General features: G+C 42.4%; 1 protein-coding gene across 1 annotated transcript; it reads left to right on the top strand.

Moving 5' to 3' along the window:
* Positions 1 to 14,472: 14,472 nt before the first annotated feature.
* On the top strand, positions 14,473 to 57,010 carry TES (testin LIM domain protein). The gene is made up of 7 exons (XM_024207101.3): positions 14,473 to 14,611; positions 30,025 to 30,110; positions 47,424 to 47,676; positions 49,014 to 49,349; positions 52,624 to 52,839; positions 53,371 to 53,529; positions 55,524 to 57,010. The coding sequence occupies exons 1-7, from the start codon at positions 14,585 to 14,587 to the stop codon at positions 55,713 to 55,715; spliced, it is 1,269 nt and encodes a 422-aa protein (XP_024062869.1). The 5' UTR covers positions 14,473 to 14,584; the 3' UTR covers positions 55,716 to 57,010.
* Positions 57,011 to 71,379: the final 14,369 nt, after the last annotated feature.

Below are 71,379 nucleotides of genomic sequence, written 5' to 3'. Positions count from 1 at the left end.
GCAAATATCTAGAGGAGTTGATGTACCCCATGGAAGAGCTCTGCATACCCCCCCTCCCCCCAAGAGTACATGTGCCCCTGGTTGAGAACCACTGCTCTGAGGATAGGACAAGCAGCCATGGACTTAAATTGCAGTAAGCGTGGTTTGGGTTGGACATTAGGAAAAACTTCTTAACTGCCAAGGTAGTTCAACACTGGAATAAATTGCCTAAGGTGGTTGTGGAATCTCCATCACTGGAGATTTTTAAGAGCAGGTTAGACAACACCTGTCAGGGATGGTTTAGATAACATTTAGTCCTGCCACAAGTGCAGGGGACTGGACTAGATGACTTGCTCTCTTCCAGTCTTATGGATTAAGCTGTTTAGCATGTGGCAAAAAAGTGGCGAATATCAACATTGTGCAATATACTAACATGATATGTTTTCACAGGACATAATCCTAGTAGTCAAAGTATCTCACAAGTGATTATAATAGTTGTCTATATTTTCAAGTGAAATTTGCTGACCAGATCAGGTTGTGCACCAGTAGCAGTAGATTGCATGCGCATAGTTTGTACTTCTTACTGGGTGGACATGAATGTACATGAACTCCTAATGTAATGCTTCTCTGTGTGTAAGCTTTTGTACATACAATGTAGCATCTACTCTGCCTGGTAAAAGATTTAAGTTGAAATTGCCTAGACATGCAGTACTAGCCTTGGGAATAATCTAGAAACTAGCTTTCAGTGACACTTATGCATAGGTCAGTATTAGTGTTAGAGATGACAATACTCAGCTTCATATTATAAATATGCAAAAGCTATGAGAGAAAAATGAACCAACAAGAAATAGTGAAGACCAAAATCCACAAACCCTCTGCACTGAAGAGGGATGAACACCATGTTATAGCTCTTGCCAACCATGTCATCAACAATATAACAAACCCATTTGATTGTGAATCACATCCAGAGGTGACTTATGAACATACATGGAGTATATCTAAGAGACATACAAGAATCCCTACCGAAAAAGGCAGATATTGATGAAGAACAAATGGAGAGATTTGTGAGAGATGCACTTTGATTCTGATGAGCCATGTGTCTTGATAGCTTCTTTAGCCCTATCTGGCATCAAAACATTTGCTGACATGGGCAAGAAGACCAAATTTAAGTCTGGCAAGGGACAGACAATCACAGTTTATAAATTGTTTTCCCATAGAGGTGTGTCCATAGCAAGATGATATTTCAATGGCAACTGTTCTTTGTTACCCAATAGAACCTGTGCCTATGTCCCTCTTCCATGCTGATGGAACAATGAGGACAAAGTTGAATTAGGGCATCAGCTGGAAGTTCAAACTGAAAGAATCCATGAGCTAAGAGCGTGCAACAAAGAAACCACCGTGTGCATCAGAGATGCCATAGCTTTCACACAAATGATGGCTGAAGACAAATTCCACAGATTCAATGAATTGGCTGCTACATATTTGAGGCAGGTCCTAGAAAGATTTGACAAAGCTAATTCTGTAATCTTAGTCTTTCACAGATCTGACAACAGTAACTCTATGAAAACTACAAAAGATAACACTGGACATGATCTAAGGTTGTATGCAAGACATACCAGGTGATTGGTGGTTACCCTGAGCCTCCATGGAAAAAGTTTCTAACATGGCATCCAACAAGCAGTCACTTGTAAAATTCCTCTGTGAATATATGGTTCAAAATGCCCTTGAGAGTGTAGTAGCACACCCAACACAAGCACTCCTCATTGCAGGATGGTTTTCCAATAGTGAAGTAGCAAAGTCCATCACCAGTACAGGAGCTGGAGAAGCCCAAGACCTGTACAGTACTCAAGAGGAAGTGGACAGAAGGATGCTTCAGCATGCTGTATGTGCCAATATGGCTTTTGGGTCACATGCTGTCAAAGGAATCAGTAATTAGGTCACCTAATACAGATGCTTTCGCCCTTACTGTTCACTGCTTCCAAGAACGGAATACATAGATAACATATTGAAACAGGCACTGTTAACAGCACAACTGACAAGCAAGCAATTTGTGATACACTCACTTCTGACTTCTGCAACATACTTCCTGCTGTACGCGCATTAAAGATGTGACTGTCATCCCTATTTGGTAGTGGGAAAAGAAATCTGTTTAATGTCAAAACAAAGGGAGCTTACCACTTCAGATATCTTGCCAAATTGGGAGAGTGATGGACAAGCTATGATTTCTGCAGCAAGGAAGTTGGTAGCAGTGCTGTATGATCAGAGTGAGAAAGAAAAGGAGACCCATGGAGACCTGTATTGCTTGTGTCTCAATCTAGCCATCAAAAAGGACAAGTCACTGGCCAAACTCCCACCATGTTAGGACAGTTTTGAAGACCATGTCAGAAAAGCATCTTGGCAAACAAAGATTTGGAGGTCTTCACGCACAGATAAATCAGTTACTGGGTCACCATTGAAACATGGGTGGAAAAATATGGATGATTAACCACTTCCTGTATTCTTCAAGGGCCTAATGGCTTCAGAGCTTCTACAAGACCTTATCCGTGCATGTACCAATAGGGGTTGCTGCACAATCAACTGTGTCTGTAGTCAGAACAATCTTCCCTGCACAGAACTGTACACATGCCAAGGCAATGAAGATTATGGTAACCCACGCACTCTCAGAGATAACAATGAACAAATTATGATAATGATGTGAACTAGAAGTGTCAACAGTGCTATTAAATTTCAATGATACTTGCACAAATTACTAGATTTTGTTTTACCCTTTAGATTGTTGTGGTGTTGCTTTGAGGTCACGAAGAAATTTAATTTTGTGTCTTGAAATAATACAAAAGTAATTAAACTACCTGAAACTAATGCAACTATTCCAAAGTGGTCATTTTATCATGTTGATTATGTCATTATTTATCTCCACTGCTATGGTAACAGCACCACTTGACAGCTCCACATCATACCTCCTCTTAAAATAGACATAAGCAGCTTTCAAATAATGTTTAATGTGCATATGTGCAGAGAGGGTACATTAAGTTGACCAAATTGGTGGTGTATACTGCTCACCTATCAAGACAAAAAAATCCTGCTTGTCCTAGATGAAAGAACGATGGGTTAATTCTCTTAAAAATTCATCAATTTATGGGATCTTGTCCACATATCTTTGTCTTTAGTACTGATCAGTCAATTTTTTCATTGGTACAACTAGGCAAAATTGGATAGGAAATATATCCAAATAGGGTAGCGGACTGAAAAACCATTTTTAGTGGATTATAGTTTTATATTATAGAACTAGATCTGACATTTATGTTGTATTCTTTAATTTTTGGCTAAACATAGGTTTTACACCTAGAGAATGTATCAATTTAAATAAATAAATGATAAATTATTCATAGATACATAGATTACAAGGTCAGAAGGGACCACTGTGATCATCTAGTCTGACCTCCTGTATTACACAGGCCATAGAAATTTCCCAAATAATTCCTAGAGCACATCTTAGAAAAAAAAAAATCCAATCTTCATTTTAAAATGGTCGGTAATGGAGAATCCACCACAACCCTGGGTAAATTGTTCCAATGGTTAATTAACTAATTTCCCAGCTCAATCACAACTATCTCTGCTACATGATTGTTCAAGAAATGGGACTACAAAGGCATATCAGAATACATCACATTTGCCCTTGGTTCTGCATTCATCATTGGAGGGTTGGAACATGCTACTCTTTCAATTTGGGAACACAGAAAATGAGGAACACTTCAGTGGCCACCTATGAAGAGTTTGGTGTAAGTGACACACCTCATATCACATAAAAACCTCTACGGCAGAGGCAAAGAGAGCATACAGTTCGCCAGAGTGGCATTCATCTGTCTAAGCCACAAGACCATCCTTTTTTTACCCTGCAATCCACTGCCTCATTCCAGGGATCCAACACACAACCCGGATTCATGATCTAAGCACCATTCATTCTGTATACTGAATGAGGCCATGACCCTGTGGAAAGAATAGTATGTGATCATGGAATCACTTTACAGTAAAACTTATGCACAAAGGGGCCAAATTAAGATCACATCAGCAGCCTTATTTCTGGCATTTCCTAACTTTTGAGTGCTTGGCTTTGCATCCTGAATGTTCTTTTAATGTAGTAGTTTGTATGTAATTTCCTAGGTCTTTAAAAAGAAAGCAGACTGAAGGGGGGGGGGGGGAGAGAAAAGACCTGAAATTCCATTAGCAGAGTTCATCAGCGGGGTTTAGAGCACTCCTCACCAGTCCTCGACTCCTCAGCTCACCAGTTCTTCATCTCAATCCTCATTCTCGGTCTTTACCACCACCACCACCACCACGACCCAGGTTTCGCCCTCACCAGCTCTCCAGGCATGGCTTTTTGACCTCTGCATTCCAGTCAAGATGCATGTGCCTTCCTTCTCCTTACATGCTTCTTGGTTGCCAGGAGGGGTGCATTGATCACGGGAGATACAGCAGCTGGTAACAGCAATTGCAGGGACAGTCCTGCTCATCCCCTGGGCTGGAGCATGCTCAGGACAGAATCTTAGAATTCAGCTGTAACAAGTCTCCTCTGAGCATGAGCTTATGGGGAAAACAAAGTATTTCCCCCTATTCTCATTCTGAGAAACAGCTGAGATTTTTTGCTGAAAATAACAAATTAAAAAAATAGGCAGATATGAGGCAGATACCTGGCATGGAAAAGTTAAAAGCAACTTGAAAACAAGGTCTTATAATGAAAAGTGTTTAGCAACTTTAACTGCCATTTTCATTGATATGATTAAGGGTGAGGGGAAGGGGAGGAGGAAAGAAACAATGAGGTTGGCCTGTCCTTGGGAACACTGCTTCAACTAAATATTTCCTTTCCTCATTGCTTTTTGTGTCTTTATCAGCTGTTTTGGTGATAAAGAACTGATGCTACAAAATTATATTTAAAATGTGTTGGTTATGAAGCAATCAAAAGGTGGATGGGATAGGTGAGCTCAGATCTTAGTGATTCCTTTAGAGAGAGACAAGGGAATTTAGATGCCGTTAATAGAGCAGCACATGGACAAGGAGGATAGAGAAGATATGTGGGAAGTACAAAGCAAAGTATAAGCAAATGTTGTGAAAACCCTTATTTTGACTTTTTTATTCTTATCTTACTAACATATTACAGTCAGTATTACTAGAGGTATGTAGGCACCTACACCCCAGATTTAGGCACCTAAATCCCAGTTTTGGCTCCACTGTTATCCACAAAATTCCTGCCATGCCCCATAGGTGCCTAAACTCACTTGGTGCCTAAGTTTTAAGGGTAAAGGTTCCCTCCACACTTAAGTGTCTGCCTCTGAGCATGCACACTGCTGCCTCCCTCTAGGCATCCAGATGCCCATCTCCCAACTAAACCCCAGAGCAAATCACAAACCAAGGGAAGATGGGCATTTGGCTGCCTAGCTCATATGTGGGGACAGATTCAGTAGATTGCCTCTAAGCACACCTATCCAGCCAGGTCCCATGTAAAGTCTGGCTGGAGGAGGAGGAGTTGCTCACCATATACCTTTTAGCCTAGTGGTTAGAACGCTTGCTGGGGATGTGGGAGACCCAGGTTCAATTCACCCCTCTCTGCCAGAGGGGGAGAAACTATTTGAATAGGAGTCTCTCACCTCTTAGGAAGCTGCTCTAACCACCGAGCTATGGGATTTTCTGTTTTGGGGGCTCCTCCTTTTTCCTTTTCCTCCAGCTGTTGTGTGTGAAGCAAAGCAGGCACCTAACTCATCCCCTCAAGAAGTGGCGTAGGTACCTCCAGGCAACAGGTTCCTGGATCACTAAGAAGAAATAGGTACCTCCCTGTAGCCCAAATTTAGGTGCCTCTCTCTGAGCCAAGGCTTAGCAAATACCCCTCTTGTTGGCATTACCCATCGGTAGCTTAAGTGGCTCCCCGCCTAGCGTGCTGACTTTTGTGGATCACATTCATTGTATAGGGAGACTCGGTATCTAACTTGGCTTTGTGTACTGCAGTGATGTTCCTGTGATTTTCTAGGCATCTAAAAATTAGGTGTTGTGATCCTCAGCATTGCAAATGCCTAAGTCCTTTCATGGATCCTACCTATTGTGCTTAACTTAATGCCTGTCAATACTCCCTTTGAACTCAATGGGACTACTCAAGTGTGTAAAGTGAAGCACATACACAAGTCTTTGCAGGATCAAGGCCTAACTAAAGAAAAGGCACAAGAAGTGAGTGTAAAACATGATGATGTGGCAGTCATGGCTGCTTGTGAGAGGTTTCTGTGTTAGAAGAAAGATACTGAGTAGGGTTGCCAACTTTCTAATCGCACAAAACGAAACACCCCTGTCTCGCCCTTTCTCTGAGCCCTCCCTCCCTCGCTCTCCCGCACCCTCACTCACTTCACTGGTTGGGACACGGGGTTGGGGTGTGGGAGGGGGGTGAGGGCTCCGACTGGGGGTGCAGGCTCTGCGGTGGGGCTGGGGATGAGGGGTTTGGGGTAAAGGAGGGGGCTCTAGGCTGGCACAGGGGGTTGGGGTGTGTGCACGTGGTCCCAGCAGTGCTTACCGTGGCTTGCAGAAAGCAGATGCCAGATCCTTGTGGACCAAGGCGTATGGGTGGCTAGGGAGGCTCCGCGCACTGAACTCACGTGCGCAGGCACCTCCCCCGCAGCTCCCATTAGTTGTGGTTCCTGGCCAATGGGAGCTGCAGAACTGTGACTTGGGGCAGGCGCAACGTGCGGAACCTCCCTGGTCACCCATGTGCCTAGGAGCCACAAGGACTTGGCGGCCACTTCCAGGAGCCGTGTGGAGCTAGGACAGGCAGGAAGTCTGCCTTAGCCCCGGCTCCTCGCTGCGCTGCTGACCAGACTTTTAATGGCCCGGTCAGCACTGCTGACCGGAACTGCCAGGGTCCCTTTTCGACCGGGCATCCCGGTCGAAAACTGGATGCCTAGCAACCCTAATACTGAGTCTGTTTTTTGAATTCATCATAGACCTACAGGTCTCTCCAGCAAAAGGCTTAAGAACAAGGGGCTGTCCAAGTCGCCTTTAGAAGCACTTCAGCATATGAGGGATGTGATGAATTACACATAAGAAGCTAAAAAGCAACTACTGCTACCTACAGCAACTACTTATGTAATTCCAGTTTTAAATTTTAATTGAAATTTTAATATGGCAAAAAGTTTTCCATGGATGGGTCCCAGTGCCCACAGGATTCTGTCCACCCAGAGCAATCTGCAGGACTGGGGCCTAAATTTGTACTTAAAAGAGGATACCTATAGCTACATTAGGGTAACTACGCCTTACTATTCTGTCATTGAGTCTGAAGAAAGATTTGAGTGAGACAGTAAATGTTAAATCACTGAATAATAGGTTGAAGGATATGAAAGGAGGGAAACATTTTAGAGTTTGCCCTAGATAACTACTTTCATTTTATTTGCAGATGTTCGGAGGGAACTACTCATCATTCTGATCAAAGTTTCTTCTAGGACTGCTCTATGATTTTACAACTTCTCTCTGATTTATTGGGCAGAGCAGGGGGCCACTTCTCAGTTGGGAACCTCTTTTTCCAGTCTAGTGTTAGTTTTTCTGGGAATGAAATAGAGGGAGAGACTTTGAGCTATTCAGTATTTCAAGTACTAGCTTGGCAATGCATGACCCTGACAGCATTATTAATCCACTTCAAGAAAATGCTCTAATTGTGCAGCCAAGCCTGGAGTTGTTTCTAGGTCTAAAAAAGGAATCAGTATTTAGGAGGGCTGATGCATAGAGGCTGTTTCCTAAGACCTAGCTGGCTGGGTCTGCTAGGGTGTGGCTGGCAAAGCTCACAATAGCCTGTAATACCGAATGGACAGAATATGTAAGTCAATTACTGTTTGTCTTAGCAATTGTAGCCATAAAGCATGATCTCATGTGAGGTGACAACTCTTCTTAAACAGTGTTAAGAGACCTTCTGGCAGTCCAGATAGAGGTTACTAAATAATACTTTATGGCATAAGAAGAACTATTTTTCTGACTAGCTGGGCGTTAAACTATCCCCTTATGAAAAAAAAATGCCGTTAATCTCTAAATTACTACTAGTGAAAAAATAAGGGTGCTAGGAGTAGTGCTGGAGTCACCTTGCAAGGGAGGGAGTCCAAATGTAAGCTCTGGTGATTTCATATTACTGTTTTTTGCTATTGGATATTCCTTCAGTGACCTTTGGTCCAGATTATAACAAAGAAAAATTCTACGTGACTGACTTGATTAAAAATCAAAAATCTGAAAGCCAGTTTCTTTTTATTTTATTGTCTGTGCGCTTTTTAGGGTAAAAGATTCAGAACACTTATCTAGTCTTCTGCATAAAGACAAGATAGATGTATGTATATAAAGTAAATACATGGAAACAAGGTAAGCAACAACACAACAAAAAGCACAGGTAAAATTAACCTAGCTGTCTCTTGGTTATTTTCTCACATCTTTATGTACAGCAAATGTCACTTCTATGCAAGGTCAAACAAATGAAACATTATGGAAACTATTATTGTGCAATCAGCTTTTCACAGAGCCAAGGAGTATCTCTGGCCTTATTTGGTACTTTTCTGACATATTTTGGCTAACTTTATTTGTTTAAATTATAGATTGACTATGTTAAAACAATCGTGTTCTGGTAGGAGCACTGCACTTCAGAATGTATATAACTACTGATTTTGCTATTAGGAATAACAGCTAGAGCACTCATAAGTGGACTAAAGAAGCAGCTCCATTTTCCCAATAATTGATCTCTCCTCAAGCCATTACACCAGTAGTTATATTTAAATAGATACAAAAAGACAAATGTCATCCCTTTTCAGGGCGGAATTGTTTTCTGAAAACTAAATTAGTGTATTAATCCACGTTGAGGTAAAACAGACATCTGTATTTACGCTACACTTCAGATTATACTTAAGAAAAATTTTTAAAAGCACAACACTGTCATTTTCTATAACATATAAAACTTTGAGTAAACAGCACAACCAGAGGAATTCAGCTGCAAGTTAAAGTGACACAGCCACTTTAAATGTTTAAATTAAAGAACTGTTTATTAAATATCAGCTTCACAAGAAGAGAATTTTAAACATTATGAATAACCATTATGACATCATCCTACATCAGATTTAGGGTTGTATTTATAAATGAATCTGTCTAATCTACCTAATGCATCTGGATTGTTACTTATAATGCACTCATTACTTTGGTATCTAGCCCTCCTCAAAGAAAAAAAACCACACCACCATCAGCCTCATCGCTGTGGAACATGATACAACAAATGCTGTTTATGTCAGCATCACAACTGCCAGCTGGTGCCTTCCACATTGCCTTTTTTCTCATCATGACATGACCTAAAGAGCCACCATAGACCTAGGTTGCCTCTTACTCTATAGATCCCTTCCTAGGAGCAGCTAGCATAATTAGCATTGTGCCATGCTGCCTGCTACTAAAGTTCCAGAATAGAAGTCAATTGGAATTTTGTCATTACTTCAATGGGAGCAGGACTGAGTCTTCAACAGCTGCTGTGATGTGGCCAAGATCCAAAGGATCCCATATTAATCTTCCTTTCCCTGTAATAAAGTCTCAGCAAACAATGGCAGTAGTAATAATAACAGGAGTACTTGTGGCACCTTAGAGACTAACAAATTTATTAGAGCAAGCTTATGCTCTAATAAATTTGTTAGTCTCTAAGGTGCCACAAGTACTCCTGTTATTTTTGCGGACACAGACTAACACGGCTGCTACTCTGAAAAATGGCAGTAGTAAAGTTTAAGGACACATTAGAAGACAGACATGTCTGGCCTCTCTGGGAGAAAACAGAACACTTGGCATCTGACAATTATTTAAGAACAGTTTGTGTGTGAGAGAATATGAGCTGCTTAAATCACTGAAATAAAAAAATAATCTGCCAAATTATTGGTAAATGTCACATAGGGCAGTTTAACTGTATATATCTAGTCATGTCCCACCCCTTCAAGATTACAGGAAAATATGAAAGGAGAAAATGTATATGGGACTTACTCATTTGAGCACTTTAGGATGAAAGGCAAAGGCGTGACTCTTTAAATGTTTATATCTGTACCTAACTTAGTTTGGGACCACAATCTAAATTTTCAAAGATGCATACCAACTGCTACGAAGAATAGTAATATTTTGAATCACACCACTTTTGTTGATAGCAAATACACAAAAATCACTGATAGACAAAGAAACACAAGACACCATGACTCCAAGTTCTGTTTTCAGTTGTACTGGTGTAAATCTGGAGATAAATCCCTTGGTTCGATCCATTAACTTCATTTGCTCGGATATAACAAAGTAGAATTTGGCAGTATAACATATATAGTACACCATTTCTTCTCATGGGTTCTACTCCAGTAGTGATTGGCCTAGCTAGTGTTTGGAAAAGTTGGGTACAATGTTTAAAATATGCAGAGCAACTACATTTAAACTAACTTTAAAGAGTGCAAGATGAAGCCCTTAGGCTGATTTGCAACACTGCCTCTTATAAGTTGAAATATTAATTTCTTGACAAGTCACTGATTCCCTCCGCCCTCTTTGTAAATAGGAACAATTGACACACCTTCCTAGTTTACATCCACTTTCTTTACAAATTTCAAGAGTTCAGAGAGTAACTATGACATACATAAATGTTTTACTTTAAACAATCGGGAAAGGTGGAATATATTGCTTCAGACCTAAATAAACAAGAACAGCTGCTTCCATGCCTTATCCAAAACCCATTTTATTAAATGGAAAGATTCTAAGGGCCCAATCCAATAAGCGTGCTCAGAGCTCGCCTACTGAATTGAGCCCCTGTGGGCAAGCTTACACAAAACAGCTGGAGGAGGAGAACTTCCCTCAGAACTTTTAGCCCAGTGATTAGGGAACTCACCCAGGATGTGGGAACCCCCCCAGTTCAAATCCCTTCTGCTTGAGGGGGAAAAGGACTTTGAACAGGGATCTGTCACCTCTCAGGTGAGTGCCCTCGCCATTGGGCTATTCTGATGGGGAGGGCTCCCTCAATCTCTCCTGTTGAAGCTTTAAAAAGTCATTGTAGCAGGGGAACTCAAACCTAGATTTCCCACCTCCCAAGCAAGTGCTCAAACCACCAGGCTACAGAGGCATTCATACTTGCTTTTTCTTCTTTCATTAATTATCTATAGAGGTACCTACCTCCAGGAGAGGGCTAGCAGCTGACAACCCAAACAAGGAATCACCTCCCTGCAGTCCATACTTAGGCACTGAACTCTTTGAGAGATGTGTAATTTAGGACACACCCCTCTCGCTTTTATCTCCCACAGGCTCCCATGGGATTGTGTAAGCTACTGCCCAGGTGCCAGACTCAGGCTTTGTGAATCTGGCTGATTTTCTAGGCACCTAAAAGTTAGGTGCCTAAGTCTGGGATTTAGGCAGCTAGGGTGGAATCCACAAAGCTATGTAGGCACCTAGGTCCCCCACTACAACCACAAAACTCCCACCAAACCCTGTAGGCACCAAAACTCACTTAGTGCTCAAGTTTTTCAAAGTAAAACTTCTCTAGGCACTTAAGTTTCTGCCCCTGGGCATGCACATTGCTACCTCACTCTAGGCATCCGGACTCCAATCTCCTGCCTAAGCCCCAACGAGATTCATGAACCAGGGAACATAGGCATTTGACCACCTAACTTGCCCATGGGGCTTCATCTGGCAGGCATGCTCAGAGGGCACCTACTGGCATCAGGCCCCATTTAAAAGCCACCCAAAGGAGACGGAACCCACCCTATAACTTTTAGCCCAGTGGTTAGACTAGTCACCAGGGATGTGGGAGACTGAGCATTCTCAGGGTACCTAGGACCAGTACCAGGTTTACAAGGGCACCAATGGCACAGGGCCCACCCTCAGAAGGGGCCCTGATCCACCCACGCTCAGCCTCTTCCCTCTGAGACCCCACCTGCTGCTCACTCCTCTCCACCACCTCCTCGCTCCTCTCCCCTTTGAGGCCCTGCCCATCGCTCGCACAGCAGGAAGAGGCTGAGCAGGGGCAGGGCCTTCAGGCAGAGCCGGGGACAGGGTCATGGTCCGGACACTGGGGCCCACCAAAGTTTAATCCGGCTCTGCCTGGGACTGTGAATCACCTTGTTACCCCCTGCCTCCAGAGTGAGGGAGTCTGGCTTGTGGTAATTGGCTCTTAGCTCCCTAACACCACCAGCCTGTCTGTGACCCAAGCACCTCCCCCCTCCAGGGGCTATGTCAGCCCTATTTTTGCCTGCAGGTTAACAAGAGGTGCAGCTCAGTCCCCTAAAGCATTCCTCTGTGATATCCAGCTCCTGACAATAGCTACTCACAGAAATCCCAGATCCTCTTCCACCAAAGGAGCAGTGTACCCCAGTTTTACCTTAAATCACCACTCCTGTATAACACACAAAACTTGTAATGAAACAAAAGAACGTTTATTTAAGAAAGAATAGAGACTCCACTAGAAACAAGCGACAGTGATGGAAACAAATGGTTACATTACAAAACAAAGTCATAAAATGTGAACTAGGCCCTACACTTATTAACAGTTTCCTTTCCTATCTAATAAAATAGGATTTTCCCCCAAAGTTCCATCTGTTGCAGTGCTGGCTGGCTTCACAGGAAGCAGGATCTAATCTTTCACGAAAAACACTCCCACTCAACAATAGATCACCTCAGTGAATGGATATAGAGTGCTTCTTTCCACTCTCAGGAGAGTGCTCTAACAGAGCTCTGGGATAGTCTGATGCAGGGCTCTCTCAATAGATCCAGTTGAAGCTGTTCCACTGTGGATAAATCCTTAAATGGTCAATGGACCACAGAGAGAAAGAGTGGGAATGACTCTGTACTCCAGGGTCCCAGGTATTAGGAGACCATGTGTTGAGTCTCCCCTGTGCCAATCACTTTGTATTTCTCTCTTCACCAGGAGAGACAGAGAGACTGAGGGAGCCCTTATCAGCCTATCCAAGAGCTCAGTGGTTAGAGAAGCCTCCTGAGAGGTGGGACACCCCTGTTCAAATCCTCTTCTCTGGCAGGGTTGGGGGAATTGAACCTGGGTTTTCCACCTCCCAGATGAGTGCTCTAGCCACTGGGATAAAAAGCTATAAGGTGAGCACCACCTCTATCTTTGTGTGGTGCAAGGCAGGCACATAACTCTTCCCCACAAGAAACTATGTAGGCACCTACGCACGGAGACTGGTCCTGGATGTGGATCAGTAGCAGAGCTAGGCACCTCCCTGCAGCCAGGATTTAGATGCCTATTTCTGAGAAAGGGGCAAGGCTGAACACATCAGCATCTCCCATTAGTCAGGTCAGGCATGCTCTTTTGTAGATCACATTTTCTCTCTCCCCATTCTATAGAGAGTCTAGGTGTCTAACTCTTCTTTGTGGATCACAGGGGTGTTCTTGTGATTTTGTAGGTGCCTACAAATTAGGCAAGTGTTGCAATGCCTAAATCCCTTTGTGGATTCCACCCCTAAGTACTTTTGTAAATCCCGTTGTTAATGGAATTTTTAGAAGTGCCCAGGTGTGTGGCTGCCGAATGCCAATGGAGTTTTATGCACCTACATACCTTGAAAAATCTTGCTCTAAATCCCTCAGTGCCTAACTCCCCAATTTTCTAATTGCCTCTAGGCACTACTAGAATACAAATTATAACAAATAATACAATAAACAAACCACAAAAGAGCAAAAAGTGATGCCCCAGTCAAGCAGCCTGCAATAAGCCAGATGGCCCAAACTGTAGCATAGACAGAGCCAAAAATCTAACCCTCTGACATTTTCTTTAAACATAGCTTGTGTCATCTTGACATTCAGTTGAGCTGCTTTGTCATCCTCGGACCGCAGTGATTTATCGGTGAAATTCCTTAGAGTGGGTCAAGCTGCCCAAAAGCAGTAGAGCTGAAGGCAGAGGAAATACATTTATCAAAGGACAAGGCAAACCCCAGAAAAAAAACAGAGCCTGGGAAGTTATCGAACATGTGAGGGCAGTTTTAGAGAGGCAGGCACTGATCCTGTCTCCTGCCAAAATACATCACTACTAGATTTCAGGCCATTTCCCCTTCTTTGGGAGGAACCAAACTTCCAGGCGGATTTGCCCAAAGCTGGAGAGTTGCGCCAGCAAATACCTTCTCCATGACCTTATCAGCTGACTCAGTCTGTGAATGATTCAAAAGCCCAACTCAGACCCCTCTGCCCCCATCCAACTTCGCAGCTCCTCCCAGACCGGCACCAGGCTCGGAGCACGCTCGTTCTGCCGCTGCGGCTGCACAGCGCTGAACCGGGGAGGCGCCACGCCCCCTGCGTCGGGCCTTTTGCAAGCCCCAGGCTGCGGCTCAGCCGGCAAGCTAGCTGGAGCCCGGTGGGAGACTCTGATTGGCTCGCAGACCAGCAAGCCGCTACACCGGGATTGGCTGGGGAGCTGCCTTTGTTCCCTTGCCACGCCCTCTGCGGCAGCCGCGGCCGCAGGGCAGCGGAAGTTTGAGTGCAAGAGCTACTCTGGCTGGGCGCAAGCAGGGGTGAGGCTAGCGCAGCCCTAACCACATCCGCGTGCCGCTGGTGAGCGTCTCCCGCTGAACCTCCGCTCGCGTAGCCTGGTTCCCAGCGGAGAGAGACAATGGACTTGGAGAGCAAAGTGAAAAAGGTACGGGCGGGGTTTGCTGTGCTGCGCTGGGCGGGCTGCTGGGTTACCTGCCCCGGGCGCTCCTGGGGCGGACAACGCTCCAGATCCCCGCTGCTGCTCCTCGTTGTTCTTTTCCTATATAGCAGCAGCCCTGGCTGCTCTCCTCGCCCTCCCTCGTTCAGATCCATCGCAGCCGCTGTCCTGTCTGATCGGGAGGGAATAAATAAGCTCACTACACAGGAGAATGCATCTCCTGTTTCAGTCATAGCTAACGGGGGGAGTATGGGCAGGATCTGCTTGAATTATGTTGACTTTTCCCTCAAGCTGCTGCTGTCTTCTCAAGGGAGTGAGAGTTGTGCCAGTTAATTGGGGCTCTTTGAGTTGGATCCGATTAGAATATGAGGTGAAGATCTCCAAACCCACAGAGCATAATGCATGGCCCCTCCCTTGTTCTCGCTCAGGTTTGCTAGCTTTGCTGTTAGCCTTCAAAGACTCGTAAATGTGGGTAGTGGTGGTGGGTATGTGAGAAAGTGGTGGCTGGGAGGAAGTTGGTAACTTGTTTCCGTTTCTTAAAGTAAAAGATTATAGGAAAGGTTGTTTAATGTGACCAGATTAAACTCGTACAAAATGAGAGGCACTGAATGACTAGTTTACTAACCTACTTACTGCTGTCACCCACTGTCCTTCCCCAGCCCCTAAGCCAAAGAAGGTTTCTCTCCACCTGCAGTGGCAATTGTTTAAATACAGAAAATTGCTCTCCAGACCTATGATCCTGCAGCCCATAATTTTTTTTATCTGATAGGAAAACCCAAAAAATTTAGTGCCATATTAGAACAATTGAACCCTGAAAAAAATAAAAATACTTGACATGCTAACCTGTGTTCATGTATATACTGTGTATAAAGGGCATCTTCAATTAAATCTTTAGCTAATTCAGTCAGTCAGTATAGTTTAAGGATACTCTAAAGACCAATTGACTCATTTTGGGGAGAAAATTCCATTTTGAGTCAGTTATGATTTCATTTTCTGTATGTCTTGTCTATTGATCTTGTTTTATTGACATGGAAAACAGGCTCTTTGCTACGCGATATCAAACTTTTCTTTGGGACATCACAATTATTTGATTTGGAGATAAGAAAAGCATACGGAGAGAGTCAAAGTTCTAGTTTAATGCAAATTTCTTCAGTAATGAATTTTGGAAAGGCAGATGGAATATCATGTGGAATTCTGTAACAAGGATGCCTTAAATAGATTTTTGAGTGGTCATTGATTTTTTTCTAGTGTGGTTTCAACTTAACTGATAATTTAAAAAGGAACCTTGCCATTTCATTTTATCTAGTTCGGCAGTTTTCAGACTGTAGGTTGGGACCCTAGAGTGGGCAACCCCATTAAAATGGAGTCATGACCAGGGCTGGCTTAGACTTTCTGGGACCCAAAGCTGAAGCCTGAACCCCACTGCTTGGGGTTGAAGCCAAAGCTGGAGGGCTTCAACCCTGGGTGGTGGGGCTCAGGTTACAGGCCACGTGCCTGGGGCTGAAGCCTTTGGGCTTTGGCCCCCCAGCTCACGGTGGTGCAGCTCAGGCTTTGGCCCCTCCTCCTGGGGTCATGTAGTAGTTTTTCTTGTCAAAAGGGTGTCACCGTGCAATGAAGTTTGAGAACTCCTGATCTAGTGACAAATGCATGTGTGATAAACTTAAACCTGGAAGCGTCTTAAATAGTTATGTCAAAACTTGTCTTGAGGAACAAAGGTTGTGTTCAAGTGTGAATGTTTTACATTTTTGCGGTACTGTATTTGGCTAGGTACAGAGATTTATAAATGATTTTATTGCTTTTATCCAAACCTGCAGACATCCAAAATGTTCTTTTGTTTAGAAAAAAGTGGAAATGATGTTTATAAGAGATTTAAGAAATGTTGGTCTATTAGAGAGAAACTTACCAAAATGACAAGGGTGTCATGGGACTGTGGGTTAACAACTCATTTCTGACTCCTCAAGTATAACCAATATGCCTAATTCTTCTTAACCTTACACTGAGTTAGTGTGTGGTGATGTAATCTCTATGGAAAAATTGATTAATGTTGTATGCAGATTCTATAAAATCACTTAGGCCCTGATCCTGCAATTGACTGTGGGTAGGTGCAGCCACACAGAGATCCATTGATTTTAATGGGGCTGCACAGAACGGCAGAGATGTGCCTGCACAGTCTCTTGTATAACTGGAACCTTAATTAGCAAAAAAAAACCTCAATGTTTTTGAATGCAGTTATGAAATGCACTCTAAGCCCCTGTAAAATATTTAGATGTTTGACAACCTCAAGGTCCCCACTCTTTCTGAAATATTACTTCATCTTTGTACATGATGAAGAGCTGGGGGAAGAGTAAATCTAAAGTTTCAGACCTGTGTTTTCATAGTTTAGCATATCAGTTATGATAACCGATAGAACCTGACAACACCTACTTTTGCTTAATAGTTTGGTATTGGTTTGAGCAAAATGGTCATGGGTGAACACCTGCTTTAAATCATACAATAGGTAATGGAAATAGTGAAAGATATTACACACAGGGCTTTTGTTTGTTCTGTCTTGTTTTTAACCCAACTTTCACTTTTCTCTCTCAGACTCCAAAGCTAGTCTTTCACCAAACACTTTTCTGCAGATATCCGAGACCTACAAACTTTGAAGCTGACAATAAAAAGAGCAGCATGCTGCATTTTCATAAGTTAACCTTATGAAGTCAGGGTTATGGAAGACTCCTCCCAAATGTATACATTAATAAGAAACTCTCCATCGTTTGGTTTATCACCTCTCCTCAATTTTTTTTTTAAACAAAAGAATACATTTACATTTCTCAAAAGAAAAGAAAGTAGCCCCAACAGATCAGCAACAGGATGAACTGAAAGCTTCACTGTGTGATCCTGTGTTTAGTAGTAAATCACCAGCCCTCATTGTACAACTGCTTTTCTTTCCCTAATGGGGGGGTGGAATAGTGTTTTGATTAAAATTGTTTTATACTGCCATGAATTTACAAAAGGGCCACAGCCCTGAATTTCCACATTACACATCAAATGAATCCCTGCTGTCTCCTTTCTTCCTAATGCCTTCTCTACTCTTTATTGAACCCCGTTTTCTTTTCTCCCATTTCTCTCCAAGCCCCTTTTCACTTTATTTTCTTAACACTTTTACCCAGCTGTCTTTGTCTAAAACAATTAATCAAAATTATCAATAATGCCAGTCAGGTTTGCCACCCCAGAGTTGACAAGACAATTGAGTAATCACTATGTCCAGACTGAAGAACGTATTCTCATTTTCTTAGGGAGAAACTTGGCCTGGTGTCTAGTCAGAAGTTAGAAATGGATGTGGTTGTATCTGGTGCCCTAAATCTACCATGTAGTTGGTGCACAACAGTAATTCATTGTCCTGAAAGTTCAGTTCTAAAAAAACAAGGGACAATGGACTGAGCAGAGTGTGGCATGAAAACTCCAAGAGATACAATGTTGAGACACTAGAAATGGAAAAGACACATCCATTGACAATTCAGTATTGGTTTTTCTATAATATATTGAGTATCTTGTTTACTCTGCTACTAAATACACCAAGTGATGAAGCTTCTAAGATACTTCTAGGGTTCCTCTCAAGCTCTAAGGAACAAAATCAGAGCCTATAATTCTTCCTCTCTACTCCCACACACATTGTCTTTCCTGTCTGTCAATGGCTATTAGGCAGGATGGACAGGGATGCAAAACCATGCTCTGAAATGTCCATAGCCTCTGTGTGCCGGAGGCTGGGAATCGGTAATAGGGGATGGATCACTTGATTATTACCTGTTCTGTTCATTCCTGTGAAGCACCTGGCATTGGCCACTGTTGGCAGACAAGATACTGAGCTAGGTGGACCATTGGTCTGACTCAGTATGGCCATTTTTATGAAATCTTTCATTGCCTTTAATTTGGACTAAAATAATATCAAAGCAAATGCTTACTGAATTGCCGAATTGGTTCAAGTGTAGGTTTTATTATTTTTTTAACTGGTTCAAACACTGTTTTAGGGATTTGCTTTGCTGTAACTGGATCCATTTTAACAATAGGTATACTGGCACAGCTTTTTTAAGAGTATATCTATGCTGGACAATTAACCAGGGCTCTTACCCAGGTTTTAGCCTTAACCCCTGTACCATCTATCCAGGTTTGGAGGTGCTTTAAGTCCAAGCTAGCTGGCTGAGTGGGGGCCATGGGTTAGAGCCCGGGCTCCACTTTAAGTTGAGCTGGTACCTGCTCACTTTCCAGAGAGGATACAGGCAAAAATCATTGAGTCCTATGCACTTCCCACAGTTTCTCTCTTCCCATCTCCTCTCCCCCCCAGGATAGGCAAGTGTTCTTACAATTGACTGGGAAAGTTCCTAGTGCATCTCAGAACAAAGAACCATGGGATGTTCCCCAGACACACTCAGGCAAGTGCACAAATGGTGAGGATGCAGTAATGTGGGTAGATCACACCCAAGCTAGACTCAGATTCAGGTGTGCTTACTTGAGTTAACTGTGCCGTATAGATATAGCCTAATATACACAAGCCCAGAGACTACTTCCCCTCCAAACCAAGAGATGAGATGGAGGATACAAAGTAGCAGGAAGCTGTGCTCTCGATCCACGCCCTTCTCTTTTAAAACTGTTCTGTAGTTCAGTTATTTTAAAATCCTCTTTGAGGAGAACTCCAGTGGGGAATCAAGGGGCACAAGCAATTCAGGATCAGGCTCTGGCTTTTTCCATCTTAACTTAGTAATGAATCTGCCTGCTCTGTCGTTCTCATTTCAGCTCCCCCTGAACACTGAAATTCTTCAGCTGTCTAACTCATTTGGCAATCACTAACTCAATCTTCTTTGTGTGTGTGATTCTGTGATATTACCAACCCATGAGCTCAGACTGAATCAGCACCCCAGAATTCAAGAGATTTGCCCTAAAAATCATGAAATTTACAAACAGAATAAACATGGTAGGGTTTTTTTAGTCTGTATCCTATTTTCTGAACTACTCCCATTGTGTGTGTTGTGACAATTGCAAGCTAAATTTTCAACCTGTAAACCACAGGTTGAATGTGAGCATACAAAAATGCAGGTCTCTGCTCTCCCCCCTCCCCAGTGCCTTGTCTTCTCTAGCAGCTGCCATCCAGGCTACAGGGGAAGGGACTTCCTTTGGGCTGTTACCTCCATTAACTCCTCCTCCCTGCACTGTGTTGGGGGAGGGAAGCCACTGCTGCCCAGCTAAGGGGAGTTCCTGAGCTAGCTACCTGTGTACTCATGAGATTGAGAGTCCCCCAAAACTGCCCTGAAATTGCAACACTGACAATATTAACAGTACAACAGTAGTTGGAATAAGTAAACTTGGTTCTCTTCTTTTTAATTTCTTATTTTAATTTCACTTTCTAAATATATAAAATTTCATCTTTCCACTCTACTCCCCACAAAATTACTTTAATTCAATAATGATTTTAAAAAAGTCTGATTAAACTAGGGATAATGAAAATGCCTTGTATCTAAAGAGGGGACGGAAGATTATACAATAGAACTAACCTAAAAAGTACAGTACGCTGAATATTTGACGACATGTTAGGCATATATTGTATTTGCTAGAAATAGTAGTTTGTTTAGTCTTGTTTTACAACTTTAACTTAACTATGGGGACATAAGAAAACTGAACAGTTACACTTCATTAAACTCCCTGTTAAGACCTTTGTTCTAAGGCTTTGTCTACACAGGCACTTTGTCTGCCAACAAAGCTGCTGCGCTCGAGGGGGGAGGAGTAGGTGGAAGTTTTGTCGGGGGTGGGAAGCTCTCTCCTGCTGACAAACAGCAACTACACTGCACGCCTTTTAGTGGCACCTCAGTGTAGCCATAGCTTAAGTCTGAATTGGCTTTGCCCTGTCTGTTACATTGGTGAACTTCATAAAATGAGTCAGTAGGTCATAGTCCATCCTGCATTACAAACTATGTGATAATGCTGTAAGCATGGCTTCCCAGAGGAAAGGAAAAGCTGTCAATGAGTACTATTATTCTGTACATCTTCATGGTATAGTACTTACTTTGTAAAAATGTCTACATAGTTTATAATAGAAAAGATCAAAGCACTGCTCTTAAGTGTGGAATGTCTGCTTCCTCTCCATAAATAGAATGCCAAAATACTCCAGTATGTTGTAAAACTGAATGCAAATGGAGAAACAACTTTGGAAATCTTTAGTAAAGGTATTTGAGAAAAAGCTCAACACTAACTTGACACTTAAAGTACACATGGGAGCAGTTTACTTTGTGTTTTGCAGGGCATGGTTCAGTAATTGCTCTTGAAATACACTTCCTGTTTGTGACACTTCTGTTTGGTTACTACTGCCATGGAAACCAGTTACAACAGAAAACTCAGCCCAGTCACTGTCAATGTAGTGTTCAAAAAAAAAAAATTTAAAGGAAAAACCATTTAACTTTTCAGTGCAAATTAACAATTTTGCCTGCAAGGAAAAAAGATACCAAACTGAAAGGATGTGGAAGGGGACGACTAATTCTATTTTTTGTTAATTGATCTTAGAGCAATTTCTTTTCTTCATTTGAAGAAAATAAAAATGAAGAAATGCTCACATGGTGCATCCTGACTGGCTGTCTGAAGTGTGTTCTACCGATCAGCAAATCGCTTCTGAAGTGAAAAAGTTGTCCTATGCTTAGGCTAAGATGCTAAAAGAAGATTATCTCCAAGTGTGTTTGGAAAAGATAATGAGCAGTTCTTTCCTTACAAGCAAAAGTAACGAGGCCCAAACAACAAGATCACTAACAATGTTTGGTGCTGAGATTTGTTAAAAGAATAATGGTTAACATTCTCCTTTGTCATAAACAACAGCTCTGTCAGATTCATAATGTTTTTTACAGTTACTGAAACTGAACAAAGCATGAGGGGAACTTGAAGGAAAAATATTGATTTTCTTTCTTTACTAAATACACTGTTACATCAAGCACCCCTCCTTTAGGATTGTATTTAAAAAGTCTCTCCTGACACAATTGTCCAATTTCAATTGATTGCATAAATGATTGTTGTACAAGATGCAAGCTACCAAACTCACTAAAGTGGGAATAGACTAAAATAAATTGTTGACAGTGATGCTTTTTCTGTATGTGGCTAGTTAGTTTTTTCCTATGCTCCCTCCCCACCCTCTCAAAGATGAGTACGCCGAGAGAAAAATCGCTAGGATCGAATTGAAAGGTGGACAATGGTTTTGTATTGTGTTATGATCATGGTTATAATTCCCACATCTCTGACAGCTGGATGTGTATGCAGCCAGCAAATACTTGTACAAGTTGAATAAACACGACTAGCATTTTTTGACATTTTAAGTAGTAAGTCTCCTTAATAGCCTTAAGCTTTATCACCAGGCGGTGTACCAATGCCTTAATGTTTACATTCTGACTCTTGCATACAATTTTTAGCTAGACAACATTGTAACAAGTGAATTTTCACTACTTGTATACTAATCTTTTTTCTGCTGCAGCCAGCTCCATGATTTATACTGTTGTCTGTGCTGCTATGGCCATCCTCACTAATGTTCTCCTTAGATACAAACATTTTTCTGGCATCTCTTAATATTGTTAAATGGATTTTTTTCCCCCACAAATGCTCCTAAAACATAAAAGTGTAGGACTGGAAGGGACCTCAGTAGATCTAGTCAAGACCCATGCCCTCAAGGCAGAACTACATAATAACTAGACCATCTCTGACAGGTGTTTGTCTAACCTGTACTTAAAAACCTCCAATGATGGAGATTCCACAACTTCTCTAGGCAATATGTTCCAACACTTAACCATCCTGACAGAAAGTTTTTCCTAATATCTGACCGAAACCTCCCTTGCTGCAGTTTAAACCCCTTGCTTATTGTCCTATCCTCAGAGGTTAAGGAGAACATTTTTTCTCCCTCTTCCTTGCAAAGTACCTTTTATGTACTTGAAAACTTATGTCCACCTCTCAGTCTTCTCTTCTCCAGACTAAACAAAACCCAGTTTTTTCAATCTTTCCTCATAGGTCATGTTTTCTAGACCTTTGATCAATTTTGTTGCTCCCTTCTGGACTTTCTAGTTTTTCCACATCTTTCCTGAAATGCGGTGCCAAGACCTGGCCACAATACTCCAGCTAAGGCCTTATCAGTGTAGAGTTGAAGATATTGAGCAGAACTGGACCTAATCTAAATCCTGGGCAGATTTGTTATGTTTTATTTTTTTCATACCTCTGTAAAGCCATCCTATTTTAAGACCGATTACAATAATAAAACTGTGGCATGTACTGGGGGGAGGGTGTAACATGGGACTTCCTCACAATGTGTAATGAGGAGCATCAAGCCTGTATTGGTGGGTCCCATACTTCTGGGCAGTTTCAGTGGCCTCAAACTCAAAAAGGCCCCAATGTGACCTCCCTTTCTCAGTGTAGCAGCAAGAGTCTCAGCCTTTGGAGTTACTTTCATCATCAGCCAGTATGGGAGATGGGAAGGGAATACTCCACAGTCTCTGTTGCTCTGTAGAGCTCGGTAACCACAGTTCAGCCTCCTGCCTGGACAGAGTCCTGCTTCCCTTCTCCAGGTGATCTCTGTAGAGTGGGGAGGGAACCCAGGCCCACCGTCTACTCCAGGTTCCAGCCCAGGGACCCTAATGGTAGCAGCTGTTGGCTTTCCCTTCACCAGTGTCATGGCTTTGATTCCCTGGGCCACTTCCCCCATGGCCCCTTTTCCTAGTATCACCCTTACCTCAGGATTCAGCAATGCTTCCTCTTCTCTAGCTCCTTTCATCTCAGCCTCTTGGAGAGTATTGGAAGGAGAGCTTTTAACCAGTATAAGTGGGACCTTGATTGGTTCCAGCTGTCTCCATTAGCCTAATGGCCTTAACTGGTTAATTGGAGTCAGGTGTCTTAATTGGCCTGGAGTAGCCTTTTTTTGGCTATCCAGGGAACAAGGGCCTGCTCATTCTGAAGACTGATATACCTGTCTTCCAGCACTCTTATATTCTTCCTGTCTGAATCTGTCACAACATATAGTTGCCACTAAATTTCATAGGCATTGTCTCAGAAGCCTACACCTACATAGGAAAGCTCTACATCAAGACAGTAACTCTTTCTATTGGTGGGTTGCCCATAAATTGTAGTTATAACTTGCAATCATAAGAAATGGAATGTGAAATCTAACACAACTCTTATCTGTTCCTTGATTTTATTTCAAATTCCATTTCATTAAGTTTATCTACTGTAAAAGCCAATCCAACAATGAGGGTAAACGTAATCACCCGATCAAAATAGCATCAATATGGTACTCCCAGCAGCTGAATATCTTGTGTGGATTTTGTCCTCTTTGTCCATGTCTTTACACTTATTTTAGACATTCCCTAAACTAAATTAGGGTCTGTCAGTGATTTGTTTGTTTTGTGTGACTTTTTCTAAAGTGTGGTGGGGCACTGTGGAAAGTATTTTTTTTTTTTCTTTTTCTCTTGTCTCTTCCACATCCATATGGATGAAAAGTTGATGTCAGGATGTTCTGCACTCTAACTTCATCCTTTCATTAGTGACTTTGGTTTATAGGCTACAGATTGAATGGTCACAGAGACTAAACTGCTCTTTTGCCTGTTATGGTGGGACTACCTACTTAAACAGTGAGGCACTGGGGAAACAATGTGGGGAAGCGTCCACTGTCCATACTCTTAACTTTGTTTTTAAAAACAAAAGACCTCAATTTCCAGTGTAGTGGCCCTTTTGCAAGTGCTAAAATCTCTTTAAAATGCTGTCAGCCTGATTTAAAATCATATCTGATAAAAAGGCGGTGGGGAACTCTGAAGTCTTTTATGCCAAATTTCAGCCTCAGTCAAATATTTGCGGTCTAGTTATAAATCCCCGATAATCCAGGTTAATAGTAGACATTCAGGGCTGCTATAATATATCACGCATATGAACAAACTATTAAATGCTTACATACAGCCACTGGGGTTATAGAGTAGCAGCAAGCTTTTGCTAAAAGTTCTGAAATATATAGATGGTCAACTGTGACAGTTGGTTCAGCTTGGAATGGAGTAGAGTCGTCTTTTAAGACCATTGCATGTTGTGAAGAAATACTTCCTTTTATTTGTTTTAAACCTGCTGCTTATTAATTTCATTTGGTGACCCCTAGTTCTTGTGTTATGAGATGTAGTAAACAACACTTCCTTATCTACTTCTCTACTTTTGGTAGCACTTGCTTAGCTGTAACCATTTAAAACACTGTGCCCATGAGTCATGAAAGGAGCATGAAGCAGATGTTCATTATATTTATACTATCTTCCATACCCAACCTGTCCCTAAATCAGCAATCTTGTTTGAAATACCAGATTTTTTTTGGATAGCTTTCTTAAAAAACATTTTCTTTAACAGCAGTTGACGTGAAGAAACCTTCCTCTGGCAGCATTTCATTTGACCTATCTATCCAGTTTCTTCCATAATTCCATTTATGGAGAAATTGATTCCATCCTCTTTTCAAACTCTCATTCTCTACTTATGTGCATATTCAGTGCACTTTGTTATATTTTTGGATACACTGACAGGCTAGTCTGGCACAGAGTAACAGCGCCACAGGTCCAACATAAAGTGCTATTCAGAAGGTTCAGAAGCATGCCATTTTGAGAAGAGGAATGGAGAAAATGCAATGCATTTCATTAGCTTCCCTGCCAATTTGGGGACTGTTTGAATGCACCAAATGTGGTCTGTTGTAGTCAGCTAATGAATATTGACTACAGTTCTATGTATATAGTCAGTCCTTACTGCTGAAGCAAAAGACACATGTACTAAATATTCTTTGACTATATTACTTGACACATGCTGGCAAGTGCAGAGTACATGTGAAGGACAAAACTCTGCAACACTTTTGTTTATGGATGCTAAATAACTATTTTGGGAGGTGGAATGAGTAGTTCTACTGTCAACAAAGACAATGGGTGTGACCACATAGTGGGGTAGAGACTAGTGCATTTCTGAACATGAATGGAAGTTGTAGCTAGACCAATTCAGACTGGAAATAGGGCACGCATTTTTAACATTGAGAGTGATTAACCATTGGAACAACTTGCTACTCGCTGACCATTTTTAAATCAAGATTGGATGTTTTTCTAAAGGATCTGCTCTAGGAATTATTTTGAGGAAATTCTATGGCCGGTGTTATTCAGGAGGTAAGAGTAGATTATCATAATAGTCCCTTCTGGCCTTGGAACCTGTGAATCTATATGAATTTACAGGCTTAACTTCTTTACAGAAACTTCAGAATTCTTTTCTTTTTTTTTTGCCGGGGGCTGGAAATGGAGATGGGGTTAAGTATCAAACAACTCAAGCTCTCTAAAGTAACTAGTTCATGAGGACCCTAGGCTGTCCCTATTTAACTCTTTCCATATTTTTATCCATAAAATTGCCTCGCTACTCCACAGGTCATATATCCAAAGATCTTATTACCCCTTGTTGCCACAGCCGTGCACTGGGAATTCCTATTGTATGGCTTGTTCACTATAACCCCTAAATCCTTTTCAGAGTCACTGCTTTCCAGAATGCAGTCCCCTATTTTGTAGGTATGACCTTCATTACTTGTTCCTAGATGTTTAACTTTCATATAACTGTGTTTTTAAAAAGCATATTCTGTTTCAATGGGCCCATCTTACCAAGCGATCCAGATTGCTTTGTATGACTACCTTGTTCTAATAATTATTTACCATTCCACCAATCTGTGTCATCTGCAGATTGTATCCCCAGTGATTGTGTTACCCTACTAGAAACACCCTGATTAGATGGTTCCCAATTAATGTCTACTTTTTGAGCTCCATTAGCCACTTTGTTATCCATTTAATATGTGCTTTATTAATAATGCATAGTGCTAATTTTTTATTCAGAATGTCAGGCAGTACTAAGTCAAATGCCTTACAAAAGTCTAGGTATATTAAATTATCAACCGAACTTCTGATTCTATACTTTGGTAGGTTTTGTCAAACATAATCTTATTTTGCATAAAACAAATGCATAATGCAGCAGAGGTTTTGTGAAATATTGTAGGCACCCAGCAATGAGGTGGACTTTGGGTGCTTAAGTTAAATGACTCTCTTGATCAGTGGTGGGCAACCTGTGGCCCACAGGCATGACACAGGCCATCAGGGTAATCCGCTGGTGGGTTGCCAGACAGTTTGTTTCCATTTGCACGGCCGCCCGCAGCTCCCAGTGGCTGCGGTTCACAGTTCTCAGCCAATAGGAGCTGCGGGAAGCAGCGTGGGACACAGGGACGTGCTAGCTACCGCTTCCCACAGCTCCCATTGGCCGGGAACTGGGAATTGCGGCCACTGGGAGCTGCGGACGGCCGTGCAAATGGAAACAAACTGTCAGGTGGACCGCCAGCGGATTACCCTGACGGACCGCAGGTTGCCCACCACTGCTCTTGATCTTTGTTTAAAACTGGGTTTTTCCTTCATTGACTTTGTGTCTTTCATCTATGATGGCTGATAGTCGCTGTGGTGTTTTGTGTAACCATGCTTGTTGGGTTCTGTTTTGCTGTTTGGTTGGACATGTTACACTAGCACTAGAATAAGTTATTAATCACAGATAATCCTGATTAGCTGGTCAAGATAAAATGGAGATAATCATGGCTCTATAAAGAATGGTTTGTCCATTTATCGGGTCATTGAGCTATTCAGGAAACAGGGATGATGTAAGTGACCTTTTTTTAAATCCTAAATTCTTTTCCTCCGAGACCAGGCAATCTTCAATAAGGAAATCTTTCTCACATATTTTTCAGATGCATCTATTGTTCAAGCCTGCAATATTAAGGTTTTCTTTCAGTGTACTATGTAAACAAAAATGACACGCAAGTAAGTGATACTAGATATCCTCTAAAAGCTTCTAATATGAAGGTAAATAAAGTTTATTGGCATTCTGTTTTAAAGCAAGAATAATTTTTGCCTATTGTAGCATACAGGGAAAGTGATCTTGCTTAGCATTAGTTTGCATTCTCTGCAGGCAGTCTGAGTTAGGACTGAGAAGAATTGGGAGGGAGATTATCAAATATTCATGAAATTCTTCAGAGTTTATTTTAAGTGGTTTTTAAATCCTCTTACTTTTGGAGAACTTCAGTAGTCCAAATCCACGTATTTCCAAACCTCTCCCTGCCCTCAGGTTGGCTTGCGAAATCCATTTAAATTAAGCTAGAGTCACCCTACCTCCCCATCAGACAAGGGCTAAGATTTGCCAATTAAATGATCAGTGAGTTTCCCATCAGCGTGTCTTATCCCTGAACCTCAGTTGGAAGGCCCCCTGCAGGGACCTGTTTTAGCCAAGTGTGCTTGATGTTAATTTGTCACATTCCTATTTAATAGAGTAGAATACGGTTGAGAGAAGTCCTGTCTCTAAATCCATCATCTTCTAAACATTTGCTGAGCTGGGTTCAGGTTAGCACATCCAGCGAGGGGTATATGACCGTGCAAACTAGGATCCATCACCTTGAACCTTCAGGGTGACGAAGGTGCAGCCATGATCTAAAGGTTGCACCTTTGAAATGCTAGTTTTTTGGGGAAAGAAGTAGGGAAAATAGCTCTGGAGTTTTGCATAGGAATGTTAAGTTATGGGGCAGTAGCTAATGGTAGAGGACAACATATGTCCTCTCCCATACTATGGATGCATGGGAAAAGCCCAAAGACCACAAATCAGAAGAGTTCAAGGGTAATAAGGTGACACTAATAGACATTTGATTAATCTTTCAGCTGCCAGAAATGGCATTTCCTGTTACATTAGTTTATTTAGCTCCCTCTTGGAAGGCTTGTTCATCAGTCTGACATAAGTGCAGATTTCTCGATTCCAGATATGTTACTCATATCACAAATACTGCAGTTAGAATAACTAGAGCTCTATCTAAGATGGCAAACTGCAACATAAGCTGCTGAATAATTAATTTGAACCATCGACTAAACCGGCGGTTCTCAAACTGTGGGTCGTGACTCTATTTTAATGGGGTCGCCAGGGCTGGCTCAGACTTGCTGGGGCCTGGGGCCAAAGCCCAAGCCCCACCACCTGGGACCAAAGCCAGAGCCAGAACCCCACCGCCCAGGGCTGAAGCCAAAGCTCAAGGGCTTCAGCCCTGGGTGGCAGGGCTCAGGTTACAGGCCCCCTTCCTGGGGCTGAAGCCCTTGGGCTTCGGCTTTGGCCCTCCCCCACCCAGGACACTGGGGCTTGGGCTTTGGCCCAGTCACCTAGGGCAGCTGGGCTCAAGCTTCGGTCCCCCCACTCCTGGGGTCATGTAGTTATTTTTGTTGTCAGAAGGGGGTGGCGGTGCAATGAAGTTTGAGAAACCCTGGACTAAACTATAAAAAGATTTGCTTTGCTTCATTGTTTTAGAGGCATAAGAATTACCATATTACATCTAACCAATAATTTAGTCTAATCTGATATAGTGGTATTTGACACCACTGCTTCCTTTCTTCCCACATCAAATATACTGCTGGCAATCTGAAGAATGGTGTGTACACATGCATTCTAGTGGGCGGAGAAGGAGTATTTTTTGCACTGTATGATGATAAGGATTGATGGTCATTGTCGTTCTAGCAAGTGTAAATAAAAATTCTGTTCTTTCAAGTGTCTAGTCCTTTTTGGAATCTTAAACTCCTTAGCAGTAATCTATGTTGGTGATTCCATGAATTACCCTGATATACCCTTTAACTTTTTTTGATAGCTGAAAAATTATTCAACCTTCTAATTTCACTGCTACTTTGCTGTATTATGTGAATAGCAAATATCACTCAATTGTTGGCCTTTATCATACCACTTATTATACTCTCTCCTGTTCTTCTGCATTCCAAATTAAATACAAGCCGCTTTTATTCTCTCCATATATGAAAGCATTCCCCTACTGTTTACTCTCATTGCCCTTCTCTAGATATATTCTGTTGTGTCAGAGAGAGGTGGGCCAATGGTAATGATTGAGAACAGAATATGCTACACTGATTACAACACTATTGAGGACGGGATACGCCACAGTTTTAGCTATTCCGTGGCTAATAACATCTAAGAAATATCCTGCATTACCCTCGTGATGTTGTATTCTTTTATTCCTGACCTCTGACTGAAGTTAATGCATATAAATGTCTTGAGGGAGTTCTTGACTGTAGTTTATATCCTTCATTTGAACATATGTACAATTTAAATGTTTTCTGTATTTACCTTTAAAACTAGATGGAATAGCTTTTATGGCTCTGTTCTTGGTTCAATGACTAAAATGTCATCCTCCATAAGTTGTCATTTGATTATTCAAACTTCTTTTCTTTGACACTTAAGATCTTGATCATAAAATGTAAGGGAAAAATAATGGAAACTGAGATGCAAAATATAATCTCTTTAAAAATAATTTTAAGTTTCATAAAAGCTTTCACTTTACTTTTAAACAGATGGGCTTGGGTCATGAACAAGGATTTGGTGCCCCATGCTTAAAATGCAAGGATAAATGTGAAGGATTTGAACTACACTTCTGGAGGTGAGTACAAGTCTGACTTCGCTAAAATATAAGGCTTGATCCTACAAACACTGATGCACATACTTAACTTCTGGGGTATAAGTACAGTAATGCTGTTGTCTTCAATCAGACTGCTCAAATACTTTATTGTTAAAGCATATGCTCAAGTGTTTACAGGATGAGGGCCACAATTTGGCAGGTACTTGAGCTGTGCCTTGTAGAGCTGTGCAAATAATAGCTTTTTATTTTTTTGTCTTGCTGACCATTCTTTAAAACCAAATTGGTTTTTTTAGCTTTATAAAAAATTTGAAGTAAATTTTGAAATGAAAGCTTTTTTGAATGGAAAAATCCAAACTTTTTTTTAAAAATGTCTAAATAAAATGTTTCAGGAGGCAGTTGGAACAATTTTTGGTAAATTCAGCACAACCTCATGAAATGTTTTGCTTGACCTGAATTTTTGAACTGGGGAAGAAAGGAATTTTGGCTGAAAGAATTCACTCCGCTCTAGTGCCTAGCTTCAGGCATGTGAGTGGTCTTCAATGGGGACTATGGGATTATTTTTGTGTTTAAAAGTTAGGAGCATGCTTAAGAATCCTGCTGAATCAAGGCCATAAATAGGAACTCTATTCCTCTATTTTATACAATGAGAGAAATGGGGGGAAAAAACACTTTGTTTTGATAACTAAATGTGTTGTGCCCCTGCTTCCAACAAAATACATAAGCATTTGTCTGAGATCAGCTGTAGTTAAAATTATTTTAATTTACGTTGAAAAACTTTGACGGTATGCTGTTCCTGAATCCAAGATTGGCTATGGCCTCTATTTTCTGTGCAATAAACAGATAGTGGCTCGTTAGTGCTTTATGAGGTTTTTTTATAGCATTAGTATTCTGTATTTCTCCTGCTCAGCAAAAAAACTTCCACTTCTCCCATATTATCATTTCCACCACCCGCGCCCACCCACCAGAGTCTGGGTTCTACTAAAGCCTGACTACACTTAAATTTTACTGGTATAACATTGTCGGTTAGGAATGTGGATTTTTCTTAACTGAAATAGTTATACTGGTAAAAGCACTAGTTTGGATGCAGAATACCGGTCTTGCATCAATATAGTTTAGTCTACTTCTTGAACTGAAATAAGTGCTTATACTAGCATAGCTTTTGTACTATATAACTATATCACGCTGGGTGGGTCTCTAGGGTAGACAAGGTCTATGACGCATTCACTCTCTATTTAGACATTCTGCTGCAGCAGAGAGTAAACTCAGTATGCTGGATTCTGGATCCAAACTAGGGCTTTTACCAGTATAACTATTTCAGTGTATTGCCTTTAACTACTGACCCATCCTTCCTCTCTTGAATGGCCTTAAAAGTGAAGCAAGTAGTCTGTAAAGTGAATCATGCTGTATAAATGGGTACTGAAGGGGGAAAAAAAGCCCAAATTTTGCTGATAAAGGAAATGCAGACCTCTGAGTGTGTGTTGCAGCAGCTCATCAGTCAGGAGGAGGAAACACACCTGAAAATCCATTCAGTTGATCATACTACTTTGAAATAAAAATGCTCATATTTTAAATAGGATGTAACCACAAATGGACAAAATCTTAACCCGATCAGCTTTTCATTTATGTTAACCTTGAATTTACTAGTTATCTTTTCACTGAGACAAGAAAATGTGGGCAACAGGAGTGGTGAGGATTGCAGTCTGAGTTGCTGTTACAGTTGGGAGGCTTAAACGAGATCTCTAAACCCAACCACTCTGTTTTATTCTGCTTGGACGTTTTTAACATCTGTCTGCTCTACTGTCTGAATACATTCGGCATGATACCAGTGTAGTACTACCCTCTACTGGATGGAACTGAATCTGCTCTCCAGTGTTTCAGTTTTAATTGGCTTCCCTTGGTTTCTTGAGCAAGGGTTCCCAAACTTTTTGCTGTGTGACCCCATGTTAATGAATTCTTCCCAGGACCCCAAACAGCATGGAGGACACCATTTTTGAAGAGCAAAATGGCATCCTCCACACAGCATGCCTTGGATGCCCATATTGTGAGGTCGTGCCACATGGAGGATGCCATATTGCTCTACAAAATGGCATCTTCTGCACAGCGTGACCTTGTATGTGTGGTATTTGCAAGGTCAGGCTGTGTGGAGGATGCCATTTTGTAGAGCAAAATGGTATCCTCCATGCATCATGATCTTGCGCGCACCATACATAAGAGGGCAAGTTGTGAAGAGCAAAAGATACTCACATTGTGAGTATCATCCACATACTAGGGATTGCAGCCACCCCAACTGCTGATGGTATGACCATAGTTTGGAAAGCCCTGCTGTAGTGTCAGGCCTGAAAACAATATAACACGCTTCAAAGAGCTGCTGGGGATTCTCCTTATGTTTGTGTGAAAGACCCCATAGGCTTTCTGGAGAACAAGATTGAGAGTTGTATGACTAGCTGGTGGCAGGCCATTTCCCTTGTGTGGAACAGACCAGGTTTGGAAACTATAAGCCTCTTTCTATCCAGAGCACAGGATGGCTTGGAAGACAGAGGTGAAAGGATCTATGTCATAAATAGGGCCTCGTGTATGGTGTGATTGTGAAGCCATGTAACTACAGGTTATTTTCGAATTGCTACAGAACTATTTGAAAGTCTAAGCTTTTAAAAAAAACTGTCTAGGCTTCAAGGTTATAATAACTAAGTGTAAGTTAATGTAGTGGTGTCTGCAAATAGCCTACAACAATACTCTTTGTGGCGCGGATGCACCCACTTCTTCTCAGTGGGATATTAATACTGTAGTCTTAAGACTTCAAAATTGTTCACAACACTTATTTTTCTCTGAGCAGTTTAGCGTTATCAGGCTAATTGTTTTGGGTTTTTGTTTTGTTTTTGTTTTGGCATTTCTGAACCACTATCACCATCAGGGTTTTTCTTTTTAAGAGATAACTATTAAAAACCGTAGGTAAAATAAAGACTTAAAAACTGTTGAAGTAAGGCAGCATGGAATCTACTGTTCAAATTAAAGTACAGTGTGAATTGATGATACTCATTCCTGCAGGGTTTTGCCACTCCTGGAAGGCAAGGAAATTGTGTTGAAATGCAGACTTCTATAAACTTGGCAAAACCTCCCTGCAAGGGGGGAAAAAACTTTATACATTAACCGGCATTCTCTTATATTAATCTTCTTCAGCACCACTTCTCAACCAGGGATGGGGGGCATGAGCAGGTTTCAGGAGGTCTGCCAAGACTCGGGCTCCAGCCTCGGGTGGCGGGACTTGGGGAGGAAGCGCCATCTCCACCCCCAACTCACCCCAGCAGGCCACCCAGCCTGTGTGGGTTGGGGAGGGGTGCAACCAAAAGTTTCAAAATTACTGCAGAAGAAAGATCTCCCCCTGCTATCAGAAGGGGTTGCCTCACAGCCATTGGCTCCACAAGCAGGCAGCGACTAGCCAAGGAGATACACCACTGCTCTGTCCTGCTACATCAGCACTTCAGGGAGCAGGGCCAAATGGAAGGCAGAAATCGGGAGGAGGGGGGTATGTTGTCCCACGTGCCCCACCCCCAGGTGTTGCCTCTGGTTGGGGGGTCTGCAGGTTTGCCTATTTATGTTTTAGGGGTCCCTCTCTCCCAGCGCTCTGCCACGACCACACAAGCCACGTTAAGGCGCTGCTGAGGCTTGCCAGTGTAGACTAGCCCTTAAGTATGATTACATACTTTCCCACTAGATGGAGTGTAAGACTGGAGTCATGTAACGTAACCTATTACAAGCAGCAGGGAATGTTCTGACTTGCCTTTTGAAATGCAGTCTGAGAATTCACAGTGCTGTGTGAATACCAAAAGATGCTAATAGCCTGCCAAGTTCACAAAAAAGCTATTTGGGACCAGTAGTTTCCTCAAGGTCATCTAACCCTTCAGCACCTGGTACAGCCCAGGGTTGGAAATATGGTGGTTTAAGCCACATTTCATATCTTTCCTCATTCTGGGGCCAAAAAGCAGATCCTTAGGCACATCTTGCAGCTGCCCTGAGGATAGGGTGACCAGACAGCAAATGTGAAAAATCAGGACAGGGGGTGGGGGGTAATAGGAGTCTATGTAAGAAAAAGACCCCAAAATCCGGACATCTGGTCACCCTACCTGAGGATGTTTTAAATTGCACCGGCTCCAAGGGGCTATACCAGTAGAAGGGGAACTTTAGGATTTCCTTCGAGACCTTTTCCACTCGGCTTACCCAGAACACCTCATCCAGTTCCAAGAGAACATTTCATCTTGTTTTCTGGGATCGAAAAACTCTGTTAGTCACTCAGGTTACTTTAATTAGGCATGTAACAGCTCTATGCCCACATTGGCCGGGCCCAGACATGGGGTTTGCATACAAGGTGATACCATAATACCAAATCACCTGTGTCACTGCACCGTTTGTATATATTTTTCCTAGGGCAGGTCTTCACTATGGGGGGGGGGTCGATTTAAGATACGCAAATTCAGCCACGCGAATAGCGTAGCTGAATTCGGCGTATCGGAGCCGACTTACCCCGCTGTGAGGACAGCGGCAAAATTGACCTCCGCGGCTCCCCGTCGACGGCGCTTACTCCTACCTCCGCTGGTGGAGTAAGCGCGTTGATTCGGGGATCGATTATCGTGTCCCGACGAGACGCGATAATTCGATCCCCGAGAGATCGATTTCTACCCGCCGATTCAGGCGGGTAGTGTAGACCTAGCCCTAGCTCAGAACATCTATTCTTGATTCTAACTGGTTTGAACACTGGGCAGATTGTGTGATAATTGCTTATGTCCTCGCCTTATCTACATTTCAAGCTTATCAGTTCAAGGTGTTCCCATTTATCTCAACTAGCCTGAAAACACTATCTCTAGCACACAGCCTGTCACACCCTTCTTTACAGTCTAACCTTGCACTCAAGTTTACTCATGCCTGGCAAGATTTATGCCTACAGGGGGAAGGGGTGTGGAGTATTTGTATTCCCTTTATACTGAGGGCCAGGACCCTGAGATTTAGGGCTGTTAAACCAAACCTGTGCTAGTGAGGTGAAGGGAAGGGCATGCTAAGGAACTCTTCTTGGGCAGCTGAATCTGCCAGCTTCAGGTTTGCTCTGTGACAGGAGCCAGCACAAAGTGGTTGTGGTAAAGACCAGGATGTGGCCCAGAGTTGTATTAAAAGGTTGGCTGTCTCAACTTCTTCAATCCACCCTTTCCCTCCACCTCATCCTAACACACACATCCAGGGATGGGGAAGGTGCTGGCAGAGTCACTGAACCTGTCCTTCATGAACTTTTAATTTGTTTTGATCTAATAAACCCATCCTCCATCCCCTGAGAGTAGAAGGGAGGGGAAACCACTTTCCGCAACATGTAGATCTGGTGGGAAGTATAAGAAGCTGATTTCCATTCCTCACACCTCCACTCCCAAACATACACACTGTAAGTGCTGCTGCCAGCTCAAGGATTAGAATCATAGGGTTCAAAGAGACCTCAGGAGGTCATCTAGTCCAACCCCCTGCTCAAAGCAGGACCAACCCCAACTAAATCATCCCAGCCAGGGCTTTGTCAAGCACCACTTCCCTAGGTAACCCACTCCAGTGCTTCACCACCCTCCTACTGAAATAGTTTTTCCTAATATCCAACCTAGGCCTCCCCCACTGCAACTTGAGACCACTGCGCCTTGTTCTGTCATCTGCCACCACTGAGAACAGCTGAGCTCCATCCTCTTTGGAACCCCCCTTCAGGAAGTTGAAGGCTGCTATCAAATCCCCCCCATCACTCTTCTGCAGACTAAACAAGCCCAGTTCCCTCAACCTTTCTTCATAAGTCATGTGCCCCACCCCCCATTTTTATTGCCCTCCGCTGGACTCTCTCTCCAATTTGTCCACATCCTTTCTGTAGTGGGGGACCCAAAACTGGATGCAATACTCCAGGTGTGGCCTCACCAGTGCCGAATAGAGGGGAATAATTCCTTCCCTCGATCTGCTGGCAATGCTCCTACTAATGCAGCCCAATATGCTGTTAGCCTTCTTGGCAACAAGGGCACACTGTTGACTCCTATGCAGCTTCTCATCCACTGTAATCCCCAGGTCCTTTTCTGCAGAACTGCCACTTAGGCTAGGTCTACAGTACGGGGCGGGGGGGGGGGGGGGTGTCGACCTAAGATACGCAACTTCAGCTACGTGAATAGCGTAGCTGAAGTTGCGTATTTTAGGTCGACTTACCTGGCTGTGAGGATGGCGGCGAGTCGACTGCTGCCGCTCCACCGTCGACTCCGCTTCCACCTCTTGCCGCGGTCGATTTCCGGAGTCAACGGCAGAGCGATCAGGGATCGATTTTATCACGTCTTCACTAGACGAGATAAGTCGATCCCCAATAGATCGATTGCTACCCACCGATCCGGCGGGTAGTGAAGACGTGCCCTTAGTCAGTCGGTCCCCAGCCTGTAGCGGTGCATGGGATTCTTCTGTCCTAAGTGCACGACTCTGCACTTGTCCTTCTTGAACCTCATCAGATTTCTTTTGGCCCAATCCTCCAATTTGTCTAGGTCACTCTGGACCCTATCCCTACTCTCCAGCATATCTACTTCTCCCCCCAGTTTAGTGTCATCCGCAAACTTGCTGAGGGTGCAAACCATCCCATCATCCAGATCATTAATGAAGATGTTGAACAAACCAGCCCCAGGACCGACCCCTGGGGCACTCTGCTTGATACCAGCTGCCAACTAAACATCGAGCCATTGTCACTGCCCGATGATCTAGCCAGCTTTCTGTCCACCTTATGGTCGTTTCATCCAATCCATACTACTTTAACTTGCTGGCAAGAATACTGTGGGAGACCATATAAAAAGCTTTGCTAAAGTCAAGGTATATCACGGTATATGGGGCCTCACCGTTCCTCGGCTTCGTGGCACCACTCGCCGGCAACCCAGGGTACTGCTCCTCCGTGGTCTTCCTACTCAGAGACCTCAGAGGCGGACTCTTATCACTCCAGCAGATCATGGAACAGGAGGTCCAAGTCTCGATGGAGTCACCAGCCATACCCAGCACTGTGGCAGCAACAGTGGCAGCTGTTTGCTCAATGGCCCTTCTGGTCACCCTGGGCTTACCACCAGAGCCAGGGTCAAGTCCATGGTCCGCGATCCAGGACTGCTTCGGTGTCTTTGGCATCCTTCGTGCCACAGACAGCGCCAGCTCCGCCGTCAGTGGCACCACTGGCACAACCAGCTCCAGCACCGTCTCTCAAGGCAATGGCACCACCAAGGGCTCCAGCTTTGACCCCACCAGCACTGTCAGGCTCAGCACTGCCTGACTTGTCGGCCCCGGCACCAGCCACGGTGCCGAATCCCCCATCCGCACCGGCACCGCAGCTCGAGTACCATGTGCTGAGGGACCCCAGAGGGGCTGAGGGTAGCAAGCAGGGTCCGCTACCGGTCCTCTCGTCCTCGCCTGATGAAGCGGTCGTGGGGACATCGACGGCCCTGGCTCTGAAGGACAACCGTGTTCTCCAGCGGCTATTGAGACGGGCCACTCAAAGCCTGGGGATACAGGCCAAGGAGGTGGAGGAGGAATTGGACCCTGTTGTGGACATCCTCACTCCCTCCGGCCCATCCAGGGTTGCTCTGCCACTGATAAAAACAGTAGTGGACATGTCCAAAAATCTGTGGCAGAGCCCCCTTCTCTGGCCCCTACAGCCAAGAAAACTGAGCGGCGCTACTTCGTACCATCTAAGGGGTATAAACACCTTTATACCTCCCCTCCCCTGGACTCTTTGGTGGTCGATAAGGCCAATCAGAGAGAGCGCCAGGGGCTCCAAGGCGCCACCCCTAAAAACAGGGACACCAAGAAGCTGGACCTAGTTGGCCGAAAGGTCTATTCGACTGGAGGCCTGCAGCGCCACGTAGCCAACCAGCAGGCCACTGTAAGCCGCTACGGACATAACACCTGCTCGGCGACGGCTACGTTCATGGAGCTCCTGCCTCAGGATTCTCGGGTGGATTTCTCCACACTGGTGGAGGAGGGGAAGTTGGTCTCCTGGGCGCCTCTGCAAGCCGCTCTGGATGCGGTGACTTAACAGAGATGCTTTTTGAAACTTTGCACTTTTAGAGAGAGGTAAGGGATTGACTCTGTGTGCACAAATTTGCAGAGGGACAATACGGTTGAGGTCTGTTATTTCTCACCTCTAGTTTGTTTGTTTGATTTATTTATTTACTCATTTAAAACATTTTTGCTGTAAAGAGGCATGTTATCTCTGGAGACACAAATCCACCATTTGAGAACTGCAAAACTAAGCATCTCTGATGGTATCTTCTAGACTGAGCACTGAATCCCATTCGGTAGATAGAAAGATTAACCTAAATAATTTATATAGAAGCCCCTGAAACCCCATAAGATTGGGTCCCTAATCCATGAATTATTGGAACTCATTTACAAAACTTTTCTTAAACATTACTTGAATATGTTGTCTCATACTATAGAATTAGAATTTATAATCTCTATTCCATATGAGATATCTTTGAGGTATAATGTATCTTAATTAAAACTATCTTTAGATAGGTTTTTCCTCAAAAAGCATTTTATCAAAATATCCGATTTAAATAAAAAAAATCATTTTTTTTTAATTCATTGGTTTTTATCCACCGTGCTCTGCAATCACATCAGCCAACTCCCTCAGCACCCTCGGATGCATTGCATCCGTCCCCATGGACTTGTTCATGTCCAGCTTTTCTAAATAGTCCTTAATCTGTTCTTTCACCACTGAGGGCTGCTCACCTCCTCCCCATACTGTGCTGCCCAGTGCAGCAGTCTGGGAACTGACCTTGTCTGTGAAGACCGAGGCAAAAAAATCATTGAGTACTTCAGCTTTTTCCACATCATCTGTCACTAGGTTGCCTCCTCCATTCAATAAGGGGCCCACACTTTCCCTAACCTTCTTGTTGCTAACATACCTGTAGAAACCTTTCTTGTTATCCTTCACATCCCTTGCTAGCGGCAACTCTACTTGTGCTTCGGCCTTCCTGGTTACACCCCTCCATGCTCGAGCAATATTTTTATATGCCTCCCTAGTCATCTGTCCAAGTTTCCACTTCTTGTAAGCATCTCTGTTAAGCCAAGCTGGTCGCCTGCCATATTTACTATTCTTTCTGCACGTTAGGATGGTTTGTTCCTGCACTCTCAATACGGCTTCTTTAAAATTTAGAACCAATATCTAACCCAACCTTTTCCACCAAGAGCATCAGATTTTCAGTCTCTTCATTGTGCTTTATTATTGGAAAATAACAATTGCTATCCTCTCTCCCCCTCCCCCAAGCCCCCCACATGTGATCTGGAACAAAATAGCCACTGTGTCCTTTCTTCAAGTTGCTGGCCCTTGGTCGGGGCACATTTTCTCTCCCTTGCTAGAACCTGGGAAGAGGTTGATATCTGGCAGACTGTCAGATGCTAATTCCTCCTTCACCAGGGACTCAGGCTAGGCAGTCTTCATCCAAAAAAACCCTGTTTTATTGTCTTCTGCGGATATCACTTCATGGCAGGGGAATGGGAGTGTCCCCTCAGTTGGCAGACTTTAAGCACTAGAACTATCTGCATATGTGCAGCTACTCTTTCCTCTCTGCTCTCTGGGTGAGACAAGGGTCCTGTTAGAACCCAAACTAGGCCTGTGGGAGCATCCTTTTTAAAAAAAGGAAATTCTAGCTCTGCCACTGATTCTGTGTGCCCCTGGGCAAGTCACTTAACAGCTGTCTATTTTATCACCATTTACAAATTGGGACAATACTTGTTAGAATACATAACTTCCCAATAGGGGTTGTTTGGATTCACCAAGGGCAAGTCATGCCTGACTAACCTAATTGCCTTCTATGACGAGATAACTGGCTCTGTGGATGAGGGGAAAGCAGTGGACGTGTTATTCCTTGACTTTAGCAAAGCTTTTGATATGGTCTCCCATAGTATTCTTGCCAGCAAGTTAAAGAAGTATGGGCTGGATGAATGGACTATAAGGTGAATAGAAAGCTGGCTAGATCGTCGGGCTCAACGGGTAGTGATCAATGGCTCCATGTCTAGTGGGCAGCTAGTATCAAGCGGAGTGCCCCAAGGGTCGGTCCTGGGGCAAGTTTTGTTCAATATCTTCATTAATGATCTGGAGGATGGCATGGACTGCACCCTCAACAAGTTTGAAGATGACACTAAACTGGGAGGAGTGGTAGATATGCTGGAGGGTAGGAATAGCATACAGAGGGACCTAGACAAATTAGAGGATTGGTCCAAAAGAAATCTGATGAGGTTGAAGAAGGACAAGTGCAGAGTCCTGCACTTAGGACAGAAGAATCCCATGCACTGCTACAGACAAGGGACCGAATGGCTAGGCAGCAGTTCTGCCGAAAAGGACCTAGGGGTTACAGTGGATGAGAAGCTGGATATGAGTCGACAGTGTGCTCTTGTTGCCAAGAAGGCTAACGGCATTTTGGGCTGTTTAAGTAGGGGCATTGCCAGCAGATCGAGGGACGTGATCATTCCTCTCTATTCAACATTGGTGAGGCCTCATCTGGAGTACTGTGTCCAGTTTTGGGCCCCACACTACAAGAAGGATGTGGAAAAATTGGAAAGAGTCCAGCGGAGGGCAACCAAAATGAATAAGGGGCTGGAGTCAGAGGCGTAGCGAGCGCCCTCCGTACCCTCCGACCGGAGGGGGCCCCGCAAGGAACGGGGCCCCTAAAAGTGGCAAAAAAAATGTAAGGTATAACTAGGTAAGTGACATTTATTGACGCTATTGCACAATCCATGTCGGTTTTACTGACAAAACCGTGAAGTCATTATGATACATCATAATGCTATTGGCTACATCAGTTGTCTGTCAGTCAGTTTCGAATTTTAGTTGGACCCATTCAAAGAATGTGTATTTGCGTTCATAATGGCGGTCGGCGGATAAATGTTATTAATTTAGTTGTTTAATTTTTTATCGTTTGAAACGATTCGTTTCCAACGCAGAAGCGTGCTTTGTGATGTCTAAGAGAATGTATAAGAGCAGAGCTAGTAAACGAAAGGCAGCAAAAGATGCCGAGAAGGAACTTGAGAAAATTCCAAAGTTGTCAACGTATTTTGCGCTGCAATCCAACGTACAGGTACAAGCACATGAAACGGACAGCGCTAGCAGCGACGAATAGTATCCAGAAGTGCTTCAAGTGAGGTCGAAGGTGAAGCCAGTTGTTCTACCAAACAAACTGACAGATATTCCAGCTGCTGTCGGGAAAGAAGTATCTGAATCTGAACCACTGACTGATGATCCAGGAGATTAGCCGTCTATAATATCGGACAGGCAAGTGTGTGACATTGTTGCACGTGGCCCACCGCAGCAGAATGAAAGTTACGAATTTCCATTTAACGAGGAAAGACAGAGGTTCACAAGTACTCATTTCTATCGAACCATGGCAAATGGCGAGAAAATAAGACGTTCATGGTTAATGTACTCAGTTCAGAAAGATGCCATTTTTTGTTTTTGTTGTAAATTATTTGGCACTGGCGACATACCGCTACGTCGTGGAACATCTGCTTGGAAAGCACTGTCAAAAAGACTTCAGCAGCATGAAACAGGCAAAGGTCATCAAGACTGTATGGTGAAATGGTTTGACCTTCGGTCAGGCATAGTAAACCGTACATCTATTGACCAACTCGAATTGCAGGCTTTTCTGAAAGAAAGAGATTTCTGGAGAAATGTTGTCAAACGCATGGTTAATGTCGTTATTTTCTTGTCCGAAAGAAACTTGGCATTTCGAGGAAGTAATGAAAAGCTCGGCGGTCCTTCGAATGGCAACTTTTTGGGACTGTCTGAATTGCTTGCAAAGTATGATACTGTCCTCAGCGAACTTTTACAGAGGATTAAGAAGGCAGAGACACATGTTCAGTACCTCAGTCCACAGATCCAAAACGAGCTGATTCAACTTGTTGCCAGTCACATTCAAGAGGCCAACATAGCGCAGCTTAAAAAAGCAAAATATTATTCAGTTATTTTGGACTGTACTCCCGACGTGTCACATGAAGAACAGATGTCTGTGGTGTTACGCTTTGTTGAATGCAACGGTGAAGATGGTGTCAATATTCGTGAAGCGTTGGTTGGTTTTCTTAATGTTCATGATACAACTGGCGAGGGCTTATTGGAAGCGTTTCTTGAAAAGGCAAACAACTTAGGAATAGACATTGCTGACATGAGAGGCCACGCTTATGATAACGGCGCAAATATGAGAGGAAAGAATAAAGGAATTCAAGCCCGCATGCTAGAAATAAATGACCGTGCCTTGTATGTACCATGTGGAGCTCACACTTGGAATCTTGTGATCTCAGACGCGGCAAAGTCATCGAAATATGCCGTTGACTTTTTCGGTCTGATTAACAGAATATACGTTCTTTTCTTCTTCACCTTCACGTTGGGATATACTTCAAGAACATATGCCAATATCTGTTAAAGGGTTATCGGACACTCGTTGGGAGTCGAGAATTGATGCTGTGAAGCCATTGCGTTATCACCTTGAAGAATTGTGCAATGCTTTGTCATCGTTGCGAGAATATGCGCTCGAAAAGAAAGATGGCAATACAGCAACAGAAGCCGGTGCGCTTTTAGACCATGTTACTACGTGGCCTTTTGTTCTGACTGTGTACACGTGGTACGATATACTATTTCACGTCAATAAAACCAGCAAATTAATTCAGTCACCAGACGTGTCAATTGATGTACTGCAGGCAGAAGTTGGTGCTACAAAGAAGTTTTTGGAAGACTGTCGAAATACAGGATATATCTCTGTGGTCACAAATGCACGTGAAATAGCAGAGCATATGGGTATTGAGCAGGTGTTTCCAGAAACCAGGGTGCGACGTAAGAAGAGAATGTTTGATTACGAATGTGCTGATGGTTCGAGTCGTCTTTCTGCCGAAGAAAAATTCAAATCGCAGTTCTTTCTTGTTCTCACTGATCAGGCCATATCTTCTGTTTCGTCACGATTTGACCAACTCATGGAGTGGTATAAGTTGTTTGGATTTCTGTACAACGCTAACAGCCTGAAGCAGTGTCACAGAGAAAATGAACTGGAGAATCACAGCAAAAATTTTGAAAGAAAAATGGGAGACATTGATGCCAACAAACTCATAATGGAATTGAATCGTTTTATTTATGTCATCGAGAAAGAGAGAGGACTTGTCACGGCAAACAATTTTTTAACGTACTTATACAAGAACAGCCTTCAGGAGATATATCCGAATCTTTGCATTTGCATCAGAATTCTTCTGACCACACCAGTTACTGTCACTGGTGCTGAAAGGAGCTTCATCAGAATGAAACTGATCAAGAATATCCTGCGCTCAACCATGACAGATGACAGGCTTTCTGCGCTTGCAGTTATCTCAATCAAAAACAAGATGGCCAGATCTCTGGACTATGATGCATTGATTAACCAATTTGCGGAGAACAAGGCTCGAAAGAAGCGCTTTGCGTAAATACGGAATACATGTACACTGTAGGCCTATTTATACATAATATGAACCCTGTATATTGTATAAAATAAATACCGCATTCCAGTTTCTGCACTGTAAGGGGCCCCGCCCGGACATATGTTCGGAGGGGGCCACGTTCTTTGTTGCTACGGCCCTGGCTGGAGCACATGACTTATGAGGAGAGGCTGAGGGAACTGGGATTGTTTAGTCTGCAGAAGAGAAGAATGAGGGGGGATTTGATAGCTGCTTTCAACTACCTGAAAGGGGGTTCCAAAGAGGATGGATCTAGACTGTTCTCAGTGGTACCAGATGACAGAACAAGGAGTAATGGTCTCAAGTTGCAGTGGGGGAGGTTTAGGTTGGATATTAGGAAAAACTTTTTCACTAGGAGGGTAGTGAAGCACTGGAATGGGTTACCTAGGGAGGTGGTGGAATCTCCTTCCTTAGAGGTTTTTAAGGTCAGGCTTGACAAAGTCCTGGCTGGGATGATTTAATTGGGGATTGGTCCTGCTTTGAGCAGGGGGTTGGACTAGATGACTTCCTGAGGTCCCTTCCAACCCTGATATTCTATGATAGAGTATAGGATAATGACCAAGGTGGACTGATTTTTAAATCCTCAATCAGGAAACCTTCATTTAAATCATCAGGGAGCGATGATTTTGTTTTGTTTTGCATTAGTTATTTTCCTACAGAAAGATTGACTCTCTCGTTTATTGGTAATCCTAAAAAAATGTTGATTTGCAACTAAATATAGCCTTTACACTAAATTTGGTGTTTCTTTTTACTAACAAGGAGGATATGCTGCATCTATGAACATTTAAGCAATATAATTTCTTAACTTGCATTTACTCATTCTTAGTTTTAAACTTTTTAGGAATGTGGTGAATGATGCATTTGTTAGTTACTAGATTAATTTTTTTACTTATTTGTGTCAAGGTCTTTTTGTATGGAAATTTGAATTCAATTAAATGCACGAAAACAGCATTTTAAATTTTTATTAGTTAAATATCTTTTTGGTGTACAGGATACAAAAAGTATCAATTTATTAAAACATGTTTTTTTCATTTAAAACTGCTTATTAAACAGATGAAGTCTTATATGTAGCTATTGGATGGAATTGATTGTTTCTGGTCACCACGTTCTTCAAGATGTCAGAACTAGTAGATTTCATCCGCACTGAGTTTTTACTCATAAATTGGAAGGGGAAAACAAGATGCCTTCAACTCCCAATTGGTTCTTAATTCTAAAATAGTCACTGAACTGAACTAGTTGAATATACTGAAATGAAGAAAACATTCAGCACCAGAAGAGGCTGCTGTTGTCAAAACTGATGTAGCACTTCAAGAAACACTGGGTACAGGTGCTGAGCCAGTGACTTTCACCAGTTCTGTGATTTGGGTTTCTTTGAAGCTTTGGCAGCAAACGTGTACTGCTTAATATTTTTATTTTACATGATTTTAATAGATTACAGTGAGTTTAGGCCTTAACATAGGTTGTCATTATTTCAAATTTAATTTTAAATATAGGTTTATTCTTAAAAATAAACCTGTATTTACATTAAATCCCAACATTTTATTTAAATAAAAATATCCTTTATTGATTTTTATCCACGGTGGGTTTTCTTCTATGGTCAGAAGGGTGATCCGGTGGATGGAGTATACTTGGACTCTCAGAAAGTCTTTGACAAGATCTCTCACCAATGGTTCTTAAGCAAAGTAAGCCGTCATGAGATAAGAGGGAATGTCCTCTTGTGACACTGCACCCCATATTCTTCACAGTGATATTATTATAATATGATTTATGGCATAATTCTGATGTATTTTATGCAAGATATAGGTCATGAGATCACTGGAAAGGTTATGATTTACTGAATATGGTTATCTTATTTATATATATGTATCATTTTTGTATCTGAAGTTAGGAATATTGACTCTGTATCTGTATCAAAATGTGTTTACAACTGCCATTAGGCAAAAGACCTGTCAATCTAGATGGCTGGCTGGGAAGGGCCCATTCAAGTTAATGAGCCATTAGGGAGAGCAATAGGCTTTAGAACCAGGGTTCTCAAACTGGGGGTCAGGACCCCTCAGGGGGTTGCGAGGTCATTACATGGGGGGGGGGAATCGCAAGCTGTCAACCCCAAACCCCGCTTGCCTCCAGCATTTATAATGGTGTTAAATATATAAAAAAGTGTTCTAATTTATAAGGGGGGTCTAACTCAGAGGCTTGTGATGTGAAAGGGGTCACCAGTAAAAAAAGTTTGAGACCCACTGCCTTAGAAGGAGCTTATTTCCCACCTAGGGGTCTTCCTGAGGATGCTACAAACACCTCCGAGCAATGGCTGCTGTGGCACTACAGGGACATGTAACCAGGTCACCTGGTACTGGACTCCATCTTGGAATACCAGTGTTTTTCCACTGACTGGCATGGGAACCAAGCTTTGAGACAGAGTTCTTGCCATATGCAAAAGCTATTTAGGGCAGGGGAGTGACATCAGCGTGGTTCTTTACTGACTCCCTGCCCAAAGAGACTCCTGGAAACACCTGAGGAACAAAGACTGAACTGGGGGGAGGTGGGGTCCTAAAGGGATTTTTAGCCTGTGAAAGGAACACCTGGGGGTTTTAAGCTGTAAGCAAGTGCAGCTGGCCCCTTAAGAATCTCTGTAGCCTGCTTGAATCACCATTTAGAGTGAGAATTTGTTATTCATATCCAATCTGGAAGAGAAGCTGGATATGAGTCAACAGTGTGCCATTGTTGCCAAGAAGGCCAATGGCGTATTGGGCCTCATTAGTAGGAGCATTGCCAGCAGATCGAGGGAAGAGATTATTCCTCTCTTTGGCACTGGTGAGGCCACATCTGGAGTATTGCGTCCAGTTTTGGGCTCCCCACTACAGAAAGGATGTGCACAAATTGGAGAGAGTTCAGTGGAGGGCAACAAAAATGATTAGGGGACTGGGGCACATGATTTATGAGGAGAGGCTGAGGGAACTGGTCTATAAAATCATGAATGGTATGGGGAATGTGAATAAGGAAGTGTTATGTACCCTTTCACATAACATAAGAACCAGGGATCATCCAATGAAATTAATAGACAGCAGGTTTAAAACAAATATAATGAAGTACTTCACACAACACACAGCCAGGGGATGTTGTAAAGGCCACAGTTCTTTGAACAGGATTCAAAAAGAGATCTAGATAAGTTCATGGAGGATAGGTCTATCAATGGCTATTAGCCAAGATGGTCAGGGACAAGACCCCATTCTGTGGGTGTACCTAAACCTCTGACTGCCAGAAGCTATGACTGGATGACAGGGGAGGGATCACTCGATAAATTGCCCCATTTCGTTCGTTCCTTGTGAAGCATCCGGTACTGACCACTGTCAGAAGAAAGGATGCTGGGCTAGATGGACCATTGGTCTAATCCAGTATGGCGATTCTTATGTTCTGTTTTTGTGGTAGCTACTTCAGATATAGATTTGCATTTGTCCTCTTGAGCGAATATTGCAATATCTGACCTTGTTTTTAAGCACTTATTAGTAACTCTATAATAACAAACCACTGTGGGCATGTTCAATAAAAGGGAAGTGTGGAAACTGGTAAAGAAATTACCACTTGAAGTTTATAAAGATTGGGTCTTTTAAGGGCAAAGAAGATTACTACACGAACGATGGAAAACCTCTTTAATTTCAGAAGGGTCACCCAGTTATTGCTCTATTCCTATTTTAAAAACACTAAATTATTATAGATGTAGATGTACAGTTTTTGGAAGGCAGCAGATGTGCTTTTTTAGTGGTTCACTTTGATGCACGTAACTAATGTGAGATGCAGCCTGCAGTTAGGGTGCTAACTGCCTATATTCCTCCAAATTTATAGAAAAATATGTCGAAACTGCAAATGTGGCCAGGAAGAACATGATGTCCTCACAAGCAATGAGGAAGATCGGAAAGTGGGGAAGCTCTTTGAAGATACAAAATACACAACCCTTATTGCAAAGCTGAAAACTGATGGAATTCCCATGTATAAACGCAACGTAATGATACTGACTAATCCGGTGTCTGCCAAGAAGAATATATCCATCAATACTGTGACATATGAATGGGCTCCTCCTGTTCAGAATCAGACACTGGTAAGAAATGCAGAACTTACTTTCTGCTTAGTGATAACATTTTCCTGGGGTGTGGGTTTGTGGTTTTTTGTTTGTTTGTTTTCTATTTTGGTGGTTGAAGGGGAGACAGTGGGAATCCACAGTAAGGGTCAGCATTTATGGATCTTGTATAGGATCAAGTCCTTGTTTTTGATTTGATTGTATCTCTGATCCTTGTTTTATAGCTCTTAAAATTCCCAGTTGTTTCAAAACCTGATTCTCTCTTCCTCTTTCCCCCTCCACCTCTCAAATAAATGTGTGCTGATATTCAGCCTGCCCCACTTATGTCTTCATACGGATCTCAGTATTTTATAGTTTACTGCACACTGTCTGTCTGTGAGGTTTTTACTTTGGAAGTGGTGGGGAAGAGGCCATGTTCTTGTCTAATAGTTAGGATTAAACATTGCATTAGGCATATGCCTTTAGTAATAGCACTTAAGAGAATTTACAAATGCCCAAATCTGTCCTTGCTAGAAGGACTGAAAGAAATGGGATGTACTGTTTTAAAAAAAAAAAAAAAATACAATTTATGTCATTGTTTAAAGTAAAGGGAAACACTCAATGCTGCACGTTTCTGTTACTGTATATGGTAAGAACAAGCTCAGTGTTGACATCTAAAAGAAAAGCTCCCTTCAGTTTGTTAGCAGCTCAACCAGATGAGACACTTGGATAGCCTTTTGAGGATTTTTATTTTACTTTTTAACTTGAATTGTTGACTTTATGTACTGGAGTGCAATCTGATCCATAGCTGGAGATTCTCTCTTTATGGCCTGCTTCTAACTATGATAGGACACAGTATCTTTTTTCAGTGATTTGCTTAAAATTACATATGCTAAACCCTTCAGTACTTAACATTCATTTACAGATCGTATTTTTAGTTTTGTACTTGCTTTCCTGAAATTATATCTTCCTCTTTTGCTACAGTTATTTGTAACCAGTTCTGTGCCCTGAGCAAGCTGCCTAATGCTTTTTGGTTCAGTTTCTCCATCTGTAAAATACTTAGCTACTTTACATACATGTTGACAATGTTTTCAGAGTGCTATATAAATATTAAGCATTGTTGGAGATTACTTACGGGAGTAAATACTACAATTTTTTTTAATGCAGTAATAGACTTGGAATCAAGCATGTCTTTCATGTTGGGCAGAAGTCAGTTAATCTACTGCATTCATCTTGATCTACTAAAATTTGGGAGCTTAATGTTTATATAGAAGATTTTGCTAGTGATTAATTTGACTGTTGCTGGTTTTAGCCATGTGTTTAAAAAGCTAGATTCCATAATTGAAGTGGCATCTGATATCTAATTCTTCCTGGTTTAGGCTAGACAGTATATGCAGATGCTTCCAAAGGAGAAACAGCCTGTGGCTGGCTCAGAAGGTGCTCAGTACAGGAAGAAACAGTTGGCTAAGCAGCTGCCTGCTCATGATCAGGATCCTTCGAAATGCCATGAGTTATCTCCTAATGAGGTGAAGCAGATGGAACAGTTTGTGAAGAAATACAAGAATGAGGCACTTGGTGTGGGAGATGTCAAGTTCCCTAGTGAGGTGGAAGCTAAAGCCACTGACAAGAATAATGCAAATAATGGTGACAGAAGCACCTCAGCAGTTGTAGGAGCAATGGAGGACAAGTCATCAGGTCAAAAAGGATCCCAGTATGTAAGTATAAAGATAGCAGCAAGTAATAGCAAAGGCTACAGGTAGACTGCTGTCAGATACCATTCAAACTACTATTTTAACCTATTGAGCTTGTACGTTGGAGGTATTTGAAATATCCTTTAATTGAAATGCATGATTCTTAGCAGTATTAAATAAAAGTATACCGCAAATACCTCTAAGCTTCCTAACTATGTAGACTATTATACCTTATTCTCCTAAATAATATAACAGTGTGGTTCATAATGAGGTGATCATGGATGAGAATAGTGTTCTTTCTTTATGCTATAAACTAATCTCCTAAGGGGAAGGAATGTTCTTAGTAGTCTATTCTCTCTCTCCTCTTGCTGGGAAGGGAAGATTTTCCGAGGTAACTTAACTTGCTGATTTTTACCTAGAACTAAAAGACCAAAATATTATATATTCCTAATAAAGTAAGTTTCCTCACCAGTCAGATTGTATAATTGATTGATATTTTGACTAGTCAGATTTTCATGTTGAGAACTACATTTTCTTTCTCTAGTATGGTCTTCAGTTCTATGCGGTGTTGAAGGGAAGGCATTCATTCCCAGTATTGGTAGTAAATTTTTATTGTCTCAACAAGATCTGAATAAGATCTCTTAGTTGACAGTTCCACAAAAATGAAGCAAATAAATACTACTCTTGTGTTCTTTTATATTCTTATACAAGTATGTTTTAACCATACTTGCTTTGTTAGGATTAGAGATTGCAAACTCCTGCTGTGTATATCTCTGATAAACTGCACTTCTTTATACACAGGTAACTGAGGGTTAGACTGAACCACAGGTGACTTGTTACCAGAATTTAGGACTTTACCATTTACTTTTTACTTATTGCCCCACCTACCCTGGCTATTGGGGTTCAAAGAGCAGATAGTGAAATTATTGGAATTCATATTATTCACCTCAACTATTTACAAGGGACTGCTACAACTGAATGAAAGTGTTTTTAGTAACTTCAGAATATCTCAGAAAAAAACATGGAATAATGCATGGAAGGCATGGGGCTGGTGGGGGAGGAATCTGTAACTTTAGAGTTCATTCTCTGTAAGTGTATCATAAGAGTTATTCCTAACATAGGACTAGATTCTGTAGCATTTTGTCTAGTGTATTCAAAGCTTGTAAACTAAGTGTGGACTGATGCAGTTAAGGAACTCTATCTGACCATCTCTGCAATCCTTATTCAACTGCTGCAGCAAACTAGGTATTGGTAACTACTTTTTGAAATAAATAACAAGACTGCCGTTGCAGTAATGGTTGCTGCTACCGCATGTTAAAATAACGTGCCCATGTGTAGCAAATCACCTATTGACAGGCCATGGTGAAATTAAGCCATAATACAACAAGATACGTCTAGTCAGAACCTTCTTCTCGTGATACTGCAGCAGCAATATCTTTCGTGTTACAAAATAAACTCTCTAATATTTTCTTAGAAGCACCCCCTTGTGCAAAGTGTGATACCTTGTAACACACCCTAATGATAAACTGCTCTGGAATACATTGGCTCAAGGGAAACATCGCTCACAACCCACTGTGGAGGAGCATTTACAGAAAATGCCCTGCTGCCAGTTTTCTCCCATTTAAATCTCCTAGGAGTGTGTAAGCTAAAGCACTTCAGTGTAGCATGATTTGCCCTGGTAAGAAGGGGTCAAATAGTGACATTGTGACCCATATATATTTGTGTGTTTCCAAACTGAATTTAAAGGGGGATGGTTGGGACTCTCCCAATACCTTGATAAAACCTAATTTTTACCTATATCAGGGCACACCCAAATACATATTTTCATTAAAATGAACTTTTTGTTTTGCTATAAATAAGAAGTCTTATAGAGCATGGAGATTGGATAGTCAGGATTCAGTGAGTCAAACTTTATCTGTCTGGTGCAGGAAAAAATCTTGTGTGAACAATGCCCCTCTTTATCCCACAAGGGCTAGTGGGTTGTAGGGGAGGTGGAGTACATGGAGGTCCTACTCTGGCTCAAATTGAAACTAATTGGAGACAGTGGGAAGTTTTCCTATGGGAGCAGAAGCAGGCCTGAAGTAAGGATATGAGCCAAAAGAATATTTATTACTTCTAGTGCTTTCCCCTTCAGCAGTTTCACTGCCCCATTTTTTTTTTTAATTTGGACTCTCCCTTTCATGTACGCTTCCTGGAGATATTTTATTTGAAAGGAGTGAAAAGCAGAGTAGAACATTTTATTTACTTCAGTTTTGGGGAAAAAATGAAAGGAGCCAATCAGAATAGAGGGATTGCAGCAGCTAGTCAGTGGAGAGTTTCATATTCACAGTATAGCTATTGGAGGGAGGAAAAGAGGCACACCGTGAAACAAAACCAATCAGTGCAGGCAAGTGCGTAAGTGATAAATAAACAGTATAGCATACACCATCTCTAATGTCCAACTGGCGGACAAAACCACTTCAGTATAGAATATAAATATTAGTAAAACAATATGCCTAGACTTCTTGGAACCTATTTGTAGTATGATTGTGTTTATACTTTTCTCTTCCTTCCCACTGCCCAAAGATAGGTAATTGGACAACAGCCCTGAGTGGCTCAGCAGCACAGGAGTGTAGGCTTAACACAAAGATTTTTGAAATAAGAACAATATGTGCCTTCTATGTTTGGCAGATACAGCCACTATTTTATAATCTCTTCTCAATACTTAAAAGTATATGGCCTTATTCTTATTTTATATGATCCAACTATTGGTTTCACTAGTTATTCCTCATTCTCACAAAGAGTTGGTCCATAGAATACTAGATTAGCTAATGCGATAATGGTCACTCACCTTTTGGGTGCTGTTCTTGACTCTCCACAGATTCATAGACTCCAAGGCCAGAAGGGACCACGGTTATCATTTAGTCTAACCTCCTGTATGACACAGCTTACAGAACTCCTGTAGTAACATGTACTAATTTACTTTCATACTGTTCCATGAGCCATGTGAAATTTTCTGGTGGTCTCAGTCCAGTTCTAGTGGATAAATATACACATTGCAAAAACCACCATCCAGTGAATTAGCTTTGGTGCTATGCTAGCATAGCACCAATCTTCTTGTATTATTGCTTAATTAAACCTATTTTTTGACCTGGGATAAAACTTTCTAACCTTGACCTTGGGAGTAATTCCACCTCCTTAATTTTAGGCTGGGAAGTTAGGATTTACTGAAATACAAATTGTGGGATTTTTTTTTTTATAGATAGATATAAAATGAGGATATATAAAATATAACTTAATTTGGATGGCTTCATTGTAGTCCTGCTACCGCTGCAAATTAAACATGAAAGAAGGTGATCCAGCCGTTTATGCTGAGCGTGCTGGATACGACAAACTGTGGCACCCCGCTTGCTTTGTCTGCTGCACCTGTAGTGAACTTCTGGTGGACATGATCTACTTCTGGAAGAATGGAAACCTATATTGTGGAAGACACTACTGTGACAGTGAGAAACCCCGATGTGCTGGATGTGATGAGGTAGGGAAAGCCCCCAGTCCCCATCCCGTGTTCATATTTAGAATATAGGTTTTTTACTGCGAACCAGTCTTTTCTTCTGAAAATAATTGAATATTAACAAAACAGTCCTATACAAAGGGATGAATGATGCATTTTAATTATCAATTAAATGAGAGATGACATATATGTGGAATACAATGCAGTTAGCTTGGTCTTGTTTAAGTCTTTCTTGCTAAGGACGCTAGGTGGAGTGCCTTGCTAAATTATACAAATATCTTAATGTAAAATGCAGAGAGCAGACTGATTAATGCCATTGGAATCTACTGCATTAACAGAGTCATTAGAGGGTCTCTGAAACAAAGCCAAGCAAATGTAACTTTAAATGTGCATGGAATATACACTTAAATGTGCAGGAACAATCTGGATTCAGAAATAATGGAATCAAATGACCAATTTTTGGAAACCTGGCAACATGCCTTGTTAGTGGTATAAAGTTTCCTAGACAGAAATACTGTTCAAATCATACATTTGTGGTTTTTTTTTCCCCCATAGCTGATATTCAGCAATGAATATACCCAGGCAGAGGGTCAAAACTGGCACCTGAAACACTTTTGCTGCTTTGATTGTGACTGCGTCTTGGCTGGGGAAATCTATGTCATGGTAAATGACAAGCCTGTCTGCAAACCATGCTACGTGAAGAACCATGCTGTGGTAAGATACTTCACGTTATCTTGATTTGTAAGAAATGAGAGTGACTACAATAACTTCTGATGGTACAGTATACAATCACATTCTCATCCATGCTATCTAAGGTATGAATTGTTTCAATTTGGGTCAAAGTCCATCAGTTGTCTTCTACTTTCACTTGATACTGAAATAATTTTCTAATTTGTGTATATATAGAAGCAGTTTAAAAGAATGCAATCTGTTAACCTACTAGACAACTTACAGAGCATTGTATGTAAACTTGAACCAAGACTTCCTAGAAACTGAAAGATTTGAAAATGGGCTAATGATGATTTTGTGGGTGAGGTAATATATCTTTTAATGGACCAGCTTCTCTTGGTGAGAGACAAAAGCTTTCAAGCGTACAAAGAGCTCTTCTTCAGGTCTGGGAAATATATTTGGCTTTGACACTCTGAGTATATTTCCCAGATCTGAAGTAGAGCTCTTTGTAAGCTCAGAAGCTTGTCTCTCTCAACAACAGAAGTTGATCCAGTAAAAGATATGACCTCCACCACCTTGTCTCTCTCATATCCTGGGACCAGCACAGCTACAACAACACTGTATACAATAATGACGACTTGTGTAACTTACTAGGATAGCAGGATGTTTTTAAGATATAGGAGACATTAAGTCATTTTGCTAACATAAACCATGGCTACTACCATTTTCACACTTTCACACTGTCAGTTTCATCACCACACCGTCAGTGGCTTTTTATCTCAGATGTCATCATTACCTTTCAAGTATTACTGATTACACATAAAATAATAGTGCAGATCATCATGAAGTAGGAAGTGAGTTCCCCAGCAGGTCAGACTGACTAGGCAGCCCTGCTTTGCCTTCTCCTCTGAGGCTATAAACAGCATAATTGCCCACAGTTAAGTTACTGCACCGCCCTTTGTAAGCAAGCACATTTATTCTTGAGGTGAAAGAACCTACACACATGCTAATAAGCTTACCAAAGCTCACTCCAGTTCCAACAAGGAGTCTAGCAGATGAACCGTCCTTAAATCCCATACAAGGGGTGTTCTGTGGTCACAGGTTCATAACACCTGTTTGCTCTGACCAAGAATGTTCATGACTCTAAGTCACTCCTTTATACAGTTTGGGACTCTGATTTGTCCTCATGTAACAGGTGATCAGCTGACAAAGGCCCCCTCAGGGCGGGGTTGCCAAAGGCTGAGCTCTTGTATAACTGGAGAGGGTACATTGTTTTAAACAGTCCTCTGACGCTCATAACACTTTCCAGGGTTTACATTAGTCAGGTCTCCCCCCACAGACCTTACATACAATCCCACAATAATACAAACATATTTGCATTTGTAATACAATGAACTCCTAAGATACTTAGACTTAATTCAGTAAGGTTTGTCCAGAATACTGCAGGAAATTGCCATATCTGTCACAACAGGAGCTACTGACCGTACTGGATTGTGTTACGGAAATCAGTGGGTGAAAAATGCAAGTAATTGCAGAGGTCAGTGATGGTGCGAGGTAACTTCCCCTCCGCTGGCTATGCAATTCATCAGGTCTGTTAATGCTGTGTCGTCAGTGGCAAGCTGTTCCAATAATGACAATGACCCTGGACGTAGCATTTAATATGGTGCCGTGTACAACATATAGCACAATGAGGACTTGTCCTGGTTGGCCCCTCAAGTCACCATCGCTATATAAATGTTTAAGTTTAGGCTCTATTGCAATGGGTTCTTTAATTTATTTTTTTTATTTTAATTTTTAAACAGTAGTGCTTGCTCGTTCGCTTATTTTTGAACATGTATGCTGACTACTTGAAACCATCTGATAGCCAAGTTAGGCTTTAAAGCTTCCTTTTGAACTAGAAGAGTTCTTACAGTATTTATTCCCCTTTGTGCATCTGTCATTCTCAGCCAGTAATTCCTATTGCCTTCCATGAGTTCTATCTTCTCCTCAAATTGGAGAGAGAATGTGTTTATAATTTGATTGCTGTTTTCACTCATCAGATCTGTCAAGGCTGCCATAATGCTATTGATCCAGAAGTTCAGCGTGTAACCTACAACAACTTCAACTGGCATGCCACAACAGAGTGCTTCCTGTGTTCCTGTTGTAGCAAGAGTCTAATTGGCCAGAAATTCATGCCAATAGAAGGAATGGTCTTCTGCTCAGTAGAATGTAAGAAAAAAATGATGTCTTAAGAAGGGGAATATGTACATGAAACTAAGTATCCCCATGTTTCAAAGTCATTGCATTTCTACTGTAAAATGCAATATCTGGGCATTTAAAAATTTGGCATATTCCCAAAGATTCTGAATGAATAACCAAGAAACTTGCTCTGTAACTTACTTTCTTTAACTATGAGTAATACTTTGTGAAAGTTTCATATTTCTCTATTCTTTCTTTATGGTATTGCTTTTGAGCACTTAATGCTAACTTTTTCATATCCCAGATATGTAGAAAAATATGATGTGAGCTACATACCTTAAGAGCTGTCTTCACCAAGAAGACTTTCCTTTATCCTTCTCTTGTAAAATGTAGGATAGAAAACAAGCTTAGAACTAACAGAGCATATTTCCTGGGTGTGGCTCTTTATGTGAGTGATACATGCAGGTTTCTCACTTCAGTTAGGGCAGTAAATTAATTTAACGGTTTTAAAAGCATTCCTGCTTTCATCAAGCAATTTGCTAAAGCCAAACATTTTGTCTAAAACAAAAATGCATCCAGATTTATAGAACAACTCAATAAAAGCGGAATGCAATCTGTCACTTAATCTTCTTAATTTACTCTCCCTGAAAACAACTTAACTTTTTAGTAGGTGTACATGAAAACTAAAGAAAACTGTTGTCAAGCTGGAATATATGAGTGAGGATTCATTCTTCTAGTTCAACAAGATTAGGCCAGTCTGATTTTTGAACATATCCTTTCTCCTCCTCTGTAAAGAATTTTAAACTGGCTTTTCCAGTATTTGTGAATGCCCTTTCCCTAACTTGTGCAGTTTATCAAGGGGCATGGCACAGAATAACACATCTATTTTATTCTGAGAATCTGGCATTCTACGAAAGGTGAAGGACTTTACATTTTGAGTGATCTGAATTTTTATCCAGCAGTTAGTGGCATATGTTGTAAATTCTTAGCAGCAGCAGCAGCAGAAACAAATGGATAGTTTTCTCACAAGACCCTTTCAGTATTTGTATTTGAACAAAAACTTTACAGCTGCATACTAACTTTACTTACTCTAGAACTCAAAATGGATTAAATATTGTGATTATTTTGGGGAGAGATCTGATGGGGGAGGGGCTAAAATTTACATTTGTTTACTTTCTAAGAGTAAATTCTATGCTGAAATGTCTTAATCTGTGTAATACAGGTGCCAAACATGAATGAAAGAGATGTTGGTCTTGTAAAGAACTATGCAAATTTTCAAATTCATCTCTTTAAAAATTACATGTCATGTATGTACCTTAATACTCACAAATAAAAAAGCTTTGCTCAACTTAAGTTGCATAATTTTTATTCCACTCTTTTAATTGCTGTATTATGCCTTTACTGCAGCAGGGGGAGTTAATGTCAAGGACAAAAAAAAAGTCTTTGGGTAACGATTTTAAGCTTCACACTGTTCTGAAGATAATACTTGTTCCTGTTGTCTTTTTATGCACTTTAGAATACAGAAGGGAAAGGTCTGTTCAAACCATGTACTGATCATGATCTTGATATGAATTTATACAACTTTGTTCAAATACCACTAGTTCCAATTTTGTATCAAAGGTCTTGTGCTTAAGGCACAGGACTGGGAGCCCTGAGGGCTGTGATTTCTCTCAGCTTGTCTGCTGAGTGAGAATGATATGCTAGAACAGCACAAAAGCATTGAGGCCTTTGTAAAGTGCTTTGAGAGCCTATGAGTGTGCTGCAAAATACCACAGTTGGAACTACATGAACAATAACCAATTTAGTATTGCAGTCTAGCATAGGGGTTCTCAAACTGGGGGTTGGGACCCCTCAGGAGGTTGCAAGGTTATTACATGGTGGGTCGTGAGCTGTCAGCGTCCACCCCAAACCCTGCTTTGTCTCCAGCATTTATAATGGTGTTAAATATAGAAAAGTGTTTTTAATTTATAAGGGGGATCGCACTCAGAGACTTGCTATGTGAAAGGGGTCACCAGTACAAAAGTTTGAGAACCACTGGTCTAACAGGACACAAACATAGGTTCCCTGGACCCTTTATTATGGAAAATTGTACAACCTTCTCTTTGGGCTTGAGACATCCTAACAGCCCAAGAGGACATACCTAAAGTGCATGTCCCTGAACCTGTACCACCATGGACTGTGATCTTACAAGCTAAACAGGTTCAGGCTGTGTCAGTAGCTAGATGGGAGACATCCAAGGAAAACACATGTGCTATAGGAAGTGATGAGGGTGATTCCCATGAACAACTCTTTGAATTAGTACTGAACCAAAGACCTGTCATGCTGGTGGAGGCAACATCTGTTGGATGAGAATAAAACAAGGTCCAATTGCTTCTAAAGATGTAACTGCTGCTTTTTTGCAAGTGTTGGGTGAATCTGCCGTGATGTCTGACCAAATTCCATTCTAGTAATAGCATGTGATCTCCCTAAATGATCCTTTAATTGGCCAAGATGTTCACTTTCTGTCCTTCGACTGTCGTGTGATTTTGCTGTTCCCAGGGTAATGGCAACATTCAGACATCCCAGAGGGGCTGGTTGTAGTGATGATTAAGTGATACAGTTTCACACCTTGAGGCTTATAGATGGCACTGTGTCTGAGTATTAGACAAAACTGCCAAATTGAGGCAATGCACGTTCATCTTCTCATTGAGTGACTGACAGTCATTAATGAAATTTGCCAAGCTGAAACCCACTGTTTTGTAGTAATGAGCTCATTGCTTTCTCAAGCATGCCAGCCTGGCTCTCTTCTCTAGATAGCCTAAAGGCATGCTGCTCTCTGATGAACCTACTTCTTCTCTCTGCTTCATACTTCTGGGATGCCCATGCCCGTCTGGGTCCCAGGTGCTTCCAAAGCATAAGTTGATCTACCTACCTGTTAGCAGTTTGGGTGTGTCTACACAGCAAAGAAAAACCTGACTCGGGCTCAGGCTACAGGGCTGTTTTCATGGCCGTGTAGACTTCTGGGCTCGGCCTGGAGCCCAGGCTTTAGAACCCTTCTGGGTGGGAGGGTCCCAGAGCTTGGGCTCCAGCCTGAGCTCAGAAGTCTACACAACAATGAAAGAGCCCCACAGCCTGAGCCCTGTGAGCTATGCTGTGTAGGCATACCTTTTGTTGTACTCAGGGCTGAACTAAGCCGAGCTGAGGCTCCACTCCTGCATGGGACCCTTCCACTTCACTATAGCTATGCCCCCATGCACTGTGATCCAACCCCCGCCCCATCCCCAGGGACAAAGACCTGGCCTAGTTGTTTGTGCCTTCGTTGCCTCTCAGCTGGACTACAGCAATTCGATATGCCTGGGCATGAAACTTCCAACACTTAGGAAACTCCAACTAGTAGAAAATATTGCAGTTCATCCCCTCAGCAACGCAGGGTACCATGAGCACATCACACATGTCCCACCACCCTTTGCACTGGCTTCCGATAGACTTTTCAAATCAAGTTCAAGGTCTTGGTTCTTATCTTCAAGGCACTCCATGGCCTGGGTCTAGGATACCGAAAACACTGTCTAAAGCTCTGGGACGAATACGACAGTCAACAACTTCACCCCTCCGCCACAATGGAACTCAACCATAAAAGCTAAGTTCATCTGTGCAGGAGCTAGAACCTTCTCGGGAATGGTCTGAGACTGGAACAAACTCCCCAGAACCTAAGGGCCATCACAAACCTTGCTACTTTCGGCTCCAAATGCAAGGCGCAGTTCTTTGACCTTACCTTCTCTGTTATAAACACATAGCACCAAGTATATCTATCTAATGCATTTTAAAAATAAACAAATAAACTGCTGCCAAAACAAGACTTCATTGCACATGCTTCTCCCTTGTGGGGGAAAGGATGAGAGAGAACAAACAACATATGACAGGTGTGTAGTTACAGTGCTTAATGTAGTAATGAAGGCGCTCAGACTACAGCCATGAGTGTGGTGCAAAAACCTATATAAGAATACAAGGCAGTAGCAGGAGTCCCTGTAGAGAGCTATCTGCTGGGTTGGTGGGGAAAGGTGGGGAAAATGAATACATTTTCAGGCAACCTAGGATCTGTCCTGGAAGACACAAGATTTGGGCTCTATCAAGTTCCCTGTATGTGAATGTCCCTGCTGACACTACCCGGTGTGGCACCAATGAGGGCTCCATACAGAGTTCTCTACTGTGATGATAGTGGTGGGGCCCTCAGAGCAGTGAGTTTGAGATTGCAATCCAATAAAATACATCCAAGGCTAGGTTAAGCCGCATGCTATCAAATAACTATTTTAAGTAATGAAACCTTCTGGTTTACTGGTTAACAATGCCACATCACTCTGGCCTTGATTTTGCCATCCTTACCTCACAGTCCTAAGTAATTACATGAGTAGCCCCAGTGGCTTCAACAGGAATACTCATGTGAATGGGTGCTTACTGATGGCACAAGGGTTGCACAGTTGGGACCCTTTGTGTATATGGTGGGTCATGAATGGACAACTTACTTCTCTATACTGCGAAGAAATTGCTAGCTCTTGTAACTAACTTGTACTATATGCAGGACTGTGTTCCAGCTGTACGCTATGGGAGAAAGTGCTCCGATTTCATGTTTTCTTGCCCTTGCTCAAGAGCACTGGTGCTGCCATCTTCCTTTGTAAGCTGGTTAGGTTAAGTGATTTTTTTTTCAGTGCTTAAGTACTGAATTGGCATCTGCTTATTCTCTTACTGGCTTGAATTTCTCTTACTTCCCCTCTGCAGGTCTCCTTAATGCACAGGCAAAGCTACTAATGCCTCTAGGCCTTGTGATTCTGCCTCTACTTAATTAGTGTAACAGTAAATAAAGTTCATGTGCCACCACAGTGGTCCCACGTGGATACAGCAAATAGAAAAAAAATTATCTAAAGTTTGCCAACAAGGAAAGAGAAGTGAAAAGCATTCATTAGTCACGGCACAAGAAAACAAACTTCATTTTTCAACTTTTTCCCCTTTTCAATAAGGAAGAATGGCCAATGAAACTATAAATCATTGATAGGCTTTTTAGCATTGCAAACTTGTCCTAGTGTGGGCATCAAATGCACAGTACTGCACCATCTTCGCTATTTGCACTTTGAAAAAGGAGCCTGGTAATATTACAGCAGATTTCAGAGAGTACTTTGCACCGTCCCCTTGTAATAGCATAGCTGCAATGGTAGGAGTGGGCTCTTGAGTCAGGATTTTTCTTTCTTTTTTTTTCCCCTTGCACTGATAAAAAATGAACCAACTAGGAGGACTTATTTACTAAGAATGAAGCCAGATATTGTTCAGTTTTGACTTGAGGCTGGGCTTTGTTGTGCTTTACCTTGTATTCCGTGTGTGTGAGCGTCTAATGAAGCTTGATGAATACACTAACTTTTCACTCAAAATAAAATTAAACATTAGGATAAAATACAAATCATGCTCACTAGTTGCGCTAGATGAAATAACAAAAGTTTAATTTTTCTTTTAACATTATTATGGACCATGGCACTGTAAATTTCCATGGTGTTCTACAATTGCGCAGCAAATACAAACTTCCAGGGTCCATTACTCCAGGGCAGCCCACCATGCAGACTGCCTCAGTCAAGAACTCCAGGGCTTCCAGGATCCAGGGCTGCTTGCCAGGTGAGCAGGGGCTACTTTATATTAGCAGCGTTTAAATGGCACTATTATTTGTAAACACACTTGCGTAACAGTATATTTGACTGAAGATGACCACTCAGCCATATCTGCATTGAAATACAAAATGCACTGATTTAAAGGAGACAGTGTTATCTAGGGGATAGAGCACTAAGCTGGGACTCAGACTGATCTTGAGCAAACCACTTCAACATCCTGTGCCTCAGTTTCCCCATCCTTAAAAGGAGATAATGATGCTTACCTCCTTTTGAAAAGAGCTTTGAGATACATGGATGAATTGTACTATATCAGAGCTATTTGGTATTGCTTATTATGTGATATGAGGAGTTTGGCTCTAAATTTTAATTTTTCACTCTGGGTTTATGTCCTTTTTGATACCCTAATTAATAACCTAATATGAAAAGTTAGTGATAATGAAAATATATTTTTTTTAAAAAATGGTGGAGCAAATAACACAACAGCATCTTTTGCTATCAAAAAGGCTTCACAGACTTGGAATTCCAAAGCCCTGATTTCTGTTGTTAATCATCTGGATAAATATTACCAAAAGGAAACTGGCTCCCTCTTGCTCATTACATTTTTCTCTCTTCCTTAAGTAAGCCTCCAACCCACAGGCAGAGGTGCTCAAGTTGGATCCCACTCATTATAGAGAAGGTCTACAGGCAAGTGTTTTTTGAAAGGGCTGCTTGACTCTGAAACTTGCTCACACCTTGGTCTGAAACAGCCTGAATTTGGTGACTTCCAGGCATTCTGCAAAAGACAGTAACCCTACCACCAACGACCCTATCCTAGACTTTGGGCCACCCGCAGAGACTCTTTCCCACACTGTGCTCAGTACATGCTGGAAAAAAACTGGAAATTTCAAATCTGTTGCTGATGGGTGCCGAGCACCCACAACTCCCATTGATGTTAGTTGGAGTTATGGGTGTCTCCGAACCAAGCCTTTGATGAGCATTGTGTGAATACTTATGCAATGCAAATTTCATTAATCCATCCTCTAGCTAGCTATGTACCTCCCAGTAATCTGCAATGCCAGACTTACCTAAAACCACAAAATTTCATAGGCTGTTTGACTGCTCTCCCCCCTCCCCAAAATTGGTTAATTTCCCCTATAATTAATCCATGCAAGTTCTTGTCTTTTAGTATGGTATGTGTAAAATATCTAGCTGGAGCTCTGATCCCAGACTAATAATAATGAAAGAGATGAGGTAGGTGAAGTATATTTTACTGGACTAATTTCTGTTGATGAAAGGTACAAGTTTTTGAGCTACACAAAGCTCTTGCTTCCTTCCCTAGACCGAGGAAGAGCTCTGTGTAGTTTGAAAGTTTGTACCTTCCATGAACAGAAGATGGGCCAATAAAAGATATTATCTCACCTACCTTCTCTTTCTCATGTCCTGGGACCAACCTGCCTCCAACAACACTACAAATAATAATAATGGTACACACTTCCATCTCTCTGCTATTTGCTGTGAGATAGTCTCTGCTGTAATTAGGTCATCTTCACATGTATGAGATCTTGCCTATAACTTTCCAACATTTTGTTATCCTAACATCATTTGAGTTTATAAAGACAAACACTTTAAAGATGGTCACAGTTAAATGCAGTTAAAAATGGGGAGGGGGAGGGAATCATGAAAAACTTCAAAATAATTTTTGTTTCACTAATTTTCAAGAGGAAATTATTTCCTGTTTATTGAAAGGTTTCTGAAAACTTATCAATTTTTTGCAGAAAATATATTTTTTTAATAGGTAAGTTTTTGAAAGATTATTTTTTAATTTTTAAAATAAATCCTATTGTGATTAGACTGACCAGTCAAAAGCTGCAGTAGCAAAACTTAAAAAATTAGTTTTGAATTCACCCCTTCTCCACTCTTTTTTTAAAAATTGTATTACTGTATAACTTTTGGTCAGTCACATAATGGGATTTTGTTCAAAAAACAAGCTCTTAAAAAAATCCTGCTTCAAAATAAGACAACAAAAAGCTTCAAAAATTGTTTTTCTCAAAAATGTTGATATGAAAAACTGCAGTTTTAACTAACTAACTAAATAAAAAGCATATGGTCCATCATCTCTAGCCAGACTGTGGGAAATTCTGGCTCCACTGCTGTCAATGGGGATTTAGCTATTGTTTCCCATGGGGCCAGCATTTCACCCAGTATATATAGACACAAATAAAAACACGCCTCTTTAAAGTTCCAAATGAAGCATGTAGTGAAGTGTTTTGAACAAATTTTAAAGCAAGTTTTAAAAAAACATAATAGAGGGACAAAAATCAGGCATAATGACAAGTAACTAGGAAATCAATAAACTGTTAATCAGTTCTTTAGAAAATATTTAAATAGCCTTCCAAAATAAAAAGCCAGCAACACTGTGTGTAAGAAAGAAATCTGCATCTCCCTGCATTCCAGGAAAGTGATCAAATAGAAAATTTGCTTTCTATTTTATATTTAGCTTTCAGAAGACTTTTGTAAACCTAAAGCTGTTCCACGGCTTTAGTTTGCTAATGGTTTGGGGAATACTTTCTAGCCAATGTTCCCTCTAATTTTTCCCATCCAGGTGTGGAATGAATTTTGTTATGTGCACCAATATGGAGGTGATGTGTGGCGGGAGTGGGGCCAAGGGGTTTGGAGTGTGGGAGGGGTCTCAAGGCTGGGGCAGAGGGTTGGGATCCAGAGGGATAAAGGCTCCGGCTGGGGTGCAGGCTCTGGGGTGGGGCCGGGGATGAGGGGTTTGGGGTGCAGGCTGTCCCGGGGCTGCTGTGGGGAGAGAGGACTCCCCCCGGCCCTCTCTCCCCCGACAGCAGCACCAGGGCTGGGGGAGAGATGCCTCTCCCCCTACCACTGCAGCTCCAGGGCTGGGAGGGAGAGGTGTGTCTCCTCACCATGCCCAGGGGTGGGGGAGTTAAGTGTGTGCCCCTCGGTGGCCTCCTACACAGGCACACACCTTACAGGGAACTTAGTTCTGGATCCTGGTATTAAATCCCTTATTTAAAAACAAAATGAAAATCCTAGCGTATTCCAACTCAATCTTCCAGAATACTACAGTAGCATTACTGGAAACTGAAGTCTTTGGATCATTACTGTAGAGTACTTTTTTTAAGAGAACAGGAGTACTTGTGGCACCTTAGAGACTAACAAATTTATTAGAGCATAAGCTTTCGTGGGCTACAACCCACTTGGTGGCAGCATGGTTTTAGTAGAGTAAGCCAGTGGTTCTCAACTAGGGGTCCACATACCCTTGGGGCTACGCAGAGGTCTTCCAGGGGGTACATCAACTCATCTAGATATTTGCCTAGTTTTTCAACAGGCTACATAAAAAGCACTAGCAAAGTCAGTACAAACTAAAATTTCATACAGCCAAAATTAGAAAGCAAGCAGTTTTTCAGTAATAATGCGCAGTGACACTTTTGTATTTTTGTCTGATTTTGTAAGCAAGTAGTTTTTAAGTGAGGTGAAACTTGGGGTATGCAAGACAGATCAGACTCCTGAAAGGGGTACAGTAATCTGGAAAGGCTGAGAACACTAGACTAAGCAGTGTGACTGGAAACCAGAACTCCTGATATCTAATCCCATGCCCCCCTTCACTTCCTGTGCTAACTCCCTGTTCCTCAGTTTAGCCCTGTGTAAAATGGGCATGATAAATACATCACCTCATTGTAATGATTTGAGGCTTGATTTCTCGTTTGAATATTTGCTACTACCACCAAGATCTGCACCTGCGGCGGCTCCACCCGGGCCCGCGCCCTAGGCTTCAAGGCGCACCGCAGCGGCCCTCCTACTCGTCGCGGCGTAGCCCCCGCGGCTCTCATTGCCGGCGACGGCCGGGTATGGGCCCGACGCTCCAGCGCCATCCATTTTCAGGGCTAGTTGATTCGGCAGGTGAGTTGTTACACACTCCTTAGCGGATTCCAACTTCCATGGCCACCGTCCTGCTGTCTATATCAACCAACACCTTTGCATCCGAAGAAGTGGGTTGTAGCTCACGAAAGCTTATGCTCTAATAAATTTATTAGTCTCTAAGGTGCCACAAGTACTCCTGTTCTTCTTGCGGATACAGACTAACACGGCTGCTACTCTGAAACCTGTCATTATGCAAGGCACTGCATTTAGCCGTATGGAGTGGAAATCCATCAACTTCATGAAAAAACTCGTACAGATACAGACAGACATCATCTTCCTTTCCAAATGCAAGCAGATGGACATCATACCAAAAGGACTAAAGGTAAAAAATCCATTACAATCTACATATCACACAGACTATGCTGAGAGACTGTGTCAGACACTGTCAAAGAAACTGCGAAACCACCTGATCAGCATCCTATACAACAAACAGGAAAAGATTAAGAATGCGCTCTCAAAACTGGATACTCTCATAAGAAACCAACCTTCCACACAAACTTCCTCATGGATAGACTTTACAAAAACTAGACAAGCCATTTACAAGACAAACTTTGCCTCTCTACAAAGGAAAAAGGACACTAAACTATCTAAACTGCTACATGCCACAAGGAGCCACAACAGTAGTTCCCTTAACCCACCCAGCAATATTGTTAACCTTTCCAGCTATACTCTTAGCCCAGCAGAAGAGTCTGTCCTATCTCGGGGCCTCTCCTTTTGTCCCTCCAGACCCACGAACATGATACAGTTCTGTGGTGACCTAGAATCCTACTTTCGACGTCTCCGACTCAAAGAATATTTCCAACATACCTCTGAACAGCATACTAACCCACAGAATCCCCCCTACCAGCACTACAAAAAAAAGGATTCTGCGTGGACTCCTCCGGACGGTCGTAACAACAGATTGGATTTCTACATAGATTGCTTCCGTCAACGTGCAAAGGCTGAAATTGTGGATAAGCAACATCACTTGCCCCATAACCTCAGCCATGCTGAACACAACGCCATCTACAGCCTCAGAAACAACCCTGACATCATTATCAAAAAGGCTGACAAAGGAGGTGCTGTCGTCATCATGAATAAATTGGAATATGACCAAGAGGCTGCTAGACAGCTCTCTAACACCACATTCTACCAGCCATTATCCTCTGATCCCACTGAGGATTACCTAAAGAAACTACACCATCTGCTAAAAAAACTCCCTGACAAAGCACAGGAACAAATCTGTACAGATACATGCCTAGAACCCCGACCAGGGACATTCTATTTGCTACCCAAGATCCATAAACCTGGAAATCCTGGACGCCCCATCATCTCAGGCATTGGCACCCTAACATCAGGCTTGTCTGGTTATGTGGACTCTCTCCTCAGACCCTACGCTACCAGCACTCCCAGCTATCTTCGAGATACTACTGACTTCCTGAGGAAACTACAATCCATCAGTGATCTTCCAGAAAACACCATCCTGGCCACTATGGACGTAGAAGCCCTCTACACCAATATTCCACACAAAGATGGACTACAAGCTATCAGGAACAGTATCCCCGATAATGTCACAGCTAACCTGGTGGCTGAACTCTGTGACTTTGTCCTCACCCACAACTATTTCACATTTGGGGACAATATATACCTTCAAGTCAGCGGCACTGCTATGGGTACCCGCATGGCCCCACAGTATGCCAACATTTTTATGGCGGACTTAGAACAACGCTTCCTTAGCTCTCGTCCCCTAACGCCCCTACTCTACTTGCGCTACATTGATGACATCTTCATCATCTGGACCCATGGAAAAGAAGCCCTTGAGGAATTCCACCATGATTTCAATAATTTCCATCCTACCATCAACCTCAGCCTAGATCAATCCACACAAGAGGTCCATTTCCTGGACACTACTGTGCTAATAAGCGATGGTCACATAAATACCACCCTGTACCGGAAACCTACTGACCGCTACACTTACCTACATGCCTCCAGCTTCCATCCAGGACACACCACACGATCCATTGTCTACAGCCAAGCTCTAAGATATAACCGCATTTGCTCCAATCCCTCAGATAGAGACAAGCACCTACAAGATCTCTATCAAGCATTCTTAAAACTACAATACCCACCTGCTGAAGTGAAAAAACAGATTGACAGAGCCAGACGAGTACCCAGAAGTCACCTCCTACAAGACAGGGCCAACAAAGAAAATAACAGAACACCACTAGCTGTCACCTTCAGCCCCCAACTAAAACCTCTCCAGCGCATCATTAGAGATCTACAACCTATCCTGAAAGATGATCCTTTACTCTCACAGATCTTGGGAGACAGACCTGTCCTTGCTTACAGACAACCCCCCAACCTAAAGCAAATACTCACCAGCAACCACACATCACTGAACAAAAACACTGACCCAGGAACCTATCCTTGTAACAAAGCCCGATGCCAACTCTGTCCACATATCTATTCAAGTGACACCATCACAGGGCCTAATCACATCAGCCATACCATCAGGGGCTCGTTCACCTGCACATCTACCAATGTGATATATGCCATCATGTGCCAGCAATGCCCCTCTGCCATGTACATTGGCCAAACCGGACAGTCTCTACGCAAAAGAATTAATGGACACAAATCTGACATCAGGAATCATAATACTCAAAAACCAGTGGGAGAACACTTTAACCTGTCTGGCCATTCTATGACAGACCTGCGGGTGGCTATCTTAAAACAGAAAAACTTCAAAAACAGACTCCAACGAGAGACTGCTGAGCTGGAATTGATATGCAAACTAGATACAATCAACTCAGGGCTAAATAGGGATTGGGAATGGCTGAGCCATTACAAACATTGAATCTATCTCCCCTTGTAAGTATTCTCACACTTGCTTCTTATCAAACTGTCTGTACTTGGCTACCTTGATTATCACTTCAAAAGTTTTTTTTCTCTTACTTAATTGGCCTCTCAGAGTTGGTAAGACAACTCCCACCTGTTCATGCTCTCTGTATGTGTGTATATATATCTCCTCGATATGTTTCACTCAATATGCATCCGAAGAAGTGGGTTGTAGCTCACGAAAGCTTATGCTCTAATAAATTTGTTAGTCTCTAAGGTGCCACAAGTACTCCTGTTCTTCTTGCGGATACAGACTAACACGGCTGCTACTCTGAAACCTAAAACCTGTAAAGCTTTTTAGAAATATACAACATTGTAGAAGTACAAAGGATTATTACTATTATTAAATAGGGCCCCAGTCCTCTTTTACATGTTGTTACCTTCATTTTGGCATTCCCATACAGAACCACAAAACAGAATCTGAGGTTTATATTTATAAAGCCTTCATTCCGTGAAGTTCAACAAGTTTGGCAGTGATCTGGAAACTTAAGAGGTAATGAAAGGTTACCAGTAGGAATGCAGAGCTGCCTTGTATGGTAGTAGAGCGTAGAACCAGTACATTCTTCAATAATACAGTACAACTCTTGTCTTTGGGGTGGGCCTTGATTGTGTAGCTCGGACTGCATTTGAAATGCTCCGTGGTGTAAACATTCTAACAACACAGAGGTTCTCTTAAGCATCTGTAAATAGGCCAGCAATTTTGAGGAACTGGGTGGAGTCTGGGGAAGGAGAAAGAAGGAAAGCTTATTTTGTTCTGATAGTTGTAGAATTCACTGCCCTAAGCTCAGTTCTGCTCTTAATGTAAGCAGTTTAAACTTGCCTTCATGCACAATTATAAAATGTGCACTTGAACAAACTTGGAATGTACACTGTGTTCCAGAGTGGTACAGGGTCACGCCACGTGCAAACCTTTCCAAAACTGGTATCCTAAACAGCTGGTGATTTATTACCACTCAGCAAGGAGGGTTTCTATAGTAATCACATTGTGAGTGTGTTGGTGGAATTACTTTTTTAACTGGATTCTGCTTATAGTGGAGAGGGGAGGAAAAAATCCTTGTAGAGCAGTGTTTCCCAAACAGAGGGTCCTGACCAGACTCTAGATGGGTTGACAGCCCAGTGTAGAGGGCAGGCCCCTGAGGGGGGTGGGGGTTGGAGAGCAAGCCCACCCCACACTCAACCCACAGTCCTGCAGGGCTAGGCCTGGCTTCCTGGTCCAGGAGTTGTGACCTGTACATGGAGTGATGGAGGGGCAGCCAGGCCAAACCTGAGTGGCACTGTGACCCTGTGTGCTAGGTTGTAATGCCCCTTGCTCACATTTGGCCTGGCCTCCCCTTTGTCATGTCCAGGTGGCAATTCCTGGAGCGGGGAGCTAGGCCCAGTCCTGAGAGCTAGAAGCTGCCTCTGCAGGGTGAATGTGGGGTAAGCTCTCTCTTTAACATCCACACACACCCCAGGCCTTCCCTCTGGGCCAGGATTAGGGTTGTGGTGCTGGGGCAGAGCATGCTGCTCAAGGTTGTTGGTGCCCCCTTAGCAGGGTGAAGAGGAGGTGGCAGTGGTGGTAGAGGAGGAGAAGGTATACAGTATATATATATAATGGTGCATTGCAAAAAAAGACAAAATGCAGTTGATGAGCCACTGCAAAAGTTTGGGAACCATCGCTGTAGCGTATAGTTTAATAAGGCTTTTACTAAGGGCTTGTCTACACTTACTGGGGAATCAATGAGCGGCGATCGATGCATCGATGGTCGATTTAGCAGACCTAGTGAAGACCCGCTAAATCGACCGCAGATCGCTGTCTCGTTGACTCCTGTACTCTAACTGATCGAGAAGTGTAGGGGGAGTCAACAGGAGAGTGTCTCCCGTTGATATCGCGTAGTGTGGACCCCGCGGTAAGTAGATCTAAGCTACATCGATTTGAGTTATGCTATTCATGTAACTCAAATTGTGTAGCTTTGATCGAATTTCCCCTGTAGTGTAGACAAGGCCTAAGTTTGGTCATCAACCAAAAAGTAAGTTCAGTGGTAGTGCATGAGGCATATAGAGGATAGCTACCCACAGTGCACCGCTCCGTAAGTCAATGCTAGCCACGGTAGTGAGGACACACTCCGCCGACTTAATGCGCTTAGTGTGGACATACGCAATCGACTATATAAAATTGATTTCTAAAAATCGACTTCTATAAAATTGACCTAATTTTGTAGTGTAGACATACCCTTATCATACAGGGCAGAGGGATCTTCTGTTTTCTAGCAAATAACTGCACATCATGGAATCTGTCTTAATTTTGTTGTGTTGTTGTTTTTTAAAAAACTAGGAAATTCCACACACAAACCTAAATTAAGAGTGATAAAAAGTGACGTGCTCAAAAGTCAGGCAATGACAAAGTTGCATTCTCCTGCGCAAGACAAAATCATTGAGAAAATGAAAGTGAAATTCATTTTAATTTTTGTCTAGTTTTCTTGTCATCTTAAAAATCTAGAGTGGCCACCATAGGTGCTGACTTCCTCTCTGCCCAGGGGTGCTCAACCCCCTGCCACAGGCCTGCCCCAACTCCATCTCTTCTTCCAAACCCTGCCCCGCCTCTTCCCTGCCTCCTTCTCCAAGCTCACCCCATCCCCATTCCTTCCCCTCACTCCCAGCGCCTCCTGCACACCGCTCAACAGCTGTTCTGCAGCATTCAGGAGGCACTGGAAGAGAGGGGGAGGAGTCGATCAGCGGGGCCATTGGCAGGCAGGAGGTGCTAGGGGGAGGCAGGAGCTTGGCTGCCGGTGGGTGCTAAGCACCCACTAATTTTTTTCCATGGGTGCTCCAGCCCTGGAGCACCAATGGAGTTGGCGCCTATGGCGGCCACATTTCTGCAGGGCACTAGGAAGTCTGGGATACAGTTGGTTGGACGCAGGCCTGTGTACTGCAGTGTGGACACTGGCACCCCGGATTGGGGATCAGCGTCAAAAATTCTCAACCAGGGCTCAGCAATCAATGTAAACTCTCAAACCCAGGGTTGGTTGATTCAAGTTCCACTAACCCTGGGCTTACATTGCAGCGTAGACATACCCTAAGACAGTTTCTTTTTTCCTCCTTCAGCCCACTTCTCCCTATAGGCAGACCCCATTTATTTGACTGATATACAGTTACTGTGGCACTGTAGCCTGTAGATTGTAAAGCGGTGTTTTACATAAGATGTAAATAAGCAGGGCCGGCTCCAGGCACCCAAGCACATGCTTGGGGCGGCACCTGGTAAGGGGCGGCGGGGGGACCGCGGCGCGGCATTCCGCGGGGGGACCGGCGGCGC

This window comes from Terrapene carolina, unplaced genomic scaffold (assembly GCF_002925995.2).
Source record: "Terrapene carolina triunguis isolate 2854851 unplaced genomic scaffold, T_m_triunguis-2.0 Scaffold68, whole genome shotgun sequence".
NCBI classification, from domain to species: domain Eukaryota; kingdom Metazoa; phylum Chordata; order Testudines; family Emydidae; genus Terrapene; species Terrapene triunguis.
This window is presented reverse-complemented; position numbering and strand designations above follow the sequence as displayed.

Bases quoted from the DNA above. Each gene is read 5' to 3' on its own strand.
- TES (XM_024207101.3), top strand. From the start codon at position 14,585: ATGGACTTGGAGAGCAAAGTGAAAAAG. The intron at 30,111-47,423 runs GTGAGTACAAGT...CCAAATTTATAG, and splicing joins TTTGAACTACACTTCTGGAG to AAAAATATGTCGAAACTGCA. The intron at 49,350-52,623 runs GTAAGTATAAAG...GCTTCATTGTAG, and splicing joins GTCAAAAAGGATCCCAGTAT to TCCTGCTACCGCTGCAAATT.